Source organism: Zingiber officinale, chromosome 10B (genome assembly GCF_018446385.1).
Source record: "Zingiber officinale cultivar Zhangliang chromosome 10B, Zo_v1.1, whole genome shotgun sequence".
Classification (NCBI taxonomy): domain Eukaryota; kingdom Viridiplantae; phylum Streptophyta; class Magnoliopsida; order Zingiberales; family Zingiberaceae; genus Zingiber; species Zingiber officinale.
Window position 1 is genome coordinate 4,137,116 of NC_056005.1, and position 71,226 is coordinate 4,208,341.

The 71,226-nt window shown below is 37.9% G+C and overlaps 6 protein-coding genes across 15 annotated transcripts; 1 reads left to right on the forward strand and 5 right to left on the reverse strand.

Annotated features, from left to right (window-relative positions):
• Positions 1-14,399: 14,399 nt before the first annotated feature.
• LOC122029360 (7-dehydrocholesterol reductase-like) lies at positions 14,400-23,399 on the reverse strand. Its single transcript, XM_042588309.1, has 13 exons — positions 23,209-23,399; positions 22,219-22,441; positions 21,081-21,136; positions 19,982-20,084; positions 19,833-19,898; positions 17,768-17,881; positions 16,800-16,926; positions 16,349-16,449; positions 16,087-16,212; positions 15,928-15,992; positions 15,679-15,760; positions 15,512-15,594; positions 14,400-14,720 (listed from the first exon to the last, which is right to left on the reverse strand). Exons 1-13 carry the CDS (start codon positions 23,298-23,300, stop codon positions 14,654-14,656), a joined length of 1,305 nt encoding a protein of 434 aa, XP_042444243.1. The 5' UTR covers positions 23,301-23,399; the 3' UTR covers positions 14,400-14,653.
• A 1,988-nt stretch (positions 23,400-25,387) lies between these two features.
• Positions 25,388-27,039, reverse strand: LOC122030112 (WRKY transcription factor WRKY51-like). Its single transcript, XM_042589267.1, has 3 exons — positions 26,109-27,039; positions 25,897-26,025; positions 25,388-25,818 (listed from the first exon to the last, which is right to left on the reverse strand). The coding sequence occupies exons 1-3, from the start codon at positions 26,768-26,770 to the stop codon at positions 25,662-25,664; spliced, it is 948 nt and encodes a 315-aa protein (XP_042445201.1). The 5' UTR covers positions 26,771-27,039; the 3' UTR covers positions 25,388-25,661.
• An 882-nt stretch (positions 27,040-27,921) lies between these two features.
• Positions 27,922-32,542, reverse strand: LOC122030293 (DEAD-box ATP-dependent RNA helicase 16-like). 10 transcript variants are annotated; one of them, XR_006125385.1, is made up of 7 exons: positions 32,069-32,541; positions 30,421-30,600; positions 29,762-29,835; positions 29,032-29,105; positions 28,641-28,777; positions 28,535-28,572; positions 28,151-28,445 (listed from the first exon to the last, which is right to left on the reverse strand). XR_006125385.1 is itself a non-coding variant. In XM_042589471.1 (5 exons), exons 2-5 carry the CDS (start codon positions 30,511-30,513, stop codon positions 28,700-28,702), a joined length of 366 nt encoding a protein of 121 aa, XP_042445405.1. In that variant the 5' UTR covers positions 30,514-30,600; positions 32,069-32,542; the 3' UTR covers positions 28,151-28,699. The 10 variants fall into 10 exon arrangements, 4 of the variants coding, with proteins under 4 accessions (XP_042445405.1, XP_042445409.1, XP_042445408.1 ...); XR_006125381.1 differs by having other exon boundaries at positions 27,922-28,175; positions 28,242-28,780; positions 29,032-29,127; positions 29,762-29,857; positions 32,069-32,542; XR_006125380.1 differs by having other exon boundaries at positions 28,535-28,780; positions 29,032-29,127; positions 29,762-29,857; positions 32,069-32,542.
• Positions 32,543-33,055: 513 nt separating this feature from the next.
• LOC122030292 (protein ENHANCED DISEASE RESISTANCE 2-like) lies at positions 33,056-34,297 on the forward strand. Its single transcript, XM_042589470.1, has one exon. It carries the CDS (start codon positions 33,313-33,315, stop codon positions 34,198-34,200), a length of 888 nt encoding a protein of 295 aa, XP_042445404.1. The 5' UTR covers positions 33,056-33,312; the 3' UTR covers positions 34,201-34,297.
• A 1,691-nt stretch (positions 34,298-35,988) lies between these two features.
• LOC122030255 (xyloglucan endotransglucosylase/hydrolase protein 24-like) lies at positions 35,989-39,411 on the reverse strand. The gene is made up of 5 exons (XM_042589436.1): positions 39,133-39,411; positions 38,849-39,042; positions 37,295-38,780; positions 36,807-37,172; positions 35,989-36,431 (listed from the first exon to the last, which is right to left on the reverse strand). Exons 1-3 carry the CDS (start codon positions 39,409-39,411, stop codon positions 38,411-38,413), a joined length of 843 nt encoding a protein of 280 aa, XP_042445370.1. The 3' UTR covers positions 35,989-36,431; positions 36,807-37,172; positions 37,295-38,410.
• Positions 39,412-59,142: 19,731 nt separating this feature from the next.
• On the reverse strand, positions 59,143-60,719 carry LOC122029674 (rust resistance kinase Lr10-like). The gene is made up of 2 exons (XM_042588763.1): positions 60,560-60,719; positions 59,143-60,447 (listed from the first exon to the last, which is right to left on the reverse strand). Exons 1-2 carry the CDS (start codon positions 60,582-60,584, stop codon positions 59,204-59,206), a joined length of 1,269 nt encoding a protein of 422 aa, XP_042444697.1. The 5' UTR covers positions 60,585-60,719; the 3' UTR covers positions 59,143-59,203.
• Positions 60,720-71,226: the final 10,507 nt, after the last annotated feature.

The following is a 71,226-nucleotide window of genomic DNA, read 5'->3' on the forward strand; positions in this document are numbered from 1 at the left end:
ATGGTAGTGTACCATGGGCCGAGGGACTGGTCTTTAGGATGAGAAGAACTAGCCATGGTCCGATCGGAAGAAATCAAAAAAGGCAAAGAAAGGCAGGAGAAAGACGACAGCCAGCGAAAAGAGGCCCCAAGGGTTGGAACTTGGGAAAGAAATGTAAAGAAAGCACCGGAAACAAGGAAGGAAAGAAATAGAGCCTTACTACAAGGAAAAGGATCAAGGAAGAGGCGCTGGAAATCGTCGGAGAGCAGGAGCAGAATCGCCGGAGCACCGAAACACCAGGGACGGAGGTAGAAGTCGCGAAAGTAAGTGCGGTGAATAGAGGAGAACAAAGATTTTATAGGGTGGAGGTCGAGCGGCCTCCACCATCGGATCCAGGTCACGGGAGCCAAAGCACACATCTGGCCGTTCATTTCAAACCGCCTCAATCTCATCACTCGACCACGCCGCCGCCGTACGATGACGACAGCGCGCCACGTGGCATTCAGCCATTCGAAGCATTTAATGAGCGCATGCTCAGCCTTAATGTCGAAGATTGGCACAGACTACGAGGAGATTCAAGGAATGTTGCTGTTGACTAACCTTAAGGCCATCCCTGCGGGAGGCCGAGCGGATGATAATGGCACGAAGGTGTCGCCCAGCTAGACCTGCAGTCCAGTCAGTCGGACTAATCGCCTCCTTCGACTAGACTTGAAGGAGAGGCAAGTGATCCGGCGGTAAGAATAGGGGACTCCCATTCTGGGGAGTCAACGCCACGTGGAAGTCAAAGGGCCCGGTGGTCGATAGGAGAAGATCGGACCGAACGGACGCCCAGGAAAAGGTTGGATCGATAGGCCGACCAGAGAAGGGTGGACCGACCGCCCGGCCGGCCGACCGGTGTCTAACCGATGGCAAAAGGCGCCCTGGCAGGAGTCAGGGTTCCAGCGCTCATTGAACAGGATCGCAGAGCCGAGCGGATTGCACGTTCGGCCGAAGACATAAGGTGGCACACTGTTAACAGTCTTCACAAAGCACATTATCTAGAATTTCCTAAGTAGACCACTATATACGTCCGGTCGGACATAAGGCGGTGGCTGGCCGGCCGGACGCCCGGCAGGGAGTAAGGGGAAAAGGACAAGGGACATCTGCTGACAGCGGTCATACTCCAAATCTTACGACAAGGGGTTCCGCTGTCCCATCGAAGACGTGTTTGGGCTGTAGCAGTATGGGGTCAAGTAAGCTCGTTGGCAGGCCCTTACTGGGGTATGGGCTGATGACACGTATTTACCTAGGTATGTGTGCCTGAGCTCCTTCCCAACTCTATATAAGGAGCTTTGCACTTCACCAGAGGTACGCATTCTACGATTTTTGGAGCCACTTCTTCATCGTTCGCTTGCCTGACTTGAGCGTCGGAGGGTCATCGCCGGGAACCCCTTCCCGGCCTGACTTCTGTGCAGGTTCACCGGAGGTCCGTGCGGACGGCCAGAGATATACGTCAGCAGTTGGAGAGCGCCACGTGCCCAGCGTCCGTTGATTCAGCGTTCGGACAGGATCAATAGGTGATAAAGTCCTGGCATAAATTCGTAGACACACGTTGTCTCTTGCTCCTTTTCAGTTCTGTACACTCACTAGATTCATCTAGTCTAAAGTGACTTGAGGAAGGTGTACCTACTATGGATAATGGGACCTCTACGGAAGCAGACTTATCTCTAGTAGGAGTACCAGATATAGACTGAGGTGTTCTCGTCTTCATAGGAAATATATCCTCAAAAAATGTAGCATCACGAAGTTCTACAATAGTATTTACATCTATTCCAGAAATTTATGATTTAATACCAAATACACAGAGGCAAAACCCTAGCTCTGATACCAATTGTTGGTTGCTACTCGGAAAACCTAACGGTTCCTCTGTACAAAAATTTTGTACAAGATCTGAACCTTTCCTAGCTACCATGTGTTCTTTTAAATTAAACTTGGATCGCCTGCGGAACTTAACACGTTTGATCCCAAGTTTAACTTATATATTCTTTTAGGTTTAGATTTGGATCTCCTGAGCAACTTAACACGTTCAATCCAAATCACCTAGGTCACAAAGTTAATTAAATATTAGTTTCCAAATTTGGCTTCCAGGACTGCATGGCGAGACACTTGGCCTTCTTAGATATGGGAGCAACCACCACCGCCTAGACAAAGCCTTTTAAGGAAAGTTAATATTTAATTTCCTTAAATGACTCTAGGTTAACCAAAAAGAATAATCGAAGCACAAGTTCGAAAAGAAAACAAAAGAACACAACATCGAAAACTAATTCAAAATCTAGAATCACATGCCTCTTGTATTTTGTATTTTTACAAAGAAATAAAACTAGTATGATGCGGAAAATAATTACTAGTTATACCTTTTTTTTGTGAACTTTCAATGACCTCTTGATCTTCTACCGTATTCCTCTTCTAACCTCGGACATTGTGTGGGCAATGATCTTCCGAGATGAGAACCACCAAGACACCTTCTTCTTCTTTCCTTCAAGTTTCGGCCAAGCAAAAACTTCCAAAGGATGAAGAACTTTTTCCACCAACCAAGCTCCAAGGGATGCAAGAAACAAGCCTCCTTTCTCTCCTTTTCTCCAAGCTAGATCCGGCCACTTCTATGTCTCCAAGAGGTGATGAAGTCTCGGCCACAAGAAGGAGAAGAGAGAAGGGGAAGGGGAAACTCTAGGGGCCGGTCACACCTAGGAAGAAAAGAGAGGAAGAAAAAGAATAGAGTTGTTCACAATTAAGGCACCTCTACCCCCTCTTTTATAATCCTTGGTCTTGGTAAATAAGGAAATTTAAATAAAAATTTTCTTAATTCCTTTGCCATGAAAAAGAAAAATTATTTTAATTAAAATAATTTTCTTTTTTCAATTACAATAGCCGGCCACCTCTTTCCCCAAAACAAGGAGAGTTTTAATTTAAAACAAAAATTAAAACTTCCTAATTTATTTCCAGAAATTTATAAAAATTTCTCCAATAATTTTTATCCCTTCATGATTGGTTAATAAAAAAGAAAATTTTATAAATTAAAATCTTTCTTTTAAACATGTGGATAATTTCCAAAAAGGAAAGTTATCTCTAAAAATTAAAATCTCCTTTCAATCTACAAATAAGGAAAAATATTAAAACTTTTCTTAATCTTTTGTAGAAACTAATAAAAGAGAATTTTTAATTTTTAAACTTTCTTTTAAATCATGAACATGATTAAAAGGAAAGTTTTTACCAAAATTAAAATCAACCTTTTAATCTACAAATAAGGAAAGAGATTTAGCTCTTCTCTTAATCTTTTGTAGAATCTTATAAAAGGAAAGATTTAAATTTTTAAACTCTCTTTTAAATCATGTTATCCACATAAGAAAAAATTTTAAAATTAAAATTCTTTTTTATTTTAATAGGGTCGGCCACCTAAGCTTGAGTTCAAGCTAGGGCCAGCCACATAAATTTACCCATGAACCAAGCCATGGCCGACCCTAGCTTGGTCTCCAAGCTAGCTTGGCCGACCCCTATAGGATGGGTAAGAAGGTGGGTATAGGTGGGTATAGTACTCTATAATTAAGAGGCTACGATAGGGACCGAGAGGAGGAATTGGTTTTGGTCTCCCGATTAAATTAAGCATCCCGTGTTCGCCCTGAACACACAACTTAATTTTATCAATAATAATTCATTCCACTAGAGAACTATTATTGAACTACCGCACCAATCCCAAATTACATTTTTGAGCTCCTTCTTATTATGAGTGTGTTAGTCTCCCTGTGTTTAAGATATCGAATGTCCACTAATTAAGTGAGTTACTGACAACTCATTTAATTAATATCTTAGTCCAAGAGTAGTACCACTCAACCTTATCGTCATGTCGGACTAAGTCCACCTGCAGGGTTTAACATGACAATCCTTATGAGCTCCTCTTGGGGACATTCTCAACCTAGATTACTAGGACACAGTTTCCTTCTATAATCAACAATACACACTATAAGTGATATCATTTCCCAACTTATCAGGCTTATTGATTTATCGAACTAAATCTCACCCATTGATAAATTAAAGAGATAAATATCAAATATATGTGCTTGTTATTATATTAGGATTAAGAGCACACACTTCCATAATAACTGAGGTCCTTGTTCCTTTATAAAGTCAGTATAAAAGAAACGACCTCTAATGGTCCTACTCAATACACTCTAAATGTACTAGTGTAATTATATAGTTAAGATAAACTAATACTTAATTACACTACGACCTTCCAATGGTTTGTTCCTTTCCATCTTGGTCGTGAGCTACTGTTTATAATTTATAAGGTACTGATAACATGATCCTCTGTGTGTGACACCACACACCATGTTATCTACAATATAAATTAATTGAACAACTACATTTATCATAAATGTAGACATTTGACCAATGTAATTCTTATTTCTAGATAAATGTTTATACCAAAAGCTAGACTTTTAGTATACATCCTAACAACAACAACAAAAACCAAGGAAAATAGTTTGAATTAAAAACACAAAACTCAACACGATCTTCAACTACGATTCATATGGTAAAATAGTATTTTCTTTTAGTTCTTATTATACTTACATAAAAGAGTGTAGGTTATTACATTCTCTTTATTTCTGTATTAGACCACTCTGCCTGAAGATTCTTTGGGAGAGAAATTAGCGGATTGTCCAATCAAAACGGTCCAATTGATCGTGGACTTTGGAGTGTAGTCACGGGGTTACGAACCATATAAAAATAAAAATAAAAATGTCTTTTTCCTCTATACAATTCTTATTTTAAGTTTTCCGCCACGTACTTGTGTTTCCGAAAAGATTCTAAAAGGTGAAAGGAAAAGTTTTAAAAATGAGATCTCCATACATTTTCAAAGATTTCTCATAGGAAAAGTTGATTCTCGTGACTCATAATCTCCACTTGAGTAGGATATTGATTTAGGGTAAGATCATACATGATATCCATTAACCAAAGCCGCACAAGATGATATAACTCAATATATTTGAATTCGATTGATTGCGTCCGGAAGCTGAGACGAGAGGACAGCCGGTGATCTGGTGTTGGTGTTGGTGTTGACTTTGAGGAGACTTCGAGCTAGAAGCTAGAAGGAGGCGGTGAGTTGTCCCCATCGCTGGAAGAATATGCAAACTGACCAGGATTGCCCCGGCCTTACACTTCGATGCTCAAGGCCTATCTCAAAAATATGTAAGGAGCTAGCTAAATGGTAGAGAGATGAAATGCGCAAAGAATAAGCATGGGAAACAGACCCTAACCCATGGTGCACCCTCTAGTAGATTGATGAGCTGGTTGTAATGCTGGTCGCAACCACTCCAGTTAGTTTTCGGTGATGTCCTGTATATAGAAGATGAATAATATAGGAAAATAAATGACAAAAATAAGTATAGTCAGTAAGGAGTCTCTCGCCTTTTTCTCCTTTTTTTTTCTTCCTCTCCTCCCCCTTTTTCTTGGCTTGTGGAAGTAGGCTTTTTGTAGGAGGGTCATGTAGGTGCCTTGCGGCAAGAAGAGGGGAATTGGATTTAACACGATTATACACTTAATTAAACAGAATAATAGAATCAGAATAAGTACAAGATAAGTAAGGTTTTTACTTAGCTTAGTTAGTAAGGATTGCTGCTCCAAGAAAAATAGGCTCAATAAAAAAAAATCTACTTCCCAACCCGACACTAACATCTCTTATATTACATGATCTCATAGAGTGTTTGCTTTATCCACCTTCCAATCATATACCTAATTTATCATCTTCTCCATTTTCAGATTAGAACAGCATCCATCAATTCTTTTTAGTGGAAATGAGACTATTATTAATGTTATTTTATTTTATTCAATTTTACTCAACATAAATGCCAAAGTAACTAAAGTTGATCATTAGAGCTATCGGCCAAATCTTATCAATTAATATTATTCTTTTTTTTCAATAAATGAGCCGGGTCAATCCTTCCTTTCCTCTAAAAAAGAGACTGAAATGATTCAAGCTTCTGGTGTGTTCGAAAGCAAAGTTGAAACCTCAAAATATAAAAGACAAAATTTCACTTTACTCTCCGCAATTATCAAAATTCTCAATTGACAATTCTGACTGTTTTGAAAAAAAATATTAATTCACCTCCTAGAGCTTCCATTATATCAACCTAAAATCATTAGCAAATTTGAAGTTTTAATCAGACAGCAAAGTAATAATTTTGATATTACGAGGGTGCAAATTAAGTGACGTTTCCTCAACTTAAAACTACTTAAAATCGTCAAAATCTTTCTCGGAATCAACTAATTCTCCATATGCAATACATTTTTCCTACCTTCAAGGATTAAGAAATGAGATTGAGAGAAGCACAGAAGATCAGTTTAGAAATGAAGCCTCCCTTCTAAGGAACATCTCAATCTCGCAGCCACTTCCACTCAAATCTTTGAAAGATAGGCCTGTCTCCAACGACCGATCCTTTGACAGACATGCATGTGTTGATAATGGATGAGCTGTAGATATCCAATCTAAAGAATCAGAATCACAATCCACAGGTGGCAGATCAAATCCAACTAGATCCTATTAGATCCTCTAGCTGCTTAATTACGTGATCCCAAAATATGTGAACCATATCTAATTATAACATGTATCTTGCTATCTCCTTAATTAATTAAGCTCTCAAATACAGCTAGCTAGCTGCACATTGTGATCAATTGCTTATATTTATATACACACTTGTCTGCCTGATTCTAATACATTGGCCTCTATGCATATGCAAAGAAGATTACATAAAAAACCATTCGGCTGTGTCATTTTTGCACACTTACGCGAACCCTGAAGCATAAGACTAATGCAGTTGGCAATTAATGCCAAATTTTGGATATACGGCCAGAATTTGCCACCGAAACCAGAGTCAACCACCGGCAAGCTGTCCCCTTCACGCATCAAGTTGCATCGGCATTCTTCCGCATTTTAAGCAGCCTTCCCACTTCTTCTCTCACTTTGAGAACAAGGCGAGGATTAGTTTAATTTTCTCGCCATGTTCTCTTCCTCTCTGGCTCCACACTTTGATGCATCACAGCTGCACTAAGTTCAGGTCCCCTGCCTCCTCTTCTCTATTTAATTCCTGACTCAACTCAAATCGTGCTCTTTTTTTTTTCTTCTTTCTAATTTTAATTCCATGCATGGAGTGAAAGCAACCTCCGTGCATGCATTTTTTGTGTATATAAAACCTTGGAGATCACTAAAACCTTGAAGATGAAGCTTGAGCTATAGCCTCGGCCTCGGCCTCATTTACCATGGCGGATGCAAGGAAGAAGGGGAGGAGGGGGCTCGGCGGGCGGTGTGCCGCGCTGGTTAAGGAGCAGCGGGCGAGGATCTACATCATGCGCCGCTGCGCCACCATGCTCCTCTGCTGGTGCATCCATGGAGATGATTGATCAAAGATTTAGCAAGGCATGCTTTTCAAGTACTGATGGCCAGCACCAGGCTATATAGATAGATTGATAGATAGATATATATATTCTTCTCTGCGTCATGGCCAGGGCATGGTTTTTGCTGGTTCTAGCAGCTGCAATGGATGTTTGGTTCTCGTTCAATCCGTGGCCACGCTCGATCCTAATTTTTTTTCCCAGGAATTGATGGAGTACTGGGTTTATTTGCCACAGCTGCGGAATGCAGAGGCAAGATCGAGTTCCATGGTTTGTCATTGCAGTGACCTTGAGAATTAAGGGCCAATTAAGTGGATATATAATAATATCCCCTTTTAAACTGAAGTCTGTTTCCTCGCGATGGACTAAAAGGCTTCATGTATCAGATATCTGTCTGTGTATGCTAGTTAATAACGAAATGCTATATCTTAATTAGCTTTATGAAGCTAATTATCAAGTACTTAATTTTCAATAAATTGGTGCCTATATTATAATAAATAATAAGCGTGTTTTAATCAATGTGAAATTATTGTTTGAGAAGAAAGTGATGAATTTAAACTTCTTTTGAAATATTATTATACAAAGTTAAACTTTTTGACATTAAAAATTCTGAAGCCTTGATTAGTTCATGAAACGTGTGTTTTAATTGATAAAGGAAAGATTGTTTAAAAATTAAATTACAAGTTCTATTTATAATCTATATTTTAAAATTATTCATTGAATTATAATAAGGCAGTATACCTATAACAGTTCAATTCGTCCCTAAATTATGAATTTTTTGAATTTTAAAATTTAATTTATTCAATTTTAATTAATAGAGTTGAATTTTAACTGAATACTTAATTCTATACCCACCCACCACTCTGCCAGAGTGGTGTCGTTGCCCTAGCCACCCTCCTCCTGATCACAATCATGCCGATGCTATATTGTGGCGTGCCATCTCCGGACCTATATATTCTACTATTGACAGGTTGGTGTTGGTTGCTGTCCCTACGACATCATGTGGCAACAAATGAAATCGTGCTTCCATCGCACCCGATCCCAGATCATCACGAGGGAGGTAAATTACAGTAACCGAGAAAACAAGTGGTGGTGGGATAAATTACATAGGGTCCAGAGATTTACGCCTCGACAATCTTATAGTTCTATCTTGTGACCTCATGTGATAAATATATCATCACTTATCATCTCGGATGATGCATGAAATCGTTGTCCCTACGACATCAGCACCTATGACATATTGCCTCGCCTCCTCCAAGATCACATCATCTTCATTGACGATGATATTTTAGATGACATGACCGTTGCTCAGCTGCTATTCCTGGACTCTAGAAAGCCCTTCGATCTGATCCACATCTACATTAATTCCCCGGGGTCTCATATCACGGCAAACCTAAACATGTCACCACTCCTTGTTGCTGACACCTTTGGCGGATTCACACCCTCTGCTGACACCAACTATATGCAAGATTTTGATTAAGGAGGAGTAAAAGTTCGATTAAATCGAATTAACTGATTAAATTTAAAATTCAAATTGATTATTTTAAAATTTTATTTTTTAAAATATTAGTTATTTTGATTAATTATGTTTAATCTCGATTTTAAAATTTTTAATTCGATTAAACAGAATAAATTAGATAAATCAAATAAGTCTAATACTAAATACCTAAATTGGAAAAATTCGTAAATTAAGTGAATAGAAAGTTAAGATAGGATAGAAATAAAAAGTTTGATAAATCAAACCTAATTAATCAGGTACAATTTATTTATTTTAAAAAAAAAAATTGATTAATTCAATCAGCTAAAAAAATTAAATTAATTTAATTTTAATTAATTCGGTTTATTTAATTTTAACCGAATACACCGTATTTAAAAGAAAAACACTACAGGAGTGAATTAAGAAGACAAAGCTTGAGACTGACAAAAACAATAGGACGAAAAAAACAGGAGTCGAAAGATAGAGCATAAACGATGTCAGTTTATAGAATTTTAGAGGATAAGAGGAGCATTTATTTTCAAACGATGTCAGATTATAGAATTTTGGAGTAGAATTTTTTAAATACGTTTTATAATTAAAAGGGTATCTCATGTTTGATCTTGTGCCCCTTTCCAAGTAAAAGTCCGAAAGCTGGATATTGTAAATATTCAGGGATATATTTTAATACGATCGATCAATTAAGTTAAGTTAGATCTGTATATTTAATATATTTGATATCTTATATCTAGGGACTTAGAAATATAATAAGTTGAGCGAAAGATACAATGAGTGAGAATGATAAATTAGAAAGTGAGTTGATAGGCTTAGTACATTCGAAAGACGAGGAGCTGCTGAAAAGTACGCTGATGGATAAGAAGTCGGAGAGGAAGAAAAATGTCAGAGTTAGATTCGAGTGAGCTCAACTCTGGATGGTCGGAGCATCACCCACGCGAGCAGGAATGAAGAATGGTTAATACTGAAATTGACCATTCGAATGAACAGTGTTCGAGGCGCCTCATGTGAGACTGGAGACGCCTCAGATAAATAGTATTCAAGGCACCTCATGTCAACTAGAGACACCTCCAATAAGCTAGAGTTGCTGGTGAAGAGATAAACGGTGAAGTCCAGCTCAACTGATTCAAGGCACCTCAGATGATTAAAGGTATCTCGCATGAACAATAGCTGAGGCGTCCTGGATCACTAGAAGTGCCTCCAATCTACCAAATCAGAAAATTGAACGTTGGCGTTGATAAAGCTAAATCCACTTGGAGGTGCCTCCAACTGTTTGAGGCGACCCAAACTGTCACCTCAGTAAAATAGTCACTTTGACCATTAAACTATAAATAGAGTCTTGAAGCTACTTGTGGAAAACACACCTGTTTTTACAATTATGTAATATTTTCTTTGAGCTTCCAATTATTGTAAGGGGCTTCTTCACCTCTGACATATTGAAGGAGTTTGTTAGTGATATTTCTACTATCTTGGATTAACAATCACTTAAATTGTAACCACGTAAATTCTACCTCCTTACTGTATGTTTTTGTCATTTATTTTAAGAAATTAATTTGTGTGCCCTTGCTAAATTAGAAGCAAGAGAGTTGTTAAATTAACTTGAAGATCATCTATTCACCCCCTCTAACTGATCCACCCGATCCAACAAGTACTATCAGAACCCAGACACCTTAGAATGACTAATCACCGACTAAAGCAATAAGACGATGATCAGATCAAGTATTCACCCTTCAAAGTTCGAAAGGGAGTTTGTACTTTGGAAGTGTAAAATAAAGGTATATTTTTAAAACCAATTTCGACATTTTACTAACAATAAAATATGATTTTAAAGTACATAGGAATGAGACGGAGAAGAAAAAGAAGAGCTACAATGGAATAAAAAGCAGCAGACTGACTTTGTGGCTAATGGCAAAACAAAGTTATATTTGTTGAGCGTACTACTATCCCAAAATGTCAACAAGATTGGTGCCTACAACTCAGCCAAAGAACTCCAGGAGAAATTATGGAGCTCCATGAAGGAACATCGAAGGCCAAGCTAGTAAGACGGAATATCCTCCAAAATCAGCTAATGAACCTCGGATGGAAAAGGAAGAGAAGGTGGTTCAAATGCACGTGAAGCTCAAAACACTGATAACTGAACTCAACAATCTTGGAGAAACGGTAATGAATTGAGATTCACTAAGATATACTTTAAATGTGTTTTCGAGATCACCGGAATGAATGTCTATAATAGATTCCTACTATATCTCCATAGACTTCGAGATAAGTAGTTTAGATCTTATTTTCTACTTTTGAATTACATGAATCAAGATGTGTAGACCTTAGTAAAAGAGGAGAAGTCGACCCAAAATCTTGCACTGCAAGCCAAGAAGAACGAATCGGATTCGGAGTCTTCCCTCGATGAAAAGGCTTTTATGGTAAGAAAGTTTTCAAAGTTTTTTAAATCTAAAAACTTTGATAAGAAATAGGCAATGAAGCTACTTCAAAAGAAAAGTAAGATTGAATATTACAATTGTCAAGAAGAAGGATATGGCAACTGCCTAAGATTAAGCAAAGGAAAAAAACAAAAAAAGAAGGTCAAGAAAGTCCAAGCACAAAAACACAAAGCAACGTGGAGCAAATCATCATCATCTGAGTCCGAGACGGAAAAATACGTCAAACTAGCATTGATGGTCAATCGCCAAAAAGAAAATGACAAAGCTACTTCAAAAAAGACCATCGATGAAGGGAGAGCATCTAACTATGAGTTTGACATGGTAAATGAGGTAAGATTCTTATCTTTTGATTAATTATATGATGTGATAAAAATGCTAAGTAGATCTTATGTAAATTATGAACTAAGTATATGAATTTAAATAGAATTAACATTGACTTAAAAAATAAAATAGAGAATGCGTACTTAACAGAAGAGTTTAATAAAGTTTTAAATGAAAATATAAATTAAAAGAATAAATAGAAAAAATTATTTTTTTTAAAAAAAAAAGATTTTATACGTTCAAATTTTTATGCCCTAAAAAATCATTTTAGATATTATGGAGAATTAAATTAGTATTTGATAATTTATAGGAGTCAAATTGTAAAGGTTTTAAAAAATTATATTTCAAAAAAATTTCTGATGAATTCAATAGATAGAAATTTATTTTGGGTTTTAAAATTATGCTTAGCCTACTAAATTAATTTTATGTGCATGTTTCAAATTAATTTAGTTAAAATTTTAAAATATTAGTAAAAATAATTGTTCATACACTTTCTATTTGATTTTCCTTCTGTTTAATTTTTCTATGATAAAAGAATTATATTATCTATTGGTAGAACAAATTTCAAGATGTTTTGAAGTTAAATAATTTTTAATGAAATTTTTTAACTGAAATCAAATTTTTTGAAATTGAAAAGTGATAAATTTTTAAAAATTTTGATTTTTCCTAAACTAATCGCTGGATTTTGAATGTTCACAAAAAATCAGTAAAATTTTTTAAAGTTAAAATCTATTTTTTAAGTATTTAATATCAAAAATACATATTTGTTAAAAATATTTATTTTTGTTATAAAGAAAAATAGTTTTCTTATGTAAATTTTTATCATGATCCGAATATTTTTGTTTGATATTGAAAAAAATTTTAAGGATTTTTTAAAGCTTAAAAATAATTTTTAAATTATTTTTTTTTTGCCAAAAATGAGATTTATTTCTTAAAAATTATTTTTGTTGCAAAATAATTTTGGTAAAAGGACAAAGATAATTTGCTTACAATCCCTCAAAAAAAAATAGATTTTATATCTTTTTCAATCTTATTTTTTTCTTATTTTTATGTGATCAAAGGACAAAATTTATAGAGGTTAAGTTAAAGGAGAGTTTGTAATTTTTCTTTTTTAGTTAATTGTAAAATTTGATATTGGTACTTAATTGTAATATTTAATATTGAATGTTATGATTGTTTTTTTATAAATCATTTATTGTGTGTTCTAATCTTAATTCGGATTGATGTACATCAAAAAGGAAGAGATTGTAACTACCAGAGATAGTTTTGATGTGATCAACCGAGTTAAGCTAGGTCATATGTATTTAATACCTTGTGTTTGAGTGTACAGGGACTTAGAAACACAAGAAGTCGAGCGGAATACGCAGTGAACAAGAAAGATGACACAGGAAGCGAGTCGATGAGTTTAATATATCCGAAGGATGAGAAACTACGAAAGAGTACACCTGTGGACGGGAAGAACACACACGGAGCGTCCGAGAGATGAGAAGACTGGGAGGAAGTCTGCTCGAGGAAAAGACCGGAGTTGGATTTTGGTGAGCTCAACTTTGGACAGTCGGAGCATCACCCAAGCAAGCAGGAATGAAGAATGGTCAATGCTGAAATTGACCATTCGAATGAACAATGTTCGAGGCACCTCAAATTGGGCTAGAAGCACCTCGGATGAACAATACTAGTCATTTGAAGCACCTCAGGTCAACTAGAAGCACCTCTAATAAGCTGGAGTTGTTGGCGAAGAGATAAGTTGCAAAGTGCAACTCAGCCTATCTGAGGCACCTAAGATGATCCAAGGTGCCTCGTATGAACAGTAGTCGAGGTGCTCTGGATCACTCGAGGCATCTCCAATATGCTAAATCAGAAAAATTAACATTGACATGGATAAAGCTTTATCCATTTAGAGGCACCTCCAATTGTTCGAGACGTTCCGAATTATCACGTTAACAAAATAGTCACTTGACTGTTGAATTATAAATAGAATCTTGAAGTCAACTGTGAAAAATACACCTATTCTTACAATTATGTAATCTTTTCTTTAAACTTTCAACTATGATAAGAAGCTTCTCCATCTTAGACGTTGCCAAAGAAATTTATTAATGAACTTTTTATTATCTTGAATTAACAACCATCTAAATTATAACTAAATAAATTCTACCTACTTACTTTATATTTTTATCATTTATTTAAAAAAAAAATAATTTATGTATCCTTACTCACCTAAGCCCCCTTAGTTTATGTTTTTATCATTTATTTAAAAAATAATAATTTATGTGTCCTTACTCAGCTCAGCTAGAAGTGAGTTGTTAAATTAACTTACATGCCGTCTATTCCAAATAAAAAACAATGACCCGAAGCTAACTTATCTCATTGTTTTACTATTCCAAAAGTGCTAATTGATTTGCCCCCAAGAGAGGCCCTTATTTATTGTAGGAATTTCTTCATTTTCTACCTCTCCGAAATGATTTATCATTCCGAAAGAGGATTATATTTATACAAAAAATGCAGCATTTATATTATTACATATGCTGTTATTTTATTAGGGAAACACAGAAGTACCTATAATTCAAGCCACCGTGCATAATTTAATTAGGCAATTAAGTTGCATTAATTAAATGTAGGCAAGCAGTAAGAAAGGTCTCAATAGAAAATCGCTTGCTGATAGCTTAGAGGTCATTCAAGCACCTCAAACAAGCATAGGCTTAGAGGAAAAGCACCTGAAGAGTTGGTTCTCAGCATAACATTCAACCATCATAAACTACTGGCAACGCAAAGCATTCCAAAAACCAATCCAACGTCTCTCTACATCAACCACGATACAAAGAGTATAAAGCTAGATAGACTGCATAAACGGCTAAGGAATTCCACAGAACGTCAGATTGTCTAGACTACATTTCATTATGCTACATGGTAAAGGGTTGACTCAATGAGCGCACACTTGCATAAATTTGAATACAAGGATACCATCTTTTTTATCTGACTTGGGATGTGAATCTTAACCGAGCAGAAATATTTAATAAATCCCAGGTACGACCCTGTAACGCACCTTGTCGCAGTACATCTTCCAGTACTTTCCGTACCTGTCACAAGTTGAACATTGCATCAACATTTACAACAGGTCAAGAATAAAAATAAGAAACACAAGTAAGCTCATCTACAGGATTCAGAAATGTTTAACCATATTCAAAGACAGATGGAAGTAGGAATTTCAGGGTAGGTAGGGTAAACCACACTGACAGGGTCAACGAAGTTCACGAGGGAAGAATGGCATAAAGCCTTGCAATACATGAAACCACAGATGATTAATCCTAAGTCTTTATCATAAAGAAACCATATTAAATTCCAACAATAGGTGGATGTGAATTCTACACTAGAATACTTGTAGAGAAAAAGATGAAAAAATTGCAATCATTTCAATAAATTGCTATCTCGAAAAATTGAATATCCATATGATGTATATTGATGTTATCATCTAGCCCATAACAACATGATGTAATTGTCCATTTATGCAAATCTACTATATGGTTACCGGCTCGGCTATGCCCTGGGGGCAGGACTTAATTGTCCATGGCTCTATTGATGGTATATTCATCCAGTACCTGAACAACTTCATTTCTAATATGACCCAAATCCCTGAAGTTCCAGTTCATTAAACTCTCACTTTTTACAAAGTAGCAATCAAAAGAGAAATTTTCTTTTCAACAATAACATATAAAATAGTAAAGGACAAACCTTCCAATAAGTCAGCTGATCAATGTGTACAATTGTTTAATATGTTAACTTCATTAATTTATTCATCATATTTTTATCATGTGCCTAGATGGGAAAAAAAATATGGAAACAACATCAAAGAATATTTTTTATAACTTACTTAGATGAACATCGATCATCATCCCTTTTCGCTCGATCCAAGAGGAGAATAATGAGAAATATCACATAGAAATAAGGTAGGAACTGCAGTAGTAGAATAAAATATCAGATCAAACTCATAGGCAAAGAATGCTACCAGACAATAGAATATATCCAACAAACACTTGCATGGTTAAAAAGTGCTGGTACACTCCAGAAGAATGCAGCTAATATCTCGGGCACATAGTGAAAGTGACGAGATACACCCCACCTGCCCATAATCTAATAATTAATAATTGCATTCAAAGTTTACTTTGCAACCAACTTAAACTTTCATAACATAAAGAGTTTGACCATCTTTGATCCAAAAGATGAAGTTACATGGAAAATACAATTTCAAATCATCTTATTTTACATGTTGCCTATATAAGGACTGACCATCCAGAAATCAGGAGAAGACTAGTTTTCGTCTCCCCTTGCTCAGTCTTATAGGAAGCAACTATCTGTTGGAATCAATATGTTCAAAGCTTCAAAAGCATATTCAAAAATAAAACAAAAATTCACATAAGAGACTATGGTGTGTAAACAGCCCGAAACCTTTGATGGAGCTTTCCCCCAAATCAAACACTTCCCGTTGGTTCTGCGAAAGACTTGCCTTTGTCTGTCGCAGTCATAGTTAACATAGATGCAAAGAAGTCCAGATATAAGTATGAGAACCGCAAGCTGCAGAGATAATCAAACATTAAGATGCTACAAAAAATGTTGCATACTTGCTGGCAAAAGAAAGTTATAAAAAGAGGAATAAGATTTACATTTAACAAGATCATTCATGGGAGAAATTTGAATATATAAAATATACCTGGGTACCAAGATGAACAGGATGATTAACAAGGTACATCCCTGGAGAGGTATAGATTGAGGGAACCCATACCAAGCATCCCCAACAGATGTAGAATCCAGCTGATAGAAAAGTGCAACAGTTAAACTTGCATCAGAAACTTAAAATGATTTATGCTTCAAACTCAAACTAAAACTGTAGAGATTAGATTGTAATTATTAGAAAAATGTTGCTGATGTTTAATTAGAAATATTTTCTATCAGAATGGGGTAAGAAGAGTAAGTATTGAGCTGACAAACTTCATAAGTTCATATGGTATGTTTATTGGTCAATAATAGGTTATAAATTCAAAGCTAAAAGTTAGGTATCTGTCCTGATCCTAATTATTGATCACTATGCACAAGCATACATAAAACAGATATTATAGAAAAAAAAAAGTTTCAAAGAACGAATTATTGAATTATATACCAACCCCTATCGTGTGCAATATCCATAGTGCTCCAGTACCCAGCTTCCCACCAGAAGAATTTAGTGATATAGACAAGCATCAACACAGTATTCACCAGCATAGAATCAGATACTCCACCATTCATTTCATACTGCAGGTAAAAAATTATTTGAGAATCAAAACTAAATTGAACAAACCACTGATAAACAGTGATCATGCGTGCTGAGTTCATTGTTGGTAGAGAATATATTAAATGTTTCCTTGCATGTGTATTTATCCTTTTTGTCTTGTCTTTTGATCCAGATATCAGCATCATAGGTGAATTAACTAGAAAACTCTACATGTTTTGCTTCAAATAATCTCTCAACTGTACAACCTTCAGTCATTTTTGTCTTTCTCATGTTTTTTTAAGGTCCACTTGGGGAATCCATCCTTTGACATAAGGCATTACATCCAGGTGCCTAATTGCTTGAGATAACAAGTCGATGGCAATAAATAGCTACTCCCCAAATGATCATTTCTTCTTTATTGGTTACTACAGTCAGTCATATGGAGCATGGTTCGCATGAGAGCAACGCCCAACTATAAAGGCGCGCCTTTAAACACTGCATTTGGAAAGATTCAGGTAACTGTAACTCTCCTGTAAGCTAAAAGTTCTTTTAACAAACTGGACGTGAAGCTGAGGCATTGATGGGCAAAACTAAGATCAATTGGCCTTTTAACCCTAAGTAATACCTACAGGAACCCATAGCATTTTTAAAAAAAAAAAGTGTAGGCTGACATCTGAAGGATTTGCAATTTAAACTAAGAAAATTAGAAAAATTTCTCACTATCACCCAGCTTAAAACCAGGGATACAGACATCTGTAAAGTCAGCATCTTCTTCCTCAATTAATTTCCTTATTGTTCCAGATGCTGTTTGACATATTAGTGCTTTCCTCATATGCTATATTTATCAACAGCTCAAAGAACAGATGTAAAGATAAAATTGACCTGTTTGATGCAATATGTGACGGCAAGAACAGCCCAGGACATCATACCAAATCGGCAGTTTGTAAAAACCTTGATGTCAAAGTTTTTGCCGATACGAGGATACAGTTCCATGCCCTGCACAAGAAAAAAAAATTGTCCACAAACTGTATAAAATTGCAGCTACATTGATAGGAAAAATTAGGCTGAGAAGCATTGCCAAGTAATTCATTTGTTCATTATAGAAGGATATTAATACATGAGATACAACTTGCACAATAACAACACACAGCTAGAAAAAACTAGCATGGAGAAAGGCACAAACCAAATGGTTGAGCAAAAGGAAGTCCAACAATATCAACAAGAGGTAAGATCCTCATGTGGTTTTAATGGCAATTATTTAAAAGCAAAGAATAACCTATTCCACCTAAGGTTTCCTCTGCCAGGACCTCATATCAGTGAATATACTTCTCCATGCAAGAAAATTGAACAAGCAGTGTGAGGCAAGTGTTTATTGTATAGCCAGAAATCAAACTTTACTGATAAAAAGAGGAGAATTTCAATTATGTCAAGATGCTCTTTTCCCAACAACTTAACATGAATGGAGCTTTAGAGATTGAAAAGTTCATGGAACTGCAGAACTAGCTTGAAAAGCTTAAATAGAGACCAGGCAGGAAAGTAGTCCAATGCGCCATATTCAAATTGACTTGTGACAGCCCAATTCATTGGGCATTCCTTATAATGAAAGCTAGAATGTGGTTGCCGAAATCAAAGACATCATATTCTAAGCCATTTTTAAAGAGTTTTTACATGTATGTGATATTATATAAGATCCCATCATCATAGTAAAAATAATCCTATTGTTGCAACAGAAGTACATGCATGTGTATTATAGTGGGCAGTGAGACCAAGGATGTGAGAGATTTTTTTTTCCATGACAGTGAATATATGGCAACATTGAATATTGGTGGCAAGTGTTTTAGATTTCTAAATAAATCATTTCATAAGATTTCACATAATGGAAAAAATACTTGAAGGTTTTTTGTGATTCAGTTGGTTCCACAAGTAAATATGGTTAGAAAACATCCTCTGAACTCTTAAGTCAACAAATCTTGGATCACGAACAAACACATACAGAGTAGGCAATGAAACATTTGAAAATAAAATACTAATGAAGTCACAAATAAGGTTATTCATTTGTACCAAACATAAATATTTAACTAATTTTTTTCTAAGGAAATTGCATTTTCCAGTGCAATTTGATCTCATGGTACTCCTTTTACGACTAAGACCCTCAACACCAAAACATGTTATAGCACAATCTTCCATGGAAATATCTAGAGCATTAACTACTAGTCTTGGGTAGTTCTGCTCCCTGGTGTTGGCTAATGATTGAGACTTAACTATTCAGCAAAACAAATCACAGAGTGATTTTCCTGTTTAAGGCTGTGATCAAGAGCATATATTACTTTCTATGCTAAAAAAGAAAATGAATGAGGCTACATTGAATTTATGACATTTGACTTTAGCAAATAGACGTGCCTTTTTAATGTTTGTTGAGGATAAACATGCACAGTTAAGAAGCAAAAGGGAATCAATTGGTTAAAGATACAACCAGAAGAAAGTAAGACTGCTACATATTCTACAAAGTAAACTTTAACATACACAAATATAGTTTAATCTATATGCAGATTGGAGAAATCTCATGTAACCATTAGTACAGAGAATGGAAATGCAAGAATAGAGTGCACCCATGCAAACATAATTTTAATATGTAAAAATAGTGATACATCTGTGCACAAGTAGCAGATAAAATCCTTCACTATCAAATATAGCTAATACAAGTTTAAGCATTGGCACATAACCTGCCATGATTAGGTAACAGTGATTAAAAAATAAATCAACAAATCCATTGTAATATGTTCATTTGTTTTTTTTTTTTTTGAAATATTTGCAAGGCCCTTGCATACTCCATAGTATCTCAAATTATCAATCAGATGCATTTATCTGATTATTTTATGTGCAATCAATCCAGAAAAAAACAATGACACAACAACTCTGCAAATGATGTCTGGTTAAGAAAGCTCACCCAATAAAAATCAATTATGAAGTTCCCTAATGAACCAGAATCCGAAGAAGATGGTGCCAAATGACCCTTTGGAGAAAAACATCTCAAATTAGGAACAAAGGATAGTAATAACCATAGGAAAAGCTAGATTGAAATTTACAGAAGCTCACTTTCAAGTATAACAAAATGCAGAACACTAAGCTTCCCACAATAAGTGCTGAATAAATTTCTCCCAGGTGATCATACACGACTGCTGGGTTGAAGATTCCAAACCTTCAAAGATAATTCAAGAAGCACTGGTCATAGTTAAAAGTTAGAAGTATGTTAAAATAAAGATAAATACACATGAATTGCCAACCGACGTCAAAAAATGTGCATACATGTAGAGGAAAATAAGAGATGCAACTAGGTGTCTAAAAACCACTCATCTAACTCCCTGCAGAGAAACAAAATCCTATGTATGCACAACAATACGAAAAAGTATGAAATTAAACCATTTAATTACATACTTGAGGTATGAGCTAAACATAGGAGATTAACAAATTTAGCAATAACAATGGTAATCATCATGGCGACTTATCATTAATACTATCAATTTTCTAGGAAGAGATGTGGAAACTTACAGGAACATGTAACCACAACCAAATATGTAAATGTGGTGTTTCAGCACGTTGAATATGTTGCATACGTAACTCATCATCATCGTTAAGTCATATTAGTTCCACTTATTCAAGGTCGGTTGTCTTGATCTTAACCATCCATTAAGCTCTATGCAAGTTATATCATTGGCAATATTCAAATCTATAAAATCATTTTAATTACATTAACAAAGATTTCCTTTTTCCCTCTACCCCTTACATCTTTGACTCTAATCAATCCAAATACTTGAGAGTTTATGCACTTTACTAACAATATTCAGTCATTGTCTGCATGACTTTATGGCCCTGTATATGCTTTGTAAACCTTGATCACAAGATAGAACTTTACCAATGTGCTATTAAATTTGGAAAAAGTGGCATACTTGTAGCCTTTTAAGTGATATGCTAGTATATAAAATAAATAAGACTGCCATTACCTTCAAAATTTACAACAAATAGCAATCAGACCAATCTCCATAGCTTGTGTTTTCCAAAACAGAAATTGGAAAAGATAAATTTCAAGTTGAAGATAAAAAAAAAAAAATTGGAGAAAAGAACATAGAGATGTGAAGATAATCAGGTACTTAGTGAATCATACAGATTTAGCACTATATATTTTCAAAACACTCACCACCAAAGGCCGAGGTAAGTTACTAATGTTACAGCATAAGCTAGTAAGCCATTTTCCTGTAATCAAAAGAAAGAAAGAACTTATGTTAACAATGACTTCATATTGTTCAAAATGTATAGTCTCCTTAAGAGAAGGAAAAATAGACCTTGGGATCTCTAAGCTGCTAGACTGAAGTATTTGCATTGAGAAATTCTATAAATGAGGTGTCCTTTTACCACACGATCATTATATTACAACATCCTATCTATTATTCCATAAGTTGAAATTAAAAATTCCTTATCTGCTAACAAAATCAATCTGACATTGATGTAAATGTAATTTCAAATCTACTAGCTATTTGTTTTTTTAAGAATACTTATCACAAGTAGATAAATTAACAAGAAAGAAATCAAAAACTTATACAATGATATATGGTCTTGAATGACTGTGACCAAATAGTTTATTAGACTATACATTTCTTGATACCTAACAAACAACACATGTAATTCAAGGTCATGTACACTCTTCATCATCATTATTATCACCACCAAGTCATGTAAGTCCTAACTATTTTGAGACCAGATTGCATGAATCTTATTCCATGATTGGAATCTACGTGAGGTTATATTAACAGAATCATTGGATCTCTTAGATCACTTTTTAATTACGTTAACTAGAGTTCCTTTTGGACCATAAGACCATCACAACATATTTTCTTTCATTCTACAATCTATTAGAATTACAGCTAGTTGCTCATGCAGGGTAGACTCATATCCATCTTAGCACTCATCTCTACTATATTAACTTTTTTGACATGTCATTTTCTAACTACTCAATACTCTAATCCAATACATATATATAATATGGTGAAATTTTCTTTTAAAAATTCAGGTGAAGACAATGATCATAAATGATTCCAAATAATTTTTAAGCAATAGAGTGCAGAATACCCACATCAGTACATAATTCAAAAGGTCATTTATAACCTTTCAGAGGATCACTTTATACTAACAGTAATTGCGCATAAACAGGGGCCTCAACCGAATGGAGCAGGAAGTATTTATAAGATCAAGCATTGCTTTAATTTTATAAATATTCTTTAAACAAAAAGGGATGTGAACGGCATTTCTGAGGTGTTATGTCAGTAATTAACACAAACCTTGTAGACAGGTATATTTCCATTAGGAGAGATTGGACCTTCAACCCTCTTCCCAGGAAGTGCAAGCTGGAGTATGGCTTCAAAAGCACCAAAACAAGCAATTATCTTCCAAGCAATGAGGGAAGGTGCAGGCCAGATATTTTTGAGACCCTGCAGTCCATGTTTCCTAAAATATTCAAAGGTTTGCAGGACAGATCCATCAGCATGAACCATCGTATACCATCTGCGTCAAAGAACAGTGACATGAGCAATATGATCATTGCATCCAGAAAGTAATTAGATCCTCAACTCATTATTAAGAAAATAGCCTAAAGATATAAATAAAGAAGAGGATAACTGTACAAGGGAAAAAAGTATGGTTATCCATTAATGGATCGAACAAAAACACATGCTGTTTGAGAAACTTTGGCATCCGAGTATAATGAATTTTTACAAGTTTACCACTAAGGAAACATTAAAAAGGATCCAGATGGGCATGAGGTGACATATTTAGCTAACTCCTTTCCAAATTAACCAAGAAGCTAATAACTATAAATATAAAGTGATACCTCCAAAGAATTGAAGCATGAGCTTGATAAGGAATTAAAATTCTTAGTTGGAGACGAAATAGATAAACCAAAACTATGTGGCGGAGCCACGTTCATGGCTACCCGGGTAACCAACGACGGCGAAAAGGAAAATTACAGTGGAAGAAAGGGCAAAATTGAGAAAAATGGGCGGCCAGCCCGGCGCGGTGACGTCGGCGTCGGTGGCTAGCCAGGGGCGACGACGTCGACGTCATCAGCTAGCCCGGAGCGAAGACGTTGACAACGTCGGCGTCGGCGCTTGTGGCCCACACCCTGAGATCAGCCCGGGTAGATCACCTGGGCTGGCTCCGCCATTTAATGAGCATACGGTATGCTGAAAAGACGCCCATAGTCTGACAATTTGCAATCACCTAAACAAATCAGAGAGAAAGGGCAGGGAAAATGAAGAGCGAAGAGATCTTACAGCAGGATGACGAAGGGAGGGGCAAGCGTGAGGAGCGAGACTATGGAAGTGTAAGTGACGATAGGTGAATGCACTGTCTTCGTTTCCCCCATCTCCGTCGTCCTCCTCTCTGCCGATGCTGGTGTCGAACTCGCTTCACTGCTGAGATTTTTTTATTAGAACGACGCAGCGCAGACGAGATCCATTCACTCTGTTCCCATCTTCGGAGAAATTGACCCTTTCCGATGATTCACCTCATACTTTTTCCTATTCACAAGAATGCCACTACCGTCATGTACTTACATCGTCGTCTATATCATTGTGACGATGAGTTTATATCCATGTTATAGACATGGCATTTCGGTGTTACAAGAAAAACACGGAATTGGCGACGAAAGGGCTACCCGCAGGTAAAACAGAAAAATAACAGAAAGTCGTTCGCACGGAACGGGTTCGAAGGAACAGAAAGTTGTCTGTAGGAATAAGCCATTTCGTAACGGCTTCAAAACAACAGAAACTTGTTTGCCAGCATGGAGAAGCAAAGCCATTCCGCGCCCACTAACGCTTTACATGTGAATACTTGTACAATTCATTTTAAAGTTTATTACTAAATATAATTAAAACAATAGATAATTTATACTTCAAAAAAGAAGTATACGGAATATCAATAATAAATCAAAGGTCCAATCACTTATTTTTAGATAATTTATTTTTTTCTTTAAAGGGTTTAACTAAATGGTTTTTGTAAATTTCTCTCCCATCCCTCTGACGCAGCCCCTTTTTTTTTCAATTTTATCTTCTGTATAAATAACCTTTATACTCCTAACTTTTTTACTTATAATTTTTTTAAAATTTTATTCATGTTTATTTAGTTTTATTTTTTTAATCAATTTTATTTATTAAATTTTTTATTTTATACTGGTATTTTTTTAATTTTTTTTAATTTTTATTTAGTTTTATTTTTTTAATCAATTTTATTTATTATTTTTTTATTAATTTTTTTTTATTTTTTATATAATTTTTAATTTAGTCAGAATCTCTCTATTTCTTTAAATTAATTTCCTAATTCGACATTTTAATTATTCTCATCTAATCCTTAATACATGTCAAAACCCCTCCTCCCTTAAAATTACTCCTCTCCAACTCTCAACAACACATGTCAAAATCTCTGACTCTCTTTAAATTATTCACCCTTCAACTCTTGACATATATCAGAACATCTCCTCCTTTTAAATTATCCACCATCTAACTCTTGACACGTGTCAAAACTTTCTTTTTAAATTATCTCCCTTTCAACCCATGACATATGTCAAAACATCTCTTCCATTTAAATTGATTAAAATTTCTATTTTTATATATTTTATGTATTTTTTATTATTACATAATATATATATATATATATATATATATAATTTTTATTTTCATCCCTATTTTTATATTTTTAAATTTTTTATAAATAATAATTCATAAAATCTACAACTAAATAATAAACAAAAATTACAAACATATAATAAAAAACAAATTATTCAAAAATAATAAAACTATAAAAAAAAATTGATAAAAAAACTGATTAAAAAAATAAACCCAATAAAAAAAAGAAACAAAACTTTAAAAAAATGGACAAGAAAATAAGGAAAGGATATAAAGATAAAAAATAAATAGGACGGGAAGATGAAAGTGTAAGAGAGGTGGGAAATGCGGCTCTAAATGTTTTTCTATCTCTTCCTATAATTTATCCTTTTTCAATTTAGCAAAAATCTAACAATTTTTTTTCTTCACAATTTTAAAAGAGCTTATCTAATTTAGAAATGTGAAGAAAGAAAATAAAATTTAAATATGGTTAAAAGGAATTTTAAATAAATAGATAGATCCTCTAATAGATTTTAAAATATAAGTTTTGATAAAAGCATTGAAACCGAAATAAAAAAAATATGTAATAAATATTTAAATCGTAAAAAATAATATCACTTTGCCAAATAATACAGCATTAGGAAATGGTTCAGGTGGCCCACCCACCTTCACCGCCATTTAATAAACAAATACCGTCAGTAAGCACCAGTAAACCAGGCAGTGGGCCCCGGTATCTTCATCGTCTTTTGACTTCTGCTATCGTACCTTCTCAAGCACGACCCGCAGTTTAGTGCGAGCTACGCAACTGACCCATATTCGATTCCGGTGGGACCCGTTATATTTCTTCGGGTATGGATTAGGAAGACGTAGACTTCAATCCCCGGATTTCAAAACGCTCTTCAATCCAACCCAATTAATTACGAGCCCGCTACACGACAAAGACTGCCACTTGATACGCACCGGCCGCTTGCTCAATTTTTTTTCGGTTTTTTCTTCAACGAAGAAAATATTTTACAAAAAACAAAACCTCTCTCCTCGTCGAAAGGCAGCGGAAGAGAGCCCACGAATCGAACAACATGGGAAAGGGGATCGAGGAGACGGCCGAGGCCTGCACTGAGACGGCGTCACATTGCGGCGGCTCCAGAGATCGGGATGCAGGCGGAGGGAGTGTGGCGGTGCTCTCCTTCGTACGTGACGATGAGCATCGAGGGGTCATCCGGCGCACGCTCGACGTGCTTCCTCGCAGGGCAGCCACGCAGGGTGCTGCACTTGTAGTAACCCCTGCGGTTTGAAGAGAGTAAGATCGATCCGTGCCAGTTTGATCGGGATTAGACGGAGCGGAGCTGGGAAAGGAGTTACCTTGGATATGGGGATCCCTTGATGGGCTTCTGCCCGTATTTGCGCCACGAGTACTCGTCGCCGGCTGGGATATTCGCCGCCTTCAAATCAGCCGCAGGCACGCGGATCGTGTGTTTAACACGCAGTTTCCTGCTTAATCGAGGATTAATTCGTTAGGGGCTAACTGATGTATAAATTGGCACAGGATTGGATTTCGAGATGGCTCTATTCACCTTCGCTTGGAGCAGTGGCAACGAGCACCGGGAACAGCGTATTTTCCAGCTACTTGCTCCGATTGGGTCTGGTCGTGCTCGTGGCACCTCCGCTTATTCGTGGATGAGATAGGCGGCTTCCCAGCCGATGCAGCAGAGAGAGGGTGGAGGAGAGAGGACGGTCCGAGCGTACAGTTCGACACGCTGCCGTCACCTGTGACGGACGACACGAACGACGACGTGGCGGACGGCATCGGTGTCGACATGCTGAAGCACTCCCTAGCCGAGGCGGTGACCGGCTTCGTGAAGTCTAACGTCAACGACTGCGGCGGAGGCAGGAGCGAGAGCGGGTGGTTTGGGGGCTTGACGCTGAGCGGGATCGGAGCAAGAGCAATCGTCTTCGTGGCTGCGGGTGGAGACGGTTCCGGCAGAGGAGGCTGCGGCGGCGCAGTGGGGCCTCGGCGGAAGCGAGCGTGGCCAGTGCGGTTGAGGATGGAGATGACCTTTTTGAATTTGGAGACGGCGTGACCAGCGATCTCGTGGCAGTCGAGCGGTTGCTGCTGCTGCTGCTGGAGCGAAAGTTGCTGGATCAGATGCTCCATGGAGCGGATGCCGGCGGAGGCTGCTTCCTGGATGGCGATCTGGTTGTCTATCTTGGAATATCTCATCAGATCGACGGCCATCGAGCGCCGGCCGAACGAATCTCTAACAAACGAGCAACACGAGAAAGACGGAAGAAGGGAATGGCGGAGCAAGGAAGATGGAATGTTTTATAAAGAGGACGACTAAGATTCGAGTCAAAGGCAGCCTTACATCCAACGGCTGATACCGCTCACTTTCTCCTCGTGATTGTATTCAATTTTGGATATCGCTTTTTCTTCTTCTTCTTTCTGCCAACACGCACCCGACTCTTACCATTTCTTCTATTTGCTAGACAAGTTGTCGCCGTATGCAGGACCCATTGTGCAACAAGGAGAAGATATTGAGTTGAGTTTTGAGGCTATTGGTCCACAAATTAGGTGGACAACAAGTGGGGGTGGACTTCCTCGTCCTGCGTGTTTAATTAAAAATAAAATAAAATAACGAAGAATATCTATAAAGAAATCAAGGAAAAAAATGATCCACGTATTCATCGCTTACCCATCTTCCACCTCCGACGTCGACCGTTGAGTGAAATCATTGGCCTGACAGCTGTTCCTTTTTCTCAAGATCACATGTTTGAAAATTATCTCAGTCGTAGTAGACTTTTATCTTTAATTTTGGCTGCTGCTGGTCTTGTAATCTTATTCAATATTTTATTAGAAGTCTATCCGTTGTAATTTACTATTATATTTAATTTAATGCGTTTATTAAGATTTAAATAAGTTAATGCGGAAATAAAATATGGTGGATGGCACACTGAACTCAGCTGTAGCGTTGACCATAATCGATGTCTGAGTTTGACGTTTAATTAATGAAAATAAAATAACAGTACTGCCATTATGATGTGGACGGAAAATAATGAAGGATAAGAGACAAACGTCAAAGCGGGGCCCGAACGTTGGCGTGAAACAGACGGCCATTATAATTGAATACCCAAATTTGCACCTTCGCTGATGGCCAAAAGAGAGGGGTTGAGTTACTACGTTCTGCCTTGGGGGATATTCCGGTTTTTCTTCGTGGATCTACAGACAGCCCACTTGAATGAGCCGGATTATAATTGATGATGGCACAACAGACAACAGGCTCATGTCACATGAAATATCTGATCGAATTACCTCCCCCCCCCCCAAATAGTTCATTTTGATAAAGTACAGGAAAAAAATCTTCCTTTGACTAATTATGATTTTTTTTTATTTATCTTCTTATAGATGATCGTATTCCATCTTTTACTATAAATATATTATCAAATTTCTCTGCTGTCATTAATATTACAAAATTGAATAAGGAAATGGTAATAAGCTCCATAAGTTTTGCCGAAGATGGATTCCAAGGTTTGGCGGCTTCGTGTTTTGCCTTGTTCCGGCGATTTGAAGCTCCTTCCTCGTTTGTCTTCCTATTCTTACCTTTGTGGAACCTCTTTATGGGAAAGAAGCGCATTTTTTTGGCCTTCAAAAGCAGTGATCTTGGCAAATGGCAAGTAATGTTCTTTTAATATTATCAAGCAGAAGTTACCTCAACTGGGAAGGTTTTGAGGGGATCTCTGCTTATACCTAATCCCCGTTTCAATCTGGGCCGCTTCTTTGAGGTTTTTATTCCCATGGCAGCCATGGACAGTTTTAGGAGGCCGCTAGCTTCCTTGGTTGTCCGATCAATAAGATATTCAGGAACCTCACGTAGATGAGATGGAGGAGCCTTCTTGCTCAGCAACTTGTCATGCTTTAAAAGATCGACTCATAAAATACAGAAGATAAATTGCTAATAATATAAACTTAAAATACAAAGAACTATAAATCTTTGATCTTTACCCAAATCTTTCGGATTATGTTCAAAATGAGCCTTCAACCTGAATGATGACAAAGACAAAAGACTTAACCTGGAAGACAACCGACCATCATAAAAGGTTGAAAATACCAATTGAGAGAGACGAGAGAGATTGAACATTGCGGAGTTCGTTTGCTATCAGGGCAGCATCACTCTAATATTTTAAATGTCTGAACCACTGTATATAGTTCATCTGCTTTCAAGGCAGCATCCTCTCCTAAGGATACCTGCTAGTGCCAGAAGATAGAATAGAAAATAACATCATTTATGATTATTCGCCTTTCAGAAGTATTAATCCTTCAGTAAGTATCAAGGATCATTAAAAAAAAAACTAGCTTAGATTCCATGAGGAAATAACCAAGGGACTGTTGTTTTAATGAACAGATGACATGATTCCTATTCTTGTGACAAGTAAAAGAACATTTCTGGGTCATTGCAGAACTTATTGCAGTATTTAAATCTAATAGAGTGAAATGCTTACAAGGGAGACAGATACACCAGTGTTAAATGCTCTTCCTGTTCGTCCAATCCTGTGAATGTATCCAGCAGAGTTTTCTGGCATGTCAAAATTGATTACCTGTAGTGAGGCATAACATAGCCTGATAGATGTATAAAAAAATCTCAAATTGACTTGATTCCAAAAAGAAGAGTAAACGTTTTTATTCTGCAAAAAGATAAAAACATTAATCTGGATAGATAATAGGTCACTGCATGGAGAATCTTAGCAAGGCAAGTCCAAAGATGCCTACGAGATTAAATAGTTAATTTGGCCATCCTTCTGTACGTTCCATGCTTACATCTGATCAATCACAAAATTCCATCTCACAAGTTTAACAGGGTCATGAAAATAAGGTTCAATATTGTGCAAATTTTTTGTTTGTGTAAAGAAAAACAATTAGCCGACCCGTCTAGTGGGTGGGATAAAACTTAGTTGTTGTTTTCAAGAAAAACAGACATGAAAATTTAGAGTTTGACACTGTCATGAAAATAAGGCAAGTCCACTAATCTTTCGGAGAAGTATGCTAATAATATAAACTTAAAATACAGAAGATAAATTGCTAATAATATAAACTTAAAATACAAAGAACTAGGGACTGTTGTTTTAATGAACAGATGACATGATTCCTATTTCTTGCGACAAGTAAAAGAACATTTCTGGGTCATTTCAGAACTTATTGCAGTATTTAAATCTAATAGAGTGAAATGCTTACAAGGGAGACAGATACACCAGTGTTAAATGCTCTTCCTGTTCGTCCAATCCTGTGAATGTATCCAGCAGAGTTTTCTGGCATGTCAAAATTGATTACCTGTAGTGAGGCATAACATAGCCTGATAGATGTATAAAAAAATCTCAAATTGACTTGATTCCAAAAAGAAGAGTAAACGTTTTTATTCTGCAAAAAGATAAAAACATTAATCTGGATAGATAATAGGTCACTGCATGGAGAATCTTAGCAAGGCAAGTCCAAAGATGCCTACGAGATTAAATAGTTAATTTGGCCATCCTTCTGTCCGTTCCATGCTTACATCTGATCAATCACAAAATTCCATCTCACAAGTTTAACAGGGTCATGAAAATAAGGTTCAATATTGTGCAAATTTTTTGTTTGTGCAAAGGAAAACAATTAGCCAACCCGCCTAGTGGGTGGGATAAAGCTTGGTTTTTGTTGTCCAGGAAAACAATTGTGACATGAAAATTTAGAGTTTGGCAAGGTGATGAAAATAAGGCAAGTCCACTAATCTTTCAGAGAAGTATGCATTTGGAATATGTGGTAACACGTGCTAATCTTGTATGGAGAAAATAACTGAAATGTCCAAGAATGTGGAAGACAGTACGTGAGTAAAGTAACATTTGCAGCCATCAACATACCGTAAATACATTCTTGAAGTCAATTCGTCTGACACCTCCAAACTCTCCATCTACTTTGTGCCTTGCTTGTTTTTTAGATTTCTTTGATGACATTTTATTTTCCCTCTCCTTTGGCTCCTTCTCCTTTGTCTGGCTGTCATCTGCTGCTATTAAATGATCAAATAATCCTGCATTGAATTCCTGATAACCAACAACAGAAAATAAATATCAGGTATATATCATACCCACAAATCTAAATCAATTAATCAAGTATTTGAGAAATAAAATAATTAGAATATGAAGGAAAATTAGGACAAAAGGGAAAATTGTAAAAATAGGAATAAAGGAAATTATAAAAGTACAAACCTCAAGGATATGGAGACGTGACAGTATGAAAGAAAGCAGGATTACCGACGGAATCATTCATTCCGTCGGTAAATCCTATTGGTGCCGACGGAAGAAAAAAATTCCGTCGGTAAAATTAAATATTACCGACGGAATTTTAATTTCGTCGGTAACGCTACATAAAAAACTCTAACCCCTTCGCTCGTTTTCCAGAGTTATAACGACAAAGAGCTTCTGAAGATTTAGTGTCATATTTTGATTTTTTACTAAATAAAGCGACATCCCAACCTGTTTCACATCCGTTAGTTTCAATGACTAAGTAGTCTGAGTCTAATAGTAAAGTTAATTGGGGTAAACGTTGTACCCTGGCTTTGATTTGTTTAACCAACTCAATGTCTTGTTGATTAAAATACCTTTGTCCAGTTTGAGAGGTTTTATTGTACAACGGACCACTTAATTTGCCAATGTCCTTCAAGTATAGTCTAGCATAATTAAGTAAACCTAGAAAGGATCTGAGTGTTTTTACATCTTTTATTTTATCTGGGAAGGCCAAAATCTTGTTGGAAATATGGGGTTGGAGTATAATTTTTCCCTGGCCAATAAGACTGCCAAGGAAGTCTATATGTGTTACAGCTAATTGCATCTTTTTCTGTGAGACTATTAAGTCATGTTTTTCAAATAAGTTAAAAATTATGTGTAGATGAGCATAATGTTCTTCTTTGGTGCGTGAGAAAACTAGAATGTCATCAATATACAAGCAAGTGAAAGTAGTTATTGGTCTAAAAATATCATCCATTTTGTGTTGAAAAACTTGAGATGCTATTTTAAAGCCAAAAGACATAACTAACCATTCAAACTATCCTTCAGGATAGGAAAAAGCTACCCAAGGGACTAAGTCAGGATGCATTTTAACGCGCCAAAGCCCAGATTTCATATTAAATTTAAGATATCATTTTGATTTCTGGATTTTGTTGAGTAGTTGGTTCTTATCTGTTATTTTATATTCGTCTTTATGACAATTATCATTAAGGCGTTTATAATTGAATATCATTCTAGATTGAACTCGTGTTGATTCCGCTCCTTTGTTAACAACAAAAGCAGGACTTCTATGACTAGAGTAATATGCATTTTGCATTCTTTCATTTTCCAATTAGTATATTTCAAGTCATATGCTTTAATAGTTAAATCTGAATTGATGATATTAAGTTTATAGTATACCTTATCTTTTTCCCAATATTTTGTAGGATTTTCTCCTAGGATTTCTATTTTCTCAAGTCTAGCATATTAGAAAAACCCTAAAAACCGAAATAGAAAAGTGGCACACCAGGATCAAGGGATGGGTTCGCGCTAGATGGGGGTGACTTTGTCGATGCCCTTCTTCGACATCGCTCGCGTCAAACGGGGGTCAAAACCGAGTTCCTCAAAGTCGACGTCCTCTTCTTTCTCCTCGTTCCCGCCCATCGGGTTTCGATGCTCCATCTTATTGTAGCTCTAAGTCTACGTCCTCGGCTTCAAGCGGCCAAATCAAGGCGCTGCTAACTCGCAACAGATTGTTCGTCGTAGTCTTCGCTGTCAATAGATGCTTGTCGCTTTTGCTGCCACGCCGCTGCCGATGTTCGCCGTAATCCTCCGCGCCGTTGGGAAGTAGATTGTTTTGAAGGTAATTAGGTGTTTAGGTTTTGAGATACGATTGGGTGGCGGATGGAAAATTCAGACAGGGCACCAGGACAAGGGCGCAGGGCTATGTTTGTAATTAAGAAACATTCAAATAACGAGAAGTGATGTTTAGAAACAATAGATAGTTTTATAACCATAAAGCAATATTATTGGTTTTTAGCAAGAACAATATTTGAACATATTCGAAAAAAATATTGTGAGTCAGATTTTCATCCCCAACATTCGGTTCCCTTCCAAGCAAGTGCGCCAATCCATATAGAAGTGCTATTGCCACCGTGGCATGTTGTTTTTTCCTCCCGGTGGGCTCCATTCCCCTCCTCCAGCTCGCATTTTGGATTTGCTTCTGCAAAACCTCCGTTGCCAACTCACCTCCATAATTTCACAGCGCCGCACCAAACCAGATGCTCTGTAGGAACAGCGTTCTGCGGCAATGACTCGATAATTTCACTGCGCCGCACCAAACCAACTCCACTGTAGGAACAGCGTTCTGCAGCAATGACTCGCGTCCTCCGGCGGACGCAGTCAAAGAGGGGATTATCAGAAGTGACTTCGAGAGATGACATCGCGTAGCGACAAATAGACGACAATTTTATTGGGACGCAACGTGGAGGAACACGTTTCCGAAATAGGTAAGGCAAGCATCTTGAGTCTTGCACTCTACGTGACAGCGGATCACCTTGTACGAAAATTACAGCCGCCGGCCGGTTGGGTGGCTCCGCTATTTGCAGTCGGCCAGGGTCCAAACAAATCTCAATCTAAAGGGTAGCAGTGGCAATGCAAGAGATCTTCTCTGGGCGACAGTAAGGCGATGGCGTATGCCGTAATATTTGTACGTTAAATTGGCGAGGCAGAGGCCGAAAAGGTTAGAAGAAAGCGTCGTCGCCGCCGGAGATGTGCCCGACGACGAAGAATCCAAACGACACTGCCTACGAGGATGCCAGCGGTTTCGCACCGACGCGGGTGATCTCCTTGGCCGTGGTGGAGGATCCCAGCTATGACTGGCGGCGGGAGGCGATCGAGGGGGGCAGCCTGCGTCATGTTGACCTCCACAAGGGTGTTAACGGCTGGGCCTCCCCTCCTGGGGATTTCTTCCGGCTACGCGGCCCCGACTATTTCTCCAGTCGCCAGAAGTACCCCTCCGGCGAGTGGCTTCTCCGGCCCGCCGGCGTCGACTGGCTTCGCTCCGCCAACCGCCTTGATAACGTCGTCGGCCGCCGGGACAACCGCATCGCCACCGCTTTACGGCGCGCTCACTCCCTCGGCCGAGCCCGCAAGGCTTTCGTCGTCGCTGTTAACCTCCAGATCCCAGGCCGCGAATGCCACTCCGCGGTGTTCTACTACGCCGCCGAGGATCCGATCCCGGCCGGATCCCTCTTGTACCGCTTCATCCATGGCGACGACGCGTTCAGGAACGCGCGTTTCAAGATCGTGAACCGGATCGTGAAGGGCCCGTGGCTGGTGAGGACGTCCGTGGGGAACCACGCCGCATGCCTCCTGGGGAAGGCGCTCGGTTGCAACTACCACCGCGGGGAGAACTACCTCGAGATCGATGTGGACATCGGGAGCTCCGCCATCGCCACTGCTATCCTTCACATCGCTCTAGGTTGCGTCACTGAAGTGACTATCGACATGGGCTTCCTCGTGGAAGCACAAGAGGAGGAGGAGCTGCCGGAGCGGCTTATTGGGGCGGTTCGGGTGGCGCAAATGGAGATGAGTTCCGCCAGATACGTGGAGACCAGAGACGTTGGAAAGGAAGGACGGTTAGGCATTCTTCACTAGCTGCTTAGTGAAGAATCAATCTAGTTGTAATCCTATTCAATTATCCACGATTACTCATCGTCAGCTGTCTAATTGTTTTTACTAAGTATTCGATTCATTTTCTGTGTTTAGGCTACATTTGCATCAGTTGTATGCTTCGCATACTTGTTCCTTTTTGCAATCTAGAATCATTAATTTTTGTGGCCTAAGTTAGAACCTTGAGAGCACATTAGCCCCATTTTAGAACTGCAACAGTTCCACCTTAGGTTTGCCAGAACTCTTCAGAAGCAGTTCCCGTAAATAGGAACACTTTATATCCCTAGCAGAGCTGGCTCATAGCTATTCCAGTTCAGCCCTCATTTCCCCAGGCTTTGCAACCTCCTGTCAGTTAATTCTTCTAGCTCAAACTTACGGACGACCTCTCTACTAGCTTTGTAGATATGCCAAATGCATCTATCAGTCTTGATCTTAACAGCTACAAACATGAACCACCACTAAACATTCTGTGCTGCATGCTTGTGTCTGTATCTACAGGTTGATGGCATCACATTATTCCATTTCTGTGCTTACTCATTTCAAAATTGTTGTTTGCGGCGAGCATCCTCCAAATGTTACTTTTTATAAGCTGTTTTGTAGTCCCTCAAAATGTTTCTTTTGGTGCATTTTATTATATGTTTCAGCAACCTGATAATTGTACAATAGAGACTTGGAAGTAATAATCAGGCAATACAAACACACCTAACTTGCATTTCAAAAACCATATATGTAAAAAATATATTCTTCTGCAAGTGGATTGGATGCCAATTTGACACAGTTACATTCTGATAAGGATTTAGCTAACTAGCCAGCAACTTTAAATCCATTCCTGAGCTGGAGAGCAAAAGGAAGATTCTTTTGATAAACAACTGCGACGCAGCCTGGGAGCATCATTGCGGACCTTGACGCCCTAATTCTTCCGAAAATGGGCTAACTAGAAGGAAAATTTGAGGAGAAGGTAAAAAAAACCATCAAAATCAAAGAAAAACCTACTATTTTCTAGATTTTACTAAAAAAGAAAATTTATTCACTATAGAGAAAAATCTCTCAAACAATGATATACACAGGTCAACTTTAATTCATAAATACCTAACATTCTAAAAATATCCTAAATACCATAAAAATAGAAATTACTAAAAATAATAAAAAAATATTCGATCCTCTAAAAATGACTTAAACGGTATTTTTTTAACCTAAAACTTGACGGTTACGAGTTCTATAATAACAAACCTAGATTTTTCAATTCTTACTCAGACAAAACCTGATTATGATTTCTGAATTAAAAATTATGATCCGTTGAAAATTGGATACTCCTACTTATCCTGCAAAGAACAAGTCAAATCATTTTTGTTTTCTCTACCGTTGCATTTCCTAGATATTTTTTCTCCATTAAATCTGAAAGCATGTAGATTGATTATGAAGTTTCAGTCTTCTATTGTTCAAGATGATAACTGGATTCTTCTTCAGGATTGCCACAAAACTCCAAAAAAGGAAAGATCTTTGATTGGTAATTAGTGATGATGTGTTACTTTAATTTATTGCAATCCTAAAATATGACACAAAAGATTTTGATTACACTTACATATGTAATTAATCTTCATTCCTTTCAACTCCATCTAAATTCTTATTTGACTTCTTTAGTTTGCTCATGTATTTGATCAATTCATTCAATATATATTTCTTCAGAAACTAATATAATTAAAATAATTGTGCTTTAAAATGATTTAGGATGTTTTAAAAAGCTTAAGGAAAAGATTAAATGAGAACAATTAATTTTACAAGATCTATTTTTTTTTTTTTAAAAAAAACAATGAGGTTATAAAAACAATGGACTCAGATGCTGTGCTTGATAGCTATGCCATGGCAACACAATCTTCTTCCTGCTGCAGCCGCAGTGAAATGTCAAGCGTCTTCACTGTAGAGGAAAAAGAGTCAAATCTATGACCCTTTACATAGATTCCTTGGACAGATATTAACATTAGTTGCCCTATTATTTATTGTCATCTCCTCTCCAATGAGGAACCCCAACCCCCCACACGTGGCTCTCATGTCTTCACATGAATATAGATTTGTGTCTGTTAAACAGAGGTCGGGTTTGAACTGAACTGCAGCAAATTGAAGTCGCCTGAAAAAGTCTGCCAAGCTCTCATGTGCATCACTGAAGCTCCTCTTGCTCTGTAGTGTGCAGCTACTTAATTACCACTCTTTACAATATTCTGAATCATTAAATAGACAAATTCAAACAATTATTTTATGTCCTTGCTCAAGAACTCTGGCTTTCACATATGGAAAAATTAACTTCAAATTAATAATGTTGCAGAATAATACTGTAACTTCAAATATTGTAGGATTTATAGTATTGGATGAATGAGATAATTGGAAAGATGGCACAATGTTAGTTTCAAATTCATATATTTTAACCTCGAGAATACTTTGGGGGAAAAAAAATCTCTTCGAGCAAACCTTAGCTTCCATGTCCAAAACAAAAAGGAGAGAGGAAGTGAAAGATCTACAAGCAGATCAATACGCAACCATCTCATTAATCTTCTTTGATCAAATATTGTCATGAGATCTCCTTTATAGTTGTTCACCTGTTATGCAATGGATTTGAGCCGGTCGGCACGCGCCGCTTGTCGTTGTCGACGACCAAGCTCTGGTTCTTCTCGCCGTCGTTACAGAGAATATCGACCTTCTTCAACCTGCATCCTTGCCGGCGAATGGTAGCTACGCCGGCAGCAGTCAGCTCCTGCGCCGGTGGTGGTGGCCGACGTCCGGCGTGATGGTGCCTACTGTGCTTCCTGTGGACGACGCCGCCGCGCCAGGAACCGGCGACGACGAACAAGATTAAGCATGCGATCAACGCAGCCTGAGCGCGTCTCCTCTTCATTCTCCTCACGTACTACTTGGATACCAAATAACGGAGGGGAAGAACCGCATTAACTCATCACCGGCCAAATCTGTTGCAGACAAAGATCAGCAAAAAAAAAAAAATGATGACAGAGACAGAGAAGAAGGAAGGATGGCGATAACAAATATATATTTTATATACGAGAAACGGAATTCATCTAAAATGTCGTACACTGCAGAGCACAAAGAAGACCGTCTATAAACACAATGTAAGAAATGAGGAAGATGAATGGGAAGGGAGAGGAATTGAGGCAGGGGGTGGAGGAAGAAGAAGAGTGGACTACAGTGGATGTCACTTGGATCTCCCATTAATCCCGTGGGGGTCAGCTTCCTTCTTTGGTTGTTTCTGTATTGGGATGGTGGGCACTGCTTGCAGAGGAAAACAACGGCACCAGCAACTACCACTATGACTTCCATTGCTATTTCTTATTTTTCATGGTACTCCAACTGTACATTTTAATCCTATACCATATTCAGATTAAAATAAGAGATTGCAATGTGGAGAGTGGGTTAATTAAGCTAAGAAATGGCAATGGAAGTCATAGTGGAGATCTAGAGCATCATTCTAAATTTCAAATGCAGTCGAATCATTCTGACTTCATCATATCAGTGTCGTTGAGAGTGATGATATTGGAGGAGATGTTAGAAAGGAAGTATTTCTTTGGTGGATATATACCTCCATCTGATCAAGTCTACCTAATTGAACAAAACGTGTATCTGTCTGTCTGTCAACGCTGTGCAAATTTTCCATCGTTCAAATCCACTGTGAATAATGGACTGATGTAGATGGCGAAAAGGAAGAAAATGGTTGGCTCACATCGTTTGAGGCCGACAAAGGAGAATGACCTGCTGCAAGCCACCTTCCCTCTGTGGTAGGGCAATTAAAGTCGAAGACGACTTGCAGTGGAATCCTCCTCTTCATGCTTCATCATTTTTAACACGAGGAATGTCCGATCTCTGTCTATTGTTTAATTAGTGCGAGGCGCCGGTCACTTAATTGGACAATAGGCAATATAGTGTTGGTCAATCATTTTGCGCATGGCATGCTGCATTCGCCCCACCCTCCACAACATCTCGACACCAAAATACTCTACGGTCAAACCCTCGCCCATTTCATTTTCTGTTTCTATTCTTTCTCGTGACTTCAGCCTCTGTGATTCTTGTCTGCGTACGTCGATCAGCTATTCTTTTCCCATAAAAAAAGATTGGGAATTTATTATTTTAACGTAAAGGAATTTATGGTTTTAAGATGCCTCTGTATGAAGAAGATCGATTATGAAGGATTGATCTATCTTGCAGAGCACTCAGGCGGCGGGCCCTGAGGGAACCTTTTGGTATCAGTGCAGTAGTTGTATATCATGTAGTTCTTTTGCGCCCACCTCAGCTTGTTCAGCCCTGCACCATCGAGCTGCTGCCACATCCAGGCGTCGGCTTTGCAGGAGGACGACGGCCAGGAGCAGCCATTGGCGGTGTAATTCCTGAAGGCGGCGACGAAGGGCTCCTTGGACCAATCTGTCTTCACCAGCCCTCCTCTCGTTGCCCAGTCCTCGGCGTCCCACAGGCTCCCGTAAACCCTCATCGCCTGGCTCTTAGGGTAAGCCACCCCTATCGACTCCTTGTCCTTGAACTCCCTGATCGGTATCCCATCCACGTAGAACCTGCAATCGTATAAATGATGTTAGATGCTATGCATTATTCAGTGTTGCACAGAATTCATGTGACTCACACAATATGGAACGGATTCCACAAAACAGAGTAGGTGTGGAAATGCTTGGAGGGATCGAACCAGAGGTAGAACTGCTGCTCTCTGTTTCCCTTCCCTTGGCTGTACACGTTGGTGTGGAGGACGCAGGGGTCCCCGCTGAGGTTGCCCAGGAACTCCAAGTCGATCTCATCATGCATTGCACCTTGCGACGACAACTGCAACAGTGCAATGGCATTATGCCAACGCAGGTCAATAATGTTATCGATATGCATGAAGTTAAAGATCAAATCTGCATTAATGCTTACATAAAAGGCGGTGACTGTTCCTGCAGAGTTCCCCGGTACGAGTTTCAGTTGCATGTCGAACTTGCCGTAAAGGTACTGGGTTTTGGACTGGAAGCCAGAACCAGAGTACTTGTCGAGAGAGAGCGTGAGGAGATGGCCATTGTCGAGGATCTTGGTACGGCCATTGCCCCAAGTGATATAGACGTCTTGGTGGAAATTGCCTGCAGCCGATGAAGTAATCAGCAATGCAAGCAAGAGGAAGTAGGAAGGTGGTTTCCGAAAGAAAACAGATGAAGCCATGGCGTTCGAACAGCAGACGATCTGCGGATGAGTTGGTGGAGGAAGGAAGATTCAAGGTGGTGTTATATAGGGAAGGGTAGGTGAAGATCGAGGAAGGTCCATTAGTTGATGATCCAAGAAGCTCAGAAAATGAGCTGGATCCAGTTGTTGCAGTGCATCTTCTGGAACTGGTTTTCCAGGGGCTAAAATTGGGCAGTGGATTTGGACTTGGAGAAGCTTTTGCAGTGGATTTGCTATGGGAACTATGAATTGTAGCACGCAAACCATTTCTAAAGATTTATTTTAGATAAGAGAGTCCTTTAGAGAAGCAGGAGGCCACGAGACCACAGAATGCTCAGGAAGAGTGTGGGAGTTGGCCTCTAATCCAAAAACTACCAACCAAAATCCGATTTTTTTCGGATCAACTCCGATCGAGTTAGCAGGTCTGATTCATTTTTAACACCCCTCCAACTTAAGAACTAAGTGAGTAGGATTACGTTCAAAGTTCTGTAAAAATAGCTTCTTTGTTCTAAGAAACGATGTCTAAGGGAGGCTGAAAATAGTGTTGAAAGTGGAGCTGAGTTTAAGTATGTTTTGTTCAACTTTATATATATTTTTAAATTATGTAGAGCTATTTTTTTTTATGCATTGTTATTTTAAAATATAAACATTTATCTAATAATCAAACTTATATTTTTTCTTTTTTTTTTAACTGAATAATTTGGGCTTATAAATTTTTATATATTTAATAACTTATAATTAAATTTTATATAAATTTACTCAAATTATTCATAAATTTTGTTCACATTAATGAATTAAAAACACTAGTGTTCTTTTGCTATTGAATAAATATAAACGTTTTTATCGAATCGGAAACTAAATTTGTTAATATCATCTGGAGTCAATTACAAGCCCATTTTTTCTATCATTTAGACATAAATTTTATAAAAGGTAATGAAAGTGAGATGTAATGTATTCTAATTTTATATATTCATATATTATTACCTTATCTTATATGTATCATTATATTATAATTTTTTTGTATTTATATATATTTTAGTTTTAAATTTTAGATATAAGTATATAATATTCTAATATCTGACTATAAAATTATAATATATTTGTAGTTTTATACCTTTATATTTAATTATAATTATAATATGATAAAAATATTCAAATATTTTTAAATTAAAATTTATGTTGTAGGATAAGATAGAGAAATGCTTTCTGCAGCATGGTCAAAATCTCGCATGACGTTTTCTGATGACTTGTCCAGCCGTTGATCTAATTATTTGCGGTTTATGTTTTGGCCTTTGATCGGATGTTATCATTATTATTATAATTGTTATTATTAGATTTTTTGTGTTTGACTATTCTTAAAGAAAAATACTCGTTTACATACTCATTATTTGTCTGCCCACTTTCAATATAATTTATAATTTTGAAATTCTGTATCTTGAATTTGAAAATAGTATATTTTGTAATTTTGCTTTCATATTTAAATACCTTGTCTTTATGTATTTCATTATTTCAAAAAACTCTTATCTTGATGTTTCATAGAACGTAGTTAATTGTCATCATGCCAAATGAGACAGTGGAACTCATTTCCTCCACAGGACATCTTTGGCGTTGAGCCTGCCACATAGTCCAAGACTCCAAGCCAAATATAACTCTATGGGCAGCTGAGAAAACAAGCACCGAGTAGCTTTTACTACGTTTGTAGCTGGAGATTGGTAGAGCTAACTGAGAAGGAGCACAAAATTGACCACCTCCAAATGATTGTGATCGGATCTATCGTAGGAGAAAGAAACACCCCTAAGTTGAACATGCACGCCGGTCAGTCAAATACCGTTCCAGTTTTAGATCCTCACAAAAGATGGAAGTCAACCATAGGATTAGAGCAGAAAAGAATAGGCAGGGAACACACTGTATGGTTAAAACTCCTCTGGTCAATTACCATGGTAAACTTGTTAGAAATATGAATGGTTAAGAAGGAGAACGAAACTTTTTGGGTATGAGTTTAGTTTTATAGTGAAAGTTTTACATATTATGGTTGATTTATATTGTTACATATAGATTGATGATGTGAATAATCATATGGGGAGAGATTTTTTTTTTCATATAGGTAACGAGGGGGGGGGTGGGGCAAATTCAAGGCTTAAATTGTACTGAACCAAGTTGACTCGTGTAAGAGCACGACATGCGCGCGTCGAATGCCGGGCCAATTAGAGCTAAAATTTGTCCAAGTGAATGAACCAATGTCAGGACTCGGACTCAGGAGTTTGTACTCGGGAGTCAGAAGTCTATACTTGGACTCTGCACTCGGGAGTTTGCACTTTGGCATGCAAGGCAAGCCAGTTTTTCAGCCAACTCAGTCATCCTAAGCAGCTCTTCGTTCCCTACTTAGCAGTTTGAAATTATCAGTCAACTCAACAAATAAGTCTGATTTGATTATAATTTAGATTACTCCTCTGTCTTCAGGAAGATTGCCCAACAATTTTAAAATAGACTATGTTAATTGAAATAACCACAGCAAATATTGAGGTGCCACAGATTTATCGCGTGAAGGCCTCCTCTACTTCAATTGAAAATGTTTCAATCAATCATGGGAAAAGACCACAGAAGTTCACTGGATTGAACTTTAAGAGATGGTAGCAGAAGATGCTCTTCTACTTGACTATGATCAATCTGACTACCCTCCCGAGCATGTTGTGGATGCTGATGTTCATATCATTAGTGTAGTGGAGGCATGAACTTATTCTAATTCCTTTACCGAAACTTTATCCTCAACTGTCTTGCTGACTCGCTATATGTTGTGTATAGCACGAAGAGAACGACTAAAGAGTTGTGGTAGTTCTTGGACAAGAAGTACAAAACGGAGGATGCGGGGGCCAAGCAATTTATTGTGGGTTGATTCTTGGACTACAAGATGGTTGACTCCAAAATGATGATTAGCCAAGTCGAGGAGCTTCAAGTGATCCTGTACGAGGTATATTCAGAAGGTATGGTTCTGAGTGAAACCTTTTAGGTGGCTGTTATCATTGAGAAGTTGTCTCCTATCTGAAAGAACTTTAAGAATTACCTGAAACACAAGTAGAAGGAGATAATCGTGAAAAAACTCATTGTTAGAGTTCGAATCGAGGAATACAACAAAAGTTCCAAGAGAAAACTGTTCTCTCAAGCTATTATAAAAATCTATGTAGTCGAGCATAGTCAAAACTCGAAATAGAAAAACCCTAAGACTTCCAAGATGGGACCCAGAGGAGGTATAAGCAAAAATTTCTCTAAAAACTGTTTCAACTGTAATCGAGTTGGTCACAAATATTTGGAGTGCAAAAAGTCAAAGAAAAATTAGGAGGCTAACCTAAACAAGGTGTTGGGGTTGCAAAGTTTCAAAAATAATCCCACATTGAAAACATATGAAAAAGATTATGAGTTTATAAGAGAAAAATATTTCCATTGGTATGAGACCTTTTGGGTAGAGCCCAAAAATAAAACTATTAGGGTTTAGGCTAAAGTAGACAATATCATATACACTACAAGAAAATTGATTTATAATGATGAAAATTTAATGAGGGTATTTAATTTCGTAACTATAGATAACAAATCCATAATTCTTCTCATAATTGAGTATTATTTTTAGGTGCCAAATTTTCCACCAAATAGAATTTTTGTTAATATTATATTATATTATATTAAAAAAAAATATAACACATCTATGAACTTTGTTTTTACCCTATCTATGTCCTTGCGTCTCCTTCTCCTCTCCATAGCAAGCGAGCGACGTGCAACGACATCGACTTCTCCTCTCCGTACTAATACGCTTGACTCCTTCCCTCTCCACAAGTCAAAACTGTTATGACCAAAAGTAGCTAGAGGGGGGGGGGGGGGGGGTGAATAGCTCGTCGCGTTCGCTCGTTGCTCGGCGTTGCTCGGCGTTGCTTGTTTCTTCAAGAATATGCAGCGGAAAATACAGAAACAAATACAACAACGCTAACACGGTTGGTTTACTTGGTATCCACCTCACAAGAGGTGACTAATCCAAGGATCCACACCAACACACACACCCTCCACTAAATAAAACTCTCCTTTATGGTAACTACCAAGGGCGGAGAAGCCCTACAAGACTCAATACAAGAAGAGAGGGAAAGGATACAAGAAATACAAGCTTACAAGCTTACAATGAGTATAAACCCTAACCCTAGCTTCTCTTCTTGGCTTTGATACGCCTCTTGACTTGGAAAACTTCCAAGATCCTTCAAGAACTGGCGATCTGAGCTTTGTGAGTGCTGTGGAGGAGCTGGCGAAGATCTGAGATGAAACCGTAGAAGAGATGCCGCAGCCATCACACGCCTGCAGCTATAAACGACGCCAACGGTCGGATCCCGATCGATTCGAATGTTCCCAATCGATCGGGGAGGCTTTGGATCGATCCACGGATCGATCCAGAGCGCCTCTGTGCTCTGGGAAAACGCCTGGATCGATCCACGGATCGATCCAGCGCTTATCGCGTGAAGCAGCCGCGTCCCAATCGATCCACTGATCGATTGGGACCTCTGGATCGATCCACGGATCGATCCAGAGGCTCTCTGTTCGCTGGGACAGGTCTGGATCGATCCAGAGCCTGGATCGATCCACTGATCGATCCACCACTTGATTTTTGTCCAAAACCAAGTCCCAAACCTCCCAAACCAACATCCGGTCAACCTTGACCTGTTGGTATGTCATGCCTAGCATCTAGTCACTCCCTTGACCTGCTAGGACTCCCTTACCAAGTGTCCGGTCAATCCCTTTGACCCACTTGGACTTTTCTCTGTGCCAAGTATCCGGTCAATCCCTTTGACCTACTTGGACTTTTCTTTCATGCCAAGTATCCAGTCAATCCTTTGACCTACTTGGACTTCCCAGCACCAGATGTCCGATCATCCTTGATCCATCTGGATTTTCCCTTGCCTGGCTTCACTCACCAGGACTTTCACCTAGCTTCACTCACTAGGGTTTTCCATCTGCCTAGCTTCACTCACTAGGACTTTCACCTGGCTTCACTCACCAGGATTTCCATCTGCCTAGCTTCACTCACTAGGACTTTCACCTAGCTTCACTCACTAGGGTTTTCCATCTGCCTAGCTTCACTCACTAGGACTTCCTTCTGCCTGGCTTCACTCACCAGGACTTTTCTTCTGCCTAGCTTCACTCACTAGGACTTCTTTCTGCCTGGCTTCACTCACCAGGACTTTTCTTACTGCCTAGCTTCACTCACTAGGACTTTCACCTGGCTTCACTCACCAGGATTTCCATCTGCCTAGCTTCACTCACTAGGACTTTCACCTAGCTTCACTCACTAGGGTTTTCCATCTGCCTAGCTTCACTCACTAGGACTTCCTTCTGCCTGGCTTCACTCACCAGGACTTTTCTTCTGCCTAGCTTCACTCACTAGGACTTTCATACTGCCTAGCTTCACTCACTAGGTCTTTCATTTTGCCTAACATCCCAGTTAGGACTTCCCAGTCAAGTATCCAGTCAACCTTGACCTACTTGACTCTTCTTCAATCAATATCTTATTGTCAAACATCTAAACCCAAACCAAGACTCAGCTTGGTTACACAGGTCAACCTTGACCTGAGGGATATTGCACCAACAATCTTCCCCTTTTTGATGTTTGACAATACCACAATAACACTTACAATCCCATATGTAAGTTAGGCTAATCCCATAGCCTCCTTCTTCATGCCACTAGGTAATGAAAGCATAAATTAAGCTCTTCATTCTCCCCCTAAGAGGGCAAACTCCCTCTAGGTAATGAAAGCCTAACTTACTCCCTTTCATGAGTCCTTTCATTCTCCCCCTATTGGCACACATCAACCCATCGTTGGACACACATCAACCTATGCTCCAATTCTGGGCACACTTCCAACAAATCCATTTGTTGAAGACTCTCCCCCTGAAGAATTGCTCATCATGATCACAACTTCACTCATTGTGATCACCCGATAATGAGATCCTATACCCGTCATTATCACCTTAACTTCTCCCTCAATGTTGACAAATACCCAACCTTGAGCATTTTCAACCACTTGAGTGTCCACTTGAAATAATGAGGATATCCACTCCCCATTTCTCCCCATTTCAAGTTTAAATGCTCAACCTTGAGCAAGTTCACAACAGAAGGTTAACCACCTTCCAAGGTTCATGAAAAATAATTTTCATGTCTTTAAAGAGTCCCTCCCCCTAAAGACATGGTGGTAACTTCTGTCATTGCACCAACAATGACTTGGAATCCCTAAACCTTTAGGAAACCCAAATTTTAGAAGTTTTGAGGTTTAAATGTTCAATATTTGAAACAACCTCAATCTAAACTTCTACTTAGTCTTCGTTAACCAATCCATCCTTGTTTTCAACATGAAAACACCCTTGTATTGTATACAAATGTATTATAGGGGTTTGGAATGGTTGCATAGACTAACCATGGTTCAAAGATGCTGAAATCAGGCCTTCCCAGCCAAAATCAGCAACCTGGATCGATTGGAGTTGGGTTCCAATCGATTGAACCTGGCTGAATCGATCCACTGATCGATTCAGACTCCCTGGATCGATCGGCTGATCGATCCAGCGAGCTTCTGCTTGCGGAATTACCTTCTGAATCGATCCACGGATCGATTCAGGCACTCCAATTGATCCATGGATCGATCGGAGCTCTGATAGTTGCTGAAATTCCATTTCAGTCAACTTCAGAAACCCCTAGAAAATTCTACAAAAATCCTAAAATTATGAAATTTCGTGTAGACATTATTTAGGGCATTTACTATCACGGAAAAATAGTTTTCTATGAAAATACTTCATATTTTCAAAGATTGACACAAACTTGAAAACTTGCAAAAACTTTAGTGTTTTCTTCAAGTTTGTGTCTAACTATTCAATTGTGATTACTATCAAAAGATAGCCTTCACCAAGGTTTTCCAAAATCATTTTGAAAAACATTTTTAAACCAATATCCCATCATGTTCCTTGGACATAATGCACATGACTTGTACATTAGCTTTCCCAATGATGGGGAGACACATAACTATGTGTTTTGATGAATTTAAAACTCAAAGGAATGCACTAAATCAACATCTTGAGTTTTGTTCATCATCCTAACATCTCACTTGTATCTAATGTGCACTAAACCACATACAAGTCACCTTATAGTCTTTGTGAGATGTAGATTTTGGTTTTTGCCCTAATCTAGGGATCATGCATATCTATCTAGGCATTTTAGAAATATTAGACATCCACCTAGAATGTCACTTGTTAATAAGGGTTGTTAAATGTCATTTGTCCTTAGTTACAAGGGAATTAAACTAATGCATGATAATGTTATGGCATACATCAAAATAAAATAACTTTCAAAAGAAAGATTCCTATAATTACATGATGTATGAATGTCATGACATGGTATTTTTGGATTTTTCATAATAAAACATGAATGCAAAAATAGACATGATGTCATGGCATTTGATGGGCAAACAATCATGGCAAGGTTTAGCATAAATAAAATATACCTAGATTAACTATCTAAGTATCCTTAAAATCTTAGCTAAACTTACGACTTAAACCTAGATTGCCCTAAAGTGCTTCAAGAAAATGCCAAAACCTAAATTGGCATTTCTAATTTCCTTGATTAATGTATGCCAATTGAAAATAAATATGTCCTCAAATGTTGGCATATTCCATTTTTCCACAAGAGTAGCACTTTTAAATTAAGGCTTAGTTTGCCTTTAATTTCCTAAGAACATACCAAAATCCCAACTTGGTAGTTCTTGTGTTTTCTCAAATTTGTGTCACTTTAAAATAAAATCAATACTTCTCCAATTTGGCACATTTTACTCTTTCAAGGAGTAAATAATAATTCCATTTCATTTTCAAAGGTTAACAAAAACCTTGAAAATGCTCCTTGAGTGTCAATTTCCTCAAAGTTGGGTTAACTACCCTTCTAATCGGAGTTGACACTCTCTAACCCATCTATGGGGTAGAGAAGATGCTCCTAGGAACCCAACACCTATTGGTGCTCCTTGGATGCTCTAGGTACTCACTAGGGATAACTTCCCTAGATACCTTCCTAGTGACCTTGTTGGGCTTCTTAGAAGCCTTGGTCACATTTTCTAGGTCAATTCTAGGGATAGCCTCCCTTGTAACCTTGTTCGTGACTTTCTTAGACTTCTTAGAAGTCTTAGTCACTTTGGTTGCAAAGATACTTCTAGGGATATCTTCCCTTGTATCCTTGACTTGACCTCTAGACTTAGGGTTCGTTCCATAACTATATGGAACCCTATGATAACTAGGCACATCCTTCTTAGCTTTTGGTTTGTATCCCAAACCTTTATGGCCATTGGATGACTTTGATTTTCCTAAACCTAAGTTATGCTCACTTTGCCCTAATAGGATATTTTCCATCATTTTTAGGGTCTTCTCCATTTTATCAAGTCTTGACCTCAAGACTTGATTTTCTCTCACTAAGTCCTTAGTATTTGATCCATGAGCATTTTTGTTTCTAGGCTTGTATCTTAAATCCTTAGAGTTATCGCCTAGGTTTTTACCTACATTCCTAGCCTTAGGGATAGTAGTTTTGGCATGTAGGGCCACATGCTTTTCCTTAAAGCCCTCATGCTTCTTATTCTTATGGTAAATCGCATTAAAATGATAAAAATTTGACCTAGCATGCTTTTTACCATTTTGCAAGGGAATAGGCTCAATGAAAGTTACCTTCCTTTTTACCTTGGAGGCTCCCCCTTGACTAGTGCCTCCTTGAGCCTTGACCATCTTCTTCCCCTTGGGGCATTGACTTCGGTAATGCCCTTTTTGTTGACACAAGAAGCACACAATGTGCTCCTTGCTCTTCTTTGTCCCGGAGGTGGTCTTCTTGAGCTTCTCCTTGCCCTTTTGTGCCATTTGGCCCTTCTTCTTGGCCAATTTAGGGCACTTGCTCTTGTAGTGCCCATGTTCCCTACATTCAAAGCATATAATATGATTTTTATTATTAATTGAAATATTTATACCTTTGCTTGTAGGGGTGGCATCTTTTTCTTTGGATCCGGAGGTAGAAGCTTCCTCTTGATCGGACCTTGATTCTCCTCCATTTGATTTTTCTTGACTTGTGGAGGTAGAAGCTTCTTCAATCTCTTCATCTCTTGACCCGGATGTAGAAGCTTCTCCTTCTTCTTGATCCGGCGTCACCAAGGATTGCTCCCCCTTAATCCTAGAGGTGGAGGCTTCATCATCTTGAATATGAAACAAGGAGTATGCTCCCTCCTTGTTCCCTTCGTTGCATTCCCTTGAGGATGAAGCTTCTTGGATTTCTTCTTCTTCGGAGGTTGAGCATCTCTCAACCTTGGAGTCCTCCTCTTGATCTTGCTCCAAAGAGTCACCCTCTCCGGATTCTTCATGATCTTGTACAGTGGAGGGGATCTCTTCATGAAGCTTGGCCAATTTGCTCCAAAGCTCCTTGGCATCTTCAAATTCTCCAATTTTGCAAAGGATGGTGCTTGGCAATAAATTGACCAAAAGCTTGGTCACTTTGTCATTGGTCTCGCTCCTTTGAATTTGCTCCGAGCTCCATCTGCTTTTCTTTAGAAGCTTGCACTTGGAGTTCGTTGGAGCTTTGAAGCCTTCCATTAGAGCAAACCATTGCTCTATCTCCATCATAAGAAAGTTTTCGATTCTTGATCTCCAAGAATCGAAGCTTGCCGATGTGTATGGTGGAGTCACCCTTGTGTCAAATCCAAGTCCATCTTGGAATTGCATCTTGAAGTTGAGCTTGATAAAGTCTTGAATTTGAAGAATTTGCTTCAACTTCTTCACCCTCTAGCTTTTCTTGTTATGCTTGACCCTTCCGGCGATGATTCCGTTGAAGAGCGGCCTCGCTCTGATACCACTTGTTAGGACCAAAAGTAGCTAGAGGGGGGGGGGGAATAGCTCGTCGCGTTCGCTCGTTGCTCGGCGTTGCTCGGCGTTGCTTGTTTCTTCAAGAATATGCAGCGGAAAATACAGAAACAAATACAACAACGCTAACACGGTTGGTTTACTTGGTATCCACCTCACAAGAGGTGACTAATCCAAGGATCCACACCAACACACACACCATCCACTAAATAAAACTCTCCTTTATGGTAACTATCAAGGGCGGAGAAGCCCTACAAGACTCAATACAAGAAGAGAGGGAAAGGATACAAGAAATACAAGCTTACAAGCTTACAATGAGTATAAACCCTAACCCTAGCTTCTCTTCTTGGCTTTGATACGCCTCTTGACTTGGAAAACTTCCAAGATCCTTCAAGAACTGGCGATCTGAGCTTTGTGAGTGCTGTGGAGGAGCTGGCGAAGATCTGAGATGAAACCGTAGAAGAGATGCCGCAGCCATCACACGCCTGCAGCTATAAACGACGCCAACGGTCGGATCCCGATCGATTCGAATGTTCCCAATCGATCGGGGAGGCTTTGGATCGATCCACGGATCGATCCAGAGCGCCTCTATGCTCTGGAAAAGCGCCTGGATCGATCCACGGATCGATCCAGCGCTTATCGCGCGAAGCAGCCGCGTCCCAATCGATCCACTGATCGATTGGGACCTCTGGATCGATCCACGGATCGATCCAGAGGCTCTCTGTTCGCTGGGACAGGTCTGGATCGATCCACTGATCGATCCAGAGCCTGGATCGATCCACTGATCGATCCAGCACTTGATTTTTGTCCAAAACCAAGTCCCAAACCTCCCAAACCAACATCCGGTCAACCTTGACCTGTTGGTATGTCATGCCTAGCATCTAGTCACTCCCTTGACCTGCTAGGACTTCCTTACCAAGTGTCCGGTCAATCCCTTTGACCCACTTGGACTTTTCTCTGTGCCAAGTATCCGGTCAATCCCTTTGACCTACTTGGACTTTTCTTTCATGCCAAGTATCCAGTCAATCCCTTTGACCTACTTGGACTTTTCTTCATCATCCTGGCTTCATCACCGGATTTTCCTGCCTGGCTTCACTCACCAGGACTTTCACCTAGCTTCACTCACTAGGGTTTTCCATCTGCCTAGCTTCACTCACTAGGACTTTCACCTGGCTTCACTCACCAGGATTTCCATCTGCCTAGCTTCACTCACTAGGACTTTCACCTAGCTTCACTCACTAGGGTTTTCCATCTGCCTAGCTTCACTCACTAGGACTTCCTTCTGCCTGGCTTCACTCACCAGGACTTTTCTTCTGCCTAGCTTCACTCACTAGGACTTCCTTCTGCCTGGCTTCACTCACCAGGACTTTTCTTACTGCCTAGCTTCACTCACTAGGACTTTCACCTGGCTTCACTCACCAGGATTTCCATCTGCCTAGCTTCACTCACTAGGACTTTCACCTAGCTTCACTCACTAGGGTTTTCCATCTGCCTAGCTTCACTCACTAGGACTTCCTTCTGCCTGGCTTCACTCACCAGGACTTTTCTTCTGCCTAGCTTCACTCACTAGGACTTTCATACTGCCTAGTTTCACTCACTAGGTCTTTCATTTTGCCTAACATCCCAGTTAGGACTTCCCAGTCAAGTATCCAGTCAACCTTGATCTACTTGACTCTTCTTCAATCAATATCTTATTGTCAAACATCTAAACCCAAACCAAGACTCAGCTTGGTTACACAGGTCAACCTTGACCTGAGGGATATTGCACCAACAAAAACTACACCTTCCTTGTCTCAACATCGCACTTCCTTCTCCTCTTAGTAACGGTGCATCCCTCGCTTGTCTCCTTTCTTTTTCGTAAGCTAAAGCTAAGATCTCATCTCCTTTCCTCTCAGCAGCAACCAAGGAAGCTCAATCAAAGGTAAGCCTAAGCCTATTTTTTCCCGTTTCACAAAAAAAAATTCAATCAAAGCCTCTAAAGCAATTGTTGCCTTGCCAAGTAGTGACGCCTCGCCTGCAAGCAGCGATGTCGCTTCTCACGAAGCTATCATCGCCCGCAAGGCAAGCAATGTCGCCACTCATGAAGGTAGCGCCGCCTATTCATGAAGCTATCATTGGTCACTTGCAGCCAGATATGTCGCTTCTCAATGTTGAAAATAAATTTAAAAAAAACTCATGTTATTTTTAATTTATTTACAATGTTGGCTTTGACTCTTTTTCAAATTTAATTGCTTCATTTGTATCACCTCTTTGATTGGTATCTTCAATTTCTTATGCTACACACTCTGTTACGGAGAAGTTACAGAACATGCTGAAAGCATTAACAATGTGAAAGGCAATTGCTACTCCTTTATGGTTTGAGAGTTGTGGAGAAGCAAGTTATTTTTTAATTTATTTGCAACGCTGGTTGTGACTCTTTATCTAGTTTAATTGCTTATTCGTATCACCTATTATTCCTACTATTAGTTTGTTTAACATGCATATTTGTTAACTATTAATAATTAATTTTGTTATTCTTAATTTCTTTTCCCAATTCTTGGAACTTTTAATATTCGCTCAAGAACTATCATTTTTTAGACTTAAAAACCCCTAGTACCGACCCTATGGATATGGAGGGAGGTAAATGTAAGTACACAGACCATAGGCGCATGGTGGGGTATACCCCAAGTTGTCAGTTCTTGAAAATTGACCTCTGGCTATTACACCAAAGATGTCATGCATCCACGGTATACGCTACGCACTAGGGGCATTTTTTTTAGCATTACAAAACATATCTTTATGTTGTGTTGCCTATCAATCTATTACAGATTTTTTTTTAAGCAAGAATTCATATTCGTAAAAGGAAAATGACATCTAGTAAGGAATGGATGAGTTTTTTCAATGGTCAGTTCAATAGAACATACGAGGTTGGAGTTAAACAATTTTTGAATTATGCTTTTACAAAGATAAGTGAAGAGAATAGTATTCGGTATCCATGTATCAAGTATAATAACACTGATTATGGATCTTGTAAAGTGGTTGAAATGCATCTATAGAAAAGGAGCTTTAACGCGCGAGGATGGTAGACATTAACTGAGTCGTATATGGAGGAGTCAAAAGAGTCGAGACAATCAACCCTCCCGCTGGTAGTAGAGATAGTATGAGGCCCCATCCTATGGGGACAGTTGACACACTTTATTAATGCCTAGATCGATGAAGTATTCAAGTGTGGTTTGACCTGTTAGAGAAAATTGGGAGGAGGATAAGAGGACAAGATGGACAAGTGGAACACAATAATCTTTCACACTTCACTTAAATCATAAAACATGTAGCCTATTTATAAGCTACATACATAACTTATTACAACCTACTAACTCTACAATTAACCCCACTAACTCAACTACTCTACCCCACTACTACCACTCATTGCCATCTCATCAATCCACTAACTCAATTGTTAATTTTGAGTCATTTATCAACACTCCCCCATGATTCAAAATTACTAATACCAAGACACAATCTAAAATAAATAAATTTCTCTCTTGGAAGTGACTTCGTTAAGATATCCGTCATTTGTTCATATGTGCTATAGTACTCCAACATAATTTCTTTATTTGCAACTAAATCTCGAATGAAATGTAGATGAATATCAGTATGTTTAGTCCTCGTACGGAAAATTAGATTTTTTGTCATTGCAATTGTCGCCTGTTATCACAAAATATAATAGTTGTATCTTTTTATTGTTGGTAAAGATCTGCAAGTAATCTTCTAACCCAAATTGCTTGACATGCTAAAGTTGTTGCTACATATTCTGCTTCTGAAGACGATAAGGCTGTAGTAGCTTGTTTCTTTGAACTCCATGAAATTGCTCCTGATCTAGTATTAAAAATACTAGCTGAAGTGCTCTTTCGATCATCCACTGAACTTGCCCAATCACTATCAATGAACCCACAAAGATCAAATTTTGAAATTTTAGTATAATAAATTCTATAATCCACGGTTCCCGCAATATAGCGTAAAATCCTTTTAGCTGTTCCAAGATGATGCTTCATAGGATTTTACATAAATCTGGAGATTACACCAACAAAAAAAGCAATATCTGGTCTAATATGAGTTAAATAAATTAAACTTCCAACCAAACTTCTGAAATTTCTTGCATCAGCTTTTTCTGAACCGTCTTCCAGTTGCAATTTCTCATTTATATTCATAGGTGTAGTAGCTGGATTGCAATTGAATAAGTTGAACCTTTTCAGAAGATCTTTCGTATATTTTCTTTGCGAGATAAAAATCCCATCAACTCCTTGCTTCACTTCAAGACCAAGAAAATAATGTAATATTTCCATATCTGACATCTCAAATCTCTTCATCATATTAGATTTAAAATCAACTAATAGAGAATCAGAAGAACTTATATAAATTATATCATCGACATAAATGCACACAATAATATAATCATCTCTACCTTATTTTTTCACATAAAGAGTGACTTCATTTTCACTTATGAAACCATGTTGTCGAAAATAACCATCAATTTTGCTATACCATGCTTGCGGAGCTTATTTTAACCTATAAAGTGTCTTTCTCAATTTATACACCTTCGTCTCTTTGCCTTCAATTTAAAAACCTTCTGGTTGATCTACATAAACTTCTTATAAATTGTCATTCAGAAATGCAGATTTAACATCAAATTGATAAACAAGCCAATACAATTGTACAACTAATGCTAGGATAATTCTTACAGTTTCAAATCTAGCAACTGGAGAAAAGGTTTCTTCGAAATTAATACCTCGTTGTTGCAAATATTCTTTTGCAACAAGTCAAGCTTTGTGTTTCTGAATGGTTCCATTGGCATGATATTTTGTTTTAAACACCCACTTGAGACCAATCACATTCTTGCCTTCGGGTAGATCTACCATCTCCCATGTTTCATTTTTATGGATTGCAATTAACTCTTCTTTCATTGTATTCTTCCATTCCTCTTTTGTTACTGCTTCTTCAAAGGTTGTAGAATCTGTAACAAAAAGAGCAAATTGACTTGACTCATATATTTCTCTTAAAGATCTAACATTTGCTGGAGGTGCTTTATCAGAAGATTCTTGTAAGGAGGATGAACTGCTACTTCTTGAATTTGATGGCGAGGGAGTTGGTGATCCCAAAGGAGATGATTCAATACCTTTTGTTGTTGGAGTTTTGTTCTCCATTGAGATGTGAATTTGAGTCTCTTCACCTTGCGCATTTCAATTCCACTTTGATTTTTCATCAAAAATCTACATCTCTCCTTATAATTAATTTGCCAGTAAGAGGATTATACAACCGATATACTTTTGATTGATTGAAATATCCAACAAATATGTAATTTTCAGATTTCTTCTCAAGTTTATGACGAAATTGAGAGTTAATCAAAGCATGTGCAATACAACCAAAAATTCTTAAGTGATTTATTGATGATTTTCTACCTCGCCATACTTCATAGTGTTTAATTTAAAATGACCCTTGTTGGAGAAATATTCAGCAAGTAAACTGATGTGGCCACTGCTTCAACCTAGAAAATATTTGGAAGTCCTGTGATATTCAACAAACTTCTAGCCATTTCTACAATGATTCAATTTTTTCGTTCAGCGACACCATTTTGCTTCGGTTTATAAGGTGTTGTTAATTCTCTGTGAATACCATGTTCTTCACAAAATTTACTAAATTCTTTAGATAAGAACTCACCTCCTCGATATGTACAAAAAGTCTTTATTAAAGTACCATTTTGATTTTCCATAAGCGCCTTGAATTTTCTGAAATTTTCAAAAGTCTCTGACTTGTCTGCTAGAAAATATACCTAACTCATCCAACTAAAATCATCGGTAAATATTAAAAAATATTTACTCCCACCAAACGATGTAGTTATCATAAGACCACATAAATCAGCGTGAATTAGCTCAAGGTATTCTGAAGCTCTCCATGATTGTCCACTTGGAAAAGACTTCCTTGTTTGTTTTACATAATACATCCTCCACATAAATCAAGAGAAATTTGAAGTAATCCAAAAACCATACCTTTCTGATTTAAAAGTTCATGCCTTTGATGTGGAGATGCCTATATCTCAAGTGCCACATTTTGGATTTATTATATTCACTAGCAATAAAAGCTTAGTTTCCTACATTAGAGATCTTCAGTAGAAACATCTTATTTTCTATCATTTGCACGCTAACAATAGACTTTTCAGAATCTTTGTTAGAAATAACACAAGCTCCGTTATCAAATACAATAGCATAGCCACCTATCATCAATTGCCCAACACTTAACAAACTATATGTCAAACTAGGAACAAAATAGACATTATAAAGCAATTTTACTTTACCATCGCTAGTCTCCACGACAATTGTGTCTTTGCCTTCGACTTTTATCTGCTTATTATCTCTAAGTCTTACTAGTATCTTATGTGATTCACTAAGTTCTTTAAATAATGACTTATTACCAGTCATGTGATTTGAACATCCACTATCTAAAAATCAAATATCATTTTAAACTTCGTTAGAATGAGAATGAACCATAAATAACTTACTTTCCTCGTTTTCTTCTTTCACATAGTTTTCTTGTGAGTCATTTATGCAATTTGCCTTTATATGCCCAAATTTTTTACAACCATAACACTGAATGAAATTTTTATTTCATTTTTGATCCCCGTTAAATTGCTTCTCTTGTATTAAAATGGTTTCTTCCTCTACCGCATTCTCTACCACGAAAACCTCCTCTTCCACGACCTCTGCCAGCGAAGCTTTTTTTTTTTTTCTATCTCCTCCTTTTCTTGAGAAGCCTAAAATGCCTTTTCTTCATTCTCCTCAGGGGATCTATTTCGCCTTGCCTCATGAGCTTGTAAAGAACCCATTAGTCCATCAAAAAATAAAATCGAAAGGTCTTTTATCTCCTCAATCACAGTTACTATGTAATCATATTTAGGAGTCAAGCTTTGCAAAATTTTTGAAATAATAATTGCATCAGTGATTTTTTCTCCATTAGATCTCATTTGACTGATAATCGAAATTACTCTAGATAAAAAATCTTGTAAAGTTTCATTACCCTTCATAAGCAAGACCTTAAACTCACTTCTGAGAGTATGGAGTTTCACTGCTATCACCTTGGAGGAGCCTTGGAATTCTTTCTGTAATATTTTTCATGCTTCTTTAGAAAATAATGCAGTTACAATTCTTGAGAAAATTATCTCATGTACTGTTTGTTGAAGAATAAACAGTGCCTTCGAATCTTTCTTTCCGTTCTCCTTCAATCGACCTTCATTGACATCCTCGTCGTCAAAGCCTTTCTCTATTAAATCCCAAAGATCTTGAGATCTAAATAGAGTCCTCATTTTGATACTCTAAAATTCGTAGCACTCTCCTTTGAAAATAAGGATGAGGGGTTGAGAAATTTCGTTGATTGTCATTGTGAGCAAACTAAGACATATTAAATTCGACGCTCTGATACCACTATTAGAGAAAATTAGGAGGAGGATAAGAGGACAAGATGGACAAGTGGAATACAATAATCCTTCACACTTCATTTAAATCATAAAACATGTAGTCTATTTATAAACTACCTACATAACTCATTACAACTCACTAACTCTACAATTCACCCCACTAATTCAACTACTCTACCCTACTACTATCACTACCACCACTCATTGCCACTCATCAATTCACTAACTCAATTCTTAATTTTGAGTCATTTATTAACATGATCATGTCGTTTCAGGAGGTAGCAGGAGTTTTGGTGTGAATTGCTCTGATAATCGCTCTGGTAAATGTGCTAGTCACTATTCCAAAGGCTAGTAGTCGTCCGTGATTTACCTCCTCCATGTTGCTCTGGGACGGATTGACGGGGGTGTTGGGGGCGAGCGTATTTGCCTTTTTACCACCAAAAGGGATAACTTCCACATTTCATCGTAGATGAAAACTAACCAACTCGATCAAGCCAATTAGTCATGTCAGACCAACCAGCCTGGTCAGACTGACCAACCCTGTCAAGCCACTAATGGGGAGAGTTGCGGCTCGATAGATACCATTCTTAGAGCATCCATATCAGTTATTCTATTCAAAGATTTTACCCTAAATTTTGAATAGGTTAACTAAAAATCCTCTGCATCAGTTACCCTATCCATTCCCTAAATTTAAATTTGAAGAATAGTGATTCTCTAAATTTAGGGAATGAAACCTCTACCCTAAAAATAAAATAATATATTTTTTAATCTATCTCCTTCCACTCAATCTCTCTCCTCCCACTTATTCCATATATATAATAATAAAAAAATAAAAGAAAGAGAAGAAAATAATAAAAAATTAAGAATGATGAAAATTTTAGGATATTTAATATAGTATGTAGTGAAAAGTGATTATCTAAATTTAATAAAGTAGATCATTTATTTTAAATTTTAGATATAGTAATAAAAAAATTGATGTGGATACTCTTAATTACTATTTTGGAGGAAGTGTTATCGGCCAACTTTCGCCCGCCGCAAATGCGTGAATACAATGACACTACATATCCTAAAGAATACTTTTGTCGCTTTGAAAATACAACTCTTCTCCGCCAACTCTCTAATGGCAGAAGTGTTAGGAGCTCGGTAGTGGTTTGGCACTATGCACCAAGCCGTTATTAAGTCCTTTGACGATTTTAGCAATACTTTTCTCCTTCTAATTCTTGGGGTCTTTTCAACTTTAAATAGAAGCAGTAGGAATATGTTTGAGAGGTAATATAGAGGTTTAACTAAGTTATACTAGAGGTGCCTCCAGCCGCACCGGATATCTTGACTGGGATCTTTTCCCAAGGCCTCCGTGATGATGTTTTTTCGATCCATTAGCTAAAAAATCACCTCGTGATTATGATGAATTGCTGACTCGAATGGAGAGATACATTAACACAAAGGAAGCACAGAAGCCTAAACAAGACTAGCGCGCGACCTATTCTGCCGAGGAAGGGGTGGAATGGATCGCCGCCAAGACTACACATTCCCAATGTTACATATATGCTCCTCCAGTACCACATGTTCCACCTGCTCCGCCGATACAGCATGCGCCACCTCCAGTACAACCCACTCCCCCACCCCCTCCGGCCCAAACACCATGCCCACCTTACCCCGTTGTGGGTAACCAAAGAACAGGCAATGCAAATCTATGAGGAGTAGCAGGTGTTGAGAATGACCATTCCGGGAGAAAAACCATAGATTGACCTTGTCAATTACTGTACTTTTCAAGCTAAGCCCTCCCTTAGCGGATCAAAACACTCCTTCTGTAGCTTGCCAAAGTTCTTCCCTGTTCTTCCCAGTTCAAGTCCTTCTCTTAAGGAAGACGACCTTTTTTTCGTTAAATATGATGCTGACTCAAGTATCAGAGGGCAAAACCAACAATGTTGATCCACTGACCAGTGTTGACGTTGCAAATCAGACGGACAGCACGGGCACAACAGGTCGAAGGAGTCTCGAAGATAACATGTCATGGAAAATTGAAAGATTTACCAATGTGAACCCAAATCAAATGGTGGCCGAAGGAGGATCAAGAGTAGGAAGGGAGATTCTGACTGCATTGCAAATCTCCATAACGTGTTAGCTTTTTCATCTCTTTCACTCCGTAGCATTTAAGTTAGAATTAAAGAACTTTCAACTAAAAAATATTTCCAGAAAGGTGCTTCATGTTTACGGTGCACAAGTACCGCCTCACATATGGTAGTGGGGGCTATTGGAAGACGGATTCTATTTTTTGCTACAACAAGTCAATCCATCTAATCATCTGGTCATAAAGTTGAGAACAAACATCACATATGAATGGTTGAACTTATAAAATATTGTAGATAAAATTTGATAGCTAGCGACCATCAAATCAATATAATTTAGTTACGCGTACAAATATAATTAAGGTAGCATCTGTAATAAAATTCAGTTGCGAGTTGCCATTTCAATCTCATATTTGCGCATGATGGGCGTAGTCGCACTGTAATTTCTCAACGACGAGCCGGTGGTGGTGCCGCCTTCGTTCCACACATCAAGTACCGGACCTACTTCGGTCAAATAGGGAAATGGATCATTCATGGGAACCGGAACGATCTCCATCTCCCCTTCCAACATCTTCACCACCTTGCTCATCGGAGGCCTCGCGTCCGCATTCATCTGCACGCACCACAAAGCCACCTTGCACATCCTCTCCGCCTCCTCTCTGTTGTCTTCCTCGATCTCACAGCTGGATATGATCTCCCGCAATGCCGATGCGCCGCGCTCGAATTTCTGATACACGGACTTGGGAAACCACCGCAGACTCTCAGTGCTGCTGCCGGTGGCAGCACCGCGATTCCACTTCCTCCCTACTACGTCAAACAACAGCATCCCGAAACTGTACACATCGCACTTGTGCGTCACCGGCAAATTATTCCATATCTCCGGCGCCATGTAGCCGTACGTACCCCTGTTTCTGGTCAAGGTGACATGGCTGGCCACCGTGTCCATCAGCTTGGCTTGTCCGAAATCAGCCACTTTGGGGTTGAAATTGGAGTCGAGGAGGATGTTCCCTGGCTTAATATCGTAGTGAATGATCTTCTGTTGGCACTCCTCGTGCAGGTACCTGATTCCCTTGGCCGTGCCTATGACTACCTTGCGCAGCGTCTCCCAATTCAGCCTTCGGTCCTTATCGTACAAGTATTTGTCTAGAGAGCCCTTCTCCATGTACTCGTACACGAGCGCTATTGTGGCGGAATCGAAGCAGAAGCCGTAGAGGCGGACGAGATTGATGTGGTAGGTTCTCCCCATCGTGCCCACTTCCGCCATGAACTGCTCCTCGACGCCTTTGTCCAAATTCCCGCGTAAGACCTTGACCGCCACCGGCACGCCGTTGGGTAATTCGCCTTTGTACACTGATCCGAATCCGCCGGCTCCCAGCTGGGTGACGTAATTGCCGGTGAAGAGAGCAAGCTGCTGAGAAGTGAATCCGATGGGCTTCTCTCTGGCTATTTCATTCAGGAAATCCTCCACCGTTTTATTCCTAATTTGATCGTTGGTAATCGTAGGATAGTTTGGGGTCGTCGACGATGTGTTGACGTTGATCGCCAGTGAGCGAAGCATGTCGATGCAATGGAAGACTACCGCGACGATGACCATGAAGAAGATGACGCCGAACACCGATGCCAGTGCTGCGAGATTAATTTAATTGCACATCAAAGGTTTAGAGTTTTAACACCATGAGAGTTCTGTTCGTGAATGCGATCGATGAACAGGGATTGCAAGAAGCTGAAGGGTTCTTACCTGGCACGACGCTGCCATTGGCCATGCTGATTAAAAAAAAAAAAAAGAAAGAAGAATAAAAACTTCAGGATTCAATCGACGCAATGGGGATCGAGGAGAGGAAATCAATTGTCACAAGGAGGGAGGAGGACGAGGATCTCTATTCAATTTGAAGAGTTCTTATAGTCCGATGCCAGTGGAAATGTATTATAAGTTTTAATTATTTCATGCGGTCTCTTACCACCGTATCATGGTTGGTAGACGGTAAGGTAAATCGTTTCCCAACATGATTAGTAATGTCTAAATCCAAGGATTATCCATCGAATTTACTCATACCGTGCCTCAGGGGCATTGCATTAGCTCAACAATAAGTATTCCCATGTACGTGATTGGACAGAAAAAAACGATGAGCACGACTTCTGTGATTGAGCTGCATCGGGAGACAAAGTCTTTGGGTTGACTTGGCTAGTGATGGATGGGCTATCGCATCAACATTATTAATATCGAGAATTTGGAAGAGAAGATATTTAGATTCAAATCCATGCGATAATTTTTTTTAGTTGACAAAATCCATGCGATAATTGATCGGCATCAAAGTGCTAATTTGCTTCAAAATATTTCCAGGGTTTTCATTCTTTTATATTATATTTATTTATTGGATACACCAACCGCGTCCGTGGAAGTCATCCCTTGTAATTTATATAGAAAAATCCAGGTGAAAATATACTAATTCTAATTTATATCTTGGATTTGGGTAGTGTCTGTTCTTCAAGAGTTTTTATTTTTTTTAACACTTAACTAAAATCATTGGATAATTCACCCTGCTAGCCTATTAAAGTGTGTATCTGTCATCTTTATTTTAGACAGACTTAGAGCATCTCCAATGCAATGCAAAAATCCGCTTTTTTCTCTTAAACATAGAGCTAATAATTAATGTCAATGATTATCATAATATTTTATAATATTTCATTTTATAAATAATTAATAATAAGTCTACTTATGGAGATAATTAATGTGCATGAGCCATGTAATTACATATGGAGAGAATTATATAAAAACTCACTTAGAACTTTAACCATTAGGAATATTTTAAAAAGTTTTTATAATATTGATGTGGCATATTGAAATCTTCAAAAAAAAAAAAAAACTCATTCAAAATTTTAACTATTGGAGATACCTTTAGATCGTATTGCTCGTCTATGTTTCTTGCTTGTTTATTAAAGTCTGAAATACTTTTATGATTGTCGTCGTCCTTGGACCATTTGCATCTCTTTAGATGGAAAATGGGTCACGCTCACGCGTTTTTAAGCGATCGCATTAATTCCTGTTGACTAATAAACTTGAAAGACGTTCAGGCAGATTCGTGGAAATTTCCATAACGTGTTAGCTAATTCATCTCTTTCAGTCCCTAGCGTAGACCTGACGACGGTTCAGAATTGATGGAATCATCGGTTCGGAACCGTCGATTCGACGATTTGGAACCGCCGGTTCGACGACTCCAGACAGGTCGACTCTTAACCTTAACTACTCAAGACGGTTACGGTTCACGATTCGGAACCACCGGTTCACGGTTCGGTTCACGTTCGTTACGGTTCACCACGGTTCAAGATTATTATGTTAAAAAATTAAAAATTAAAAATTAATAATTAATAATTAAATATTACAAATTACAAATTACAAATTATAAATTAGAAATTAAAATTTATTGGAAAAAAGGGCTTGCACTTATTTAAGTTGCCTACGTATCCCTTTAGGGGAATCAAAGCCCACGTAGTTCTTTTACATTTATCTCCTTTTACATTTTCACTCACTTCCATTCCCTATTCCTGTTGTATTTGTTCCTTCAGTATCAAAATCTTCAACTTCGTCATCTGAAAGTTGCATCCCTTGGATTCTTTTTTCCACTCTGGTCCAATCGTCCAGTAATGCTTGGACTTCTAATGAGTCGAGAGATAAAGTTGATCGTCGTTCATTCAATATGTTGCCGCTGACATTGAACGTCTGCTCCACAGCAACAGTTGACACTGGACAAGCTAATATTTTTTTGGCGATTACGGAGAGGACGGGAAAACTTTGAGTCATCTGTGATGACTACTTTAAGATATCGGAATTTTTGCTATCTGCTTCATTAAAAACAAAAGAAGTCGTAAAATAATTCTCAAGTTCCTGTGTGGAACTTGAGGATCCTCATGGACGTTTTGCTCGTTCTTTTAATAAGAGTTGTGCTTTTGTAAGTTTTAAATTACTACTAGTAGTTTGTTGTATTTCAGAAATATTAATTTGTGTTTCATATTTTACATAATATTGATTATAAATATCATATAAATAAATTCTAATATTATATATAATATTAACTGGATCAGGGGAAGAAGAATCTTTAATTGGAATTAAAGCATCATAATATAAAGTTAACATTTCTTGTAAAACTTCTAATTTAAATCTAGGATCTAAAACGAATGCAATTAAATAAATTTCAAGAATTAAAAAAAAATATTTTTTCCATTTAGTTTTCATAGCTAAGATGCAAAGAGATAAAGATTCATTATTAATATGTTTATTTAAAATTAATACTATATTAGAATTTTTTTAAAAAATTAATTGAGCAGTGGGGTAATAAACACCGAAAAATTGTTCAGTTGCATCATTAAATAATTTTATAATTTCACAAATACTACTACAAATATTCCATTGTTGTGAAAATAAATATATATTAGTATTAGTATTTTATGCAAAAAATAAACATAATAATTCTTTATATTGAAATGAATCTTGTAATAATTGGTATGTTGAATTCCAACGTGTTGGTACATTACGTGGAAATTTTTTAGGTCTCATTCAATTAATTTTATAAAACCTACCCCATTGTTTCATTATAGATGGATGAGACCATAAATAATAAATTGCAATTCTAATTGGTTTAATATAACTTTCTAAAATTTTTAAATCATCTTGAACACATAAATTTAAAACATGGCATACACAACGAATATGAAAAAAATAAACCGTCAATAATAGGTTGACAAACAAATTTTAGATCATCTATACAAATGATATTGGAATTAGCATTATCTAATGATATTGAAAATATTTTATGAGTTAAACCATATTCTTCTAAAATTAAACATAATAATTGTACGATATTATGAGCATTATGTGATTCATCAAAAACTCTATAAGCTAATAATCTTTTTTTGAGGTTTCAAGAGTTATCGATCCAATGGCAAGTCGCACCCATATATGAATGTGTTTGCCAATGATCACTCCAAATATCGGAGCATAAAGAAACTTTATTATCTAATTTACTAAATTCATCAATTAAATTCTTTTTTCTTTATTTTACTAATTTTGTAATTGTACGAGTAAGTGTAGTCCTAGGAACACGTTTAGCACATGAATTAAGAGATTCTTTACAAAAATCTTCAAATGTGCATTTAGATTCAAAACTAAAAGAAAGATGTTTTATGGAAACAAATTTAGCTAATGGTTCTCTTAATTTATTATCCAAATATAAAAATAAACCGGAATCGGTACTACCGCTAGTTGAAGAAAATCTTGATAATTGTGTTTGAGAACGGTCGAGTCCATATTCCGTCGGGCGCTTCATTTCTACATGTTGTTTCAACGACCCATAGCCGTTGCCAGCTTGGAATTTGTAGGAAGCATTGTAGTGCTTACATTTTGCACGCATTTCTCCCGGCGGAAGAGTGACATTCTCAAAATGTTTAGTGAAAATAGAAGACTTTAGAGGAGGAAGTTCCCGAACCTTAGAAGTAATTGTATCGGTACTTGTATTTCGGGTGTCGGATTCGGAAGATGTTCGATCTCATCATCGGTGGATTGAATATTGGGGTCCTCCTCCCATGGATTCATTATTTGATTTCCCTTCCGAACTCGAGATGATGCACCTCCGCGGCCTCCTTCCATTGGAAATGAAAGCGTGTAGAGATTATAGAATACGAAAATAAGATTAAGAGTAGATAAGATGTGTATGAAAAATGATGAAATGAACTCTCTATTTATAGAGTTTTGATAGTAACGGATACTAAATCATAATCATTGATCAAAAAATGGTCAAATATATGATCCTAACCGTTGAAATTAAAAAAAATACCCAAAAAACCCTTTCAACGGCTACGAACCGCCGGTTAACTGACGGTTCCGCGGTTCAAGTTGTTTAAGGGGAAAAAAAAATTTGCGACTGAACCGCCGGTTCAACCCGCCGGTTAACCGACGGTTTGCTGGTTTTACAGCGAATGAACCGAAATCGGCTCGGCAACTTGCCGGGCTGGTTCCGGTTCGAACTGGCGAACCGGGTCAACAGGCAATCGACCCGTTGATTCGGTTACGGGCCCGAGCCGGGTCCAGGCCAGACCCGACCCGGGGTCGGGTCTACCCTAGCGTAATACTTAATACTGTTCATGGTCCACAAAACTTATGATTAATGCAAATGCACGTACTTTTCGAAATCAAGTTCACTAGCGTATACTCAAAATAATTTCCACAAATTGGTCTCATTAAAAAAAAAATCTAATTCAACCAGAAAATAAAAAAATCTGAATGAATAGTATAATATTGATAATTGTAGTCGATTTGTAGTCACAATTCGGTCGTAATTGATTATAATTTCTTTTTAGAATCATCGTTCCTCATATTATAGTTTGGATTCTAGTGGATGGCCGAAGACTCCTCTCCCCCACCGTTCAGCGCCTAGTAGCCTGACTACTTGCCCACTTTCGACTACCTCCGGATGACCTCCGACCGCTCATCCGAATCCAAACTATAAACTAAGAGGATGATAAATTTAGAAAAGGATCTTAATCAATTGTGATCGGATAGTCATGATCTGATCATAATTACGAGTAACTCATCTCCTGATTTTTTTTAGACTACAAGATCTAGACTCTAAACAGCTAGGGATTCAAGTTTTTTTTTAAAGGAAGACCCGCTCAAACAGATATGCTTCAAAGGTTATATACAAGATTTCAATACATTTAATTTGGGAACATTCCCTATCAGGAATACCCCCAAAATGTGTTACACAGGACTATAATTAATTGCACTTACTTTACAAACATTTCCGACTGACAATAGCTCAGTAACATGTTACATAGGACTTCAACCGTCTACTAACTTTTGAAAACATCTCCGACTAATAACATTCTTATGACAAATTATGCAATTAAGACTCCAACTCTCCAACCATACACTTACTATGGGAATATCTTTAATCGAAAATATCCCTAGAGTAGATTATACATTCCCCCAAGCATATCCGCCCGATTTAGATTTCCAATCATCTCTGACAATTGCGACCCTGACACAAGGCTATCAATATATATAACCGCTGCAAACCAAAAAAAGACGACGATATATGAGACTCGCGGTGAGCATCCAGACTGTGTTAGAGATACGAACCTGGCATAGTCTCAATTGGCACCCGACACAGCGCTGCCTACCGAGCCAGTCTCAAACTGGCGTGGAGGCTCACGTGGACAAAAATGATCACCAGTATAAAAAAAATAAGTGAAAATGGATGAATTAGGCCGGCATTCACCGTCACAGTCTATCAGCTCCATCATTATTATATCTATACCACATCCAAAATAAAAAATCTTATACATATTTCTACTATCAAAAAAAAATCTCTAAACAACTTCTTTATAAGTCTCATATTTTTCATTATATATATTTCTTTCACTCATGCTTTCCTCCATACCTTGACCACTTACACTAATAGTTAATAGTCATCCATAATTTACTTCCTTCATATTGGTCTAAAGATAGGTTGGTGGAGACGTTGGAGGCGAGTGAATCATTTTTTTTATCATATTATATATAATTAAATTTTAATAAAATTTAAATTCATATATTGTTAATCTAAAATAACATTAATAATTAAAAATACATAAATATTACAGTAAATGTATAGCAATTAATAAAATTTTTTTTCATTGATTATAATCGTAGCGTGCTAATGTATACTCAACTAAGTCGACTCGAAATTAATGATGCAGTTGATTATCATGTAGTTTACAATTTCTTTGAAGATATTCTTGAAATTCTTGGGTGGAGCCTTGAAATATTTGTAATGGAGGATCTCGTTCATCATCCGACCAATTGACTACTGCATCTCTTTCATTTTTAATAATCATATTGTACAGAATAATGTATATAAAACATGGATCCTCTAGTCCACATTTAGTAGACCAGGGCCCTAGTCCACTGTAGCGATAGGTGGATTCAATGGCCCTCACTTGCTAAATAGGTAGGGACCGGTGAATCCCATATATCATTGCCTTGGTCCAGGAGCGGATTAGGACAGGCGGGACCAGAGGATCCCGTCTGATGCATCTATACACAATGTCCTTCAAATTATCCTTATACCAAAATCGTCCTAGACCTCTGGTCATTATCCATCGAGATTGGAGTACCCCAAATGCCTACTCAACATCCTTTTTCGCGGCCTCTTGTCGTTGCTTAAACATTTTTCTCTTGGGATCCTGGGGGCATGGAAGGTTCTTGACGAAAGCAGTCCATTCTGGATAAATCCCATCAACCAGATAATATCTTTTTGTATATTGTATATTGTTAACCGTAATATTAACCTGAGGTGCATTTTCTTGTAAGACGTTGTTGAATAAAGGTAATTCGTTAAACAAGTTGATACCATTACGCGACCCTACAATCCCAAAAAAGGCGTGTCATATCTATAAGTCCGCAGATGCGACTGCTTCAAGCACAATTGTTAGGACGCCATGATCTTCCCGAGTAAACTGACCTTTCCAAGCGACGAGGTAATTTTTTCACTGCCAATGCATACAATCAAGACTACCTAACATGTCAGGGAAGCCGTGTCTCTGCTCATGCATGTCAAACAAGTGTTGGATATCAGTAGCATTATGTCTTCTCAAATATTAGGCTCTGAACACTTCAATTACACATCGATAGAAGTTAAATAAGTATTAGATGATAGTTGTTTTAGTAATTCGTAGGTATTCATCATAATGATCAGTAGAGACTCCATATGCCAATTGATGGATATTTGCTGTGCATTTCTAAAGCAGTGATAATTTTTTTTTCCTCGCATCCACCTCCCATTAAAAACATTCTTAAAAATTTTTAAGGCATCGACTATATGAAGAAATAACCCTCTTTGCATTCAGAATAGACGTCGGAATATATCATCAAGATATATTGATTCATCAGAGAAGTAATCATTAAAAAGACGAGCATGCCCGACTTCACGATCCTGATTCAAATATCATCTCTGTGTTCTACTAGAAGAACTTTGAGCACTTTGACATACCATTTGTTGCAGCTCATATAGCCGGAGTATTCTTTGTTCATCTATATCTTACGCATCTTCCATTAATTCATTTCTCTAGAATTCACGGAGCATAGATCGATCTGAATTTTCAACTATTTGAAATAAATCGATATATTTTTGTGGTTAAAAGAAGTAGAGAATTAAGAAAATGATAAGAAGAATCAAAAGGTGAGAGAATATATTTATTGATTAGTTTTTAAATAAAAAATAAAAATGAATTATCGAATAATAACTAAAAATTAGCCGTTGTTCAAGGATTAAAAATTAACGTTTCATATATTTTTTTAATATTTTAATATTTTTATTTTTAAATCAGAAAAAAGTATTTAATAATTTTTTTTAAAGAAAAAAACAGGTAAGAAGTGTCTCCGTGAATCACGTAATTAACGAAGGAGCTCCCAATGGGAGGGAGATCGAGCTCCTTGTGCGGATGCTCTTCTATTTTTTTTTCCTTTCTTAAGGGAGGCTCTCTCGCACGATGGTTATGTTGTCTTTTGGTTGTTCTCGTTCTTGTTCATCTCTCCTCAGTCTTGACTTGATCATCGAAGGGATCACATCGATCATTGCTAATAGTCACTGAAATGTATGGATGTGCAGTCTTAGAGATAGATCGGGTGACAAGGAGCGAAGACTCTACTGATCAAAACCCATGCGGAGCAGCGACATCACTTTGATTTCTTAAGGATGCACAGACCTCCATATCTCTACAAAATCAGTCTTTACACTTTTTAAATCATGTACTATTGAATCAATAACACTTACCATTAGGGGCGTAGCAGGATCCAAATTTACCTGACCGCCAATGAATTTGTGATGTTGTTGTTGGATAAAGAGAATAAGAAAAACTTGTTATTGGTTTGGCTAGAAGAGAGAAAAAAAATTATAATTCTTCTTTATTCTTGTTTTCACTAAAGGATAAATAAAAATTTGGAAGAAGTTATTATTGGCCAGCCAAAAGCTAGTTGTTGTCCCGGTTGAAAGAGGGCAGCAGAAAGCAACGAAGCCCGCTACTGTTGTGTTGCTAGAAAAGGAAGAAAAAACAACGGGAAGGTTACATCTGTTGTAGAAGAAAGGAGCAAGCTATTGAGGTGGGGAAAAGAAAGGGAGGAGGGAGGAGAAGGGAAAAGAGGCAAAGGCTAACGTCATAGATAGTGGGAGTTGCTTGTCTATTAAGGATTAAGAAAAACAAAAATTGATAAGAGTGTGACATGATCTATTACTCATCGATCAATTTAGATATCAAAGATAGAAGGGCTGAGTTATACAAGATAATAGACACGGAGATATTAGGTCGAATCTTGATATTCTCGTCACTTGGGTAGCAATGATGCACTGCTAGATGTCACACATTACTTATGTATCTAAAATGTTGATTTGGAGATATTGCTAACATTACGAGAACCTATTAGGTCACAAAAAAAGAACATGTTGATTTGAAGATGAGTTTATTTTATTTTGTTCAAGATATGATGGACTCTAAGATCATAGGATTAAGTCTAATCCGAATTAGACTCATTTAGTTAGACTCAAATTAGATTGAGTCTAGTCTGAATTAGATTAATTTAGATTAATGAATTAGACTCATTGGGTTATTGGATTAATGAATAATTCAATATATTAATCTAACTCATTAAAAAGATTAATGGAGATTAATAGAGATTAACTCATCATTAATAGAAGAAGACCAAAATGCATGAACTCTTGATATTCTTTGAATGAATATAAAAGATCTTTTGAGTGAAATTTTCATAAGAGACTTTATCTTCTTCTTTCTCTTCTTCTTGCTCATGGTCGAACACCCTTGTTTGGCTAGCACCACGAAGGTGCTTCTTCTCCGAATATGAGTTCCTATGATGATAGAAAATATGTTCATGTGGATATCATAGAATTATGATTATACTGAGATCTGCATTTGAATCAAAGTTATCATGAGTATCATTCACATGACAAAAATAATTCAACTATATGATAGAGTAATAAGAATGAGTATCCTATTTATATAAATCTCCATAGGATTTTTTTCTCTATTGTGTTATGTATTATTTTCTATATAATATCCCTAAAACATAGACCATTGAAATCGACATAAGATTGAAATCGGTTATCAGAAAATTTATATTAGGTACTTTGTATAAATTATTATTTCTTGAGTTGATTGAAGGGACACAAGTTAAATTTTCATACATTACAATATGCTAACGACACATTTATTATTTTCTAAAGCATACTGTGATATGCATGCTCGACGCGTATCAAGGTTATCATCAAGTGCCGCTCGCCCGAGAAGATCAAGAAAAAGTCAGCTTCGTTACAGCCGACGACACCTATTGCTATAATGTGATGCCGTTCGGATTAAAGAACGCGGGAGCCACTTATCAGCGCTTGATGAACAAAGTGTTCAAGGAGCAGATTGGGCGAAATCTGGAAGTATATGTGGATGACATCCTTATCAAGTCCGTCCGAGCGGCCGACCTCTTTAAAGATATGGAGGAGACTTTCCGAATGTTGTGGAGATACGGAGTTAAGCTAAATCCTCAGAAGTGCCTGTTCGGAGCAAAAGGCGGGCGTTTCTTGGGTTATATAGTGACCGAACGGGGTATCGAGGCCAATCCCAGCAAAGTGAAAGCGTTACAAGATATGCCACTCCCAAGAAATCTAAGGGAAGTGCAACGCTTGACCAGTCGGATAACAACATTGTCCAGATTCATCTCAAAGACCGCCGATCGGAGCCTGCCTTTTTTCAAAATCTTGCGCAAGGCCACTAAGTTTCACTGGGATGGAAAATGCGATCGGGCGTTCAAAGATCTGAAGACATACTTAAACTCCCTGCCCGTGCTCGCCAAGCCAGCTGTGGGTGAACCACTTTGTATCTATTTATCTTCAACTGAGCAAGCAGTCGACTCGGCACTAGTGAGGGCGAGCGGAGAAGAACCTGTATATTTTCTGAGCCATATTTTAAAAGATGCTGAATCCCGCTACACTGGGCTCGAGAAGCTGGCGTTCGCTTTGGTCCTCGCCGCTCGGCGTCTCCGTCTCTATTTCTTGGCTCATACTATCATCGTCCGGACGAACAACCCATTGGGGAGAGTGCTGTTGAACCCAGAAGCGTCCGGCCGGCTCATCAAATGGACCACGGAGTTGAGTAAATTTGATATTCAATACCAGCCCCGTTCAGCGATAAAGGCGCAGTCCTTGGCGGATTTTGTCACCGAAGTACAAAGGCCAGAACCCGAAGCCATGTGGAAAATATTCGTGGACGGATCGTCCACTCGGCTCGGAAGCGGGATTGGCGTATTATTACTCTCTCCTCAAGAAGAAAGAATGCATTTGTCCGTCCGGCTGGATTATAGAGCTACAAATA

Excerpts from the sequence above, each read along its gene's own strand:
- LOC122029360 (XM_042588309.1), bottom strand. The coding sequence starts at position 23,300 with ATGGGGGAAACGAAGACAGTGCATTCACCTATCGTCACTTACACTTCC. Across the intron at positions 21,137-22,218 it reads GAAATATACCTGTCTACAAG|GAAAATGGCTTACTAGCTTA; the intron begins GTTTGTGTTAAT and ends TTTTGATTACAG. Across the intron at positions 15,993-16,086 it reads GGGGGAAAGCTCCATCAAAG|ATAGTTGCTTCCTATAAGAC; the intron begins GTTTCGGGCTGT and ends TGATTCCAACAG.
- LOC122030112 (XM_042589267.1), bottom strand. The coding sequence starts at position 26,770 with ATGGCCGTCGATCTGATGAGATATTCCAAGATAGACAACCAGATCGCC. Across the intron at positions 26,026-26,108 it reads TGCCACTGCTCCAAGCGAAG|GAAACTGCGTGTTAAACACA; the intron begins GTGAATAGAGCC and ends TCGATTAAGCAG. Across the intron at positions 25,819-25,896 it reads AAGGGATCCCCATATCCAAG|GGGTTACTACAAGTGCAGCA; the intron begins GTAACTCCTTTC and ends TTCAAACCGCAG.
- LOC122030293 (XM_042589471.1), bottom strand. The coding sequence starts at position 30,513 with ATGTCATCAAAGAAATCTAAAAAACAAGCAAGGCACAAAGTAGATGGA. Across the intron at positions 29,858-30,420 it reads ACTTCAAGAATGTATTTACG|GTAATCAATTTTGACATGCC; the intron begins GTATGTTGATGG and ends GCCTCACTACAG. Across the intron at positions 29,128-29,761 it reads CTGGTGTATCTGTCTCCCTT|GTAATCAATTTTGACATGCC; the intron begins GTAAGCATTTCA and ends GCCTCACTACAG.
- LOC122030292 (XM_042589470.1), top strand. The coding sequence starts at position 33,313 with ATGTGCCCGACGACGAAGAATCCAAACGACACTGCCTACGAGGATGCC.
- LOC122030255 (XM_042589436.1), bottom strand. The coding sequence starts at position 39,411 with ATGGCTTCATCTGTTTTCTTTCGGAAACCACCTTCCTACTTCCTCTTG. Across the intron at positions 39,043-39,132 it reads GAACAGTCACCGCCTTTTAT|TTGTCGTCGCAAGGTGCAAT; the intron begins GTAAGCATTAAT and ends GCACTGTTGCAG. Across the intron at positions 38,781-38,848 it reads TGGAATCCGTTCCATATTGT|GTTCTACGTGGATGGGATAC; the intron begins GTGAGTCACATG and ends ATACGATTGCAG.
- LOC122029674 (XM_042588763.1), bottom strand. The coding sequence starts at position 60,584 with ATGGCCAATGGCAGCGTCGTGCCAG. Across the intron at positions 60,448-60,559 it reads CAATGGCAGCGTCGTGCCAG|CACTGGCATCGGTGTTCGGC; the intron begins GTAAGAACCCTT and ends TTAATCTCGCAG.